General features: G+C 37.6%; 3 protein-coding genes across 6 annotated transcripts; 2 read left to right on the forward strand and 1 right to left on the reverse strand.

The window, feature by feature from the left end:
- The first annotated feature begins 3,903 nt into the window (after window positions 1-3,903).
- LOC107779360 (uncharacterized) lies at window positions 3,904-7,995 on the forward strand. 4 transcript variants are annotated; one of them, XM_016599780.2, is made up of 4 exons: window positions 3,904-4,206; window positions 4,857-4,923; window positions 5,704-5,873; window positions 6,610-7,995. In XM_016599780.2, the coding sequence occupies exon 4, from the start codon at window positions 6,671-6,673 to the stop codon at window positions 7,757-7,759; it is 1,089 nt and encodes a 362-aa protein (XP_016455266.1). In that variant the 5' UTR covers window positions 3,904-4,206; window positions 4,857-4,923; window positions 5,704-5,873; window positions 6,610-6,670; the 3' UTR covers window positions 7,760-7,995. The 4 variants fall into 4 exon arrangements, with proteins under 4 accessions (XP_016455266.1, XP_016455268.1, XP_075077595.1 ...); XM_016599782.2 differs by having other exon boundaries at window positions 3,907-4,206; window positions 4,857-4,934; XM_075221494.1 differs by having other exon boundaries at window positions 3,907-4,206; window positions 4,857-4,934; window positions 5,704-5,799.
- A 4,149-nt stretch (window positions 7,996-12,144) lies between these two features.
- Window positions 12,145-12,750, forward strand: LOC142163807 (uncharacterized). The gene is made up of 2 exons (XM_075220952.1): window positions 12,145-12,431; window positions 12,525-12,750. The coding sequence occupies exons 1-2, from the start codon at window positions 12,145-12,147 to the stop codon at window positions 12,748-12,750; spliced, it is 513 nt and encodes a 170-aa protein (XP_075077053.1).
- Window positions 12,751-34,509: 21,759 nt separating this feature from the next.
- LOC142163809 (uncharacterized) lies at window positions 34,510-37,033 on the reverse strand. The gene is made up of 5 exons (XM_075220953.1): window positions 36,722-37,033; window positions 36,581-36,677; window positions 36,229-36,503; window positions 35,742-36,071; window positions 34,510-35,145 (listed from the first exon to the last, which is right to left on the reverse strand). The coding sequence occupies exons 1-5, from the start codon at window positions 37,031-37,033 to the stop codon at window positions 34,510-34,512; spliced, it is 1,650 nt and encodes a 549-aa protein (XP_075077054.1).
- Between the last annotated feature and the right edge of the window lie 35,056 nt (window positions 37,034-72,089).

The following is a 72,089-nucleotide window of genomic DNA, read 5'->3' on the forward strand; positions in this document are numbered from 1 at the left end:
GCATTCCTCAAGACGGGGTTCCACCGACGTTTTCCTGCCAGCTGGTTGAGAAGATGAAATAACTTCTTTTTGTGGTACCGTTTTCAATGTTTTTGCCATTTTTGTGTAAGTTTAAAGAAAATGAAGATAATGGGACTTGACGTTTGAGAAAGGATTAACAGCAAAACCTGAAGATTTGTAAAAGGAAAGAACGTAAGAGATGTAAAAGCTTTGGAGATTAGAAGAAAGTGAAAGTAAAGTTTGAATCAATGAGAAATGGGTATATTTATTGGATTCATGGCGACGGTTCAAAGGCACTAGTGGCCGACCACCAACTGACACTCATTAATGATTTGGGAAACTGTACTGACGGGACGTTTCGGTCACTCCTGTCACTTACGTCACGAGGATGACGTCATGACAGGTCGAGGTAGAAAATCGAAGGCTCAATTCGTTTCTTGCCATTTCACTCCAAAAAACGAGGGGACTATCTGTATACGGTTAAAATCGGGTCCACCCGATTTTACTACTTGACCGAGACCGGGAGGTTGCATCGAAGGATGGCCTTGTAACGGAACAGACTAAATCACGAGGATAAGGTACCGAGTTCATAATCGAGGTACCTGTTGAGATCGATGCTAGTAGCGATCGAAGCCAAATGAGACAGATATCGAGCAAGATCGAAGATAGCACAATAACAGAAAGGCGAGATATCCGTGACTGGTCGAGAATCATGGCGTAAATCTTGGAACGTATCAAATAAGAAACGGTTAATTAGCTAATAAGGGGATTTCCTTCTGTAATTATAACTATACCATAAGTGGAACTCCTCTACTATTTAAAGGGGGTTCTAATCATTTGTAAGCGACATTGTTCACATAAAGCAATATAATTTTTTTTCTCGTTTATACTATTGTTCATCGGCTTGTTATATTTTGATTGTTCTTACATCAACCAGTTCGAGGGTAACCAAATTCGAGGGCTGAGTTCCATTCTAATACTGGTTTGCTTTACTTTATAGTTCATTTCTGTTATTAATCTTTATATTTATCAATTGGTATTAAGTGAAATCACGTGTCCTTAGAACCACATTATAAGTTTAATTGTTATCCAATTTTAAGGGTAAACAACTATATGATCTATCTCTTGTTGCCGAATAAGGAAATACTTGATATTCTTGATAATTAATTTTCAAGTAACTATCTTATATATGTTAAAACCAGTGTTTTAAAAGGCATTTCTGGGACTCACCCGGGGCACTTGCAAAACGCCCTGGGATTTTACCAGTGATACCTTCCTCATATTTTTTCTTCAATTTCTTTGAAAGACCTTAAATGGTTAGAAAATGAACAATAAAATTTCAGGTCAACGAAGATTAACAAGACACATTTTGGATGGCAAATTATGGAACATATTGAGGTGCAAGTAGTGATGCAATATCTTCCTTTATTCCAACTTAATAATTACAGAAAAAAGACCAAAAAAAAGTGGCTCGTAATAATTGGTCAAAATACATTAAATTAATCAACCGACTATTTTGGGGAGAAGACGTGCACAAAACTCTCAACATTATGCTTACTTCCCATTAACCATTTTTAATTAACTAATAATTGATAAAATTATGAAGTGGACTCAATCAAAGGGTTTCATTATTGCTATCTTTTCTTAGGTGACGTGGCTTTATCTTATTGGTTAACATATTTAAAACTCTCTCATTATCCTAGATTTTTAATCCCACTCGAAGCCAGATATTCTGGTATCTGTTGACTAATCTATGTCTCTGAGGGGCAAAATTGTCCTTTCACAAAATATCCAAAATGCACCGCGGGGTAATCCAAAGATCTGAACCATGTGCAGCGGCAAAGCTACTACACGTGCTAACGATGAAAAAGGTTATGATTGTACACGCGCAAGTCCATGGTATCAAAATGCAGTTACCACTGAGACTAAGACACGTGTCGCTTGTACGGTGATTCATAAACTCCCAACTAATTCGGGAGCAACCTGAACGTAAGTACAAATTAATGCAGATCCAACAACCTACTTAGGCGAACTGTAGATTTTTTTGTTCTCATTTGGTTTCTGATACCCGCATTGAGGTTCTAAAAATCGATTAAAGAGTGAAGCATCCCATACTAAGATTTTCTCCATTTCTAGAATATGTATTCGAAATCTCAAATTAAATGTGGAAAGATCCGATATATCTTAACACAATTTGAAATTTCTGAACAATAAATTTGACTAATAGATCGCAACTATAAATGTAAAAGGCAAAAATTTATTCGTGCTCAACAAAAAATTAATGAACACAAGACATGTAACTTTCATACAAACATTTATGATTTAAATATAATTAAATAATATGCATTTTTAATTTAATTCTTACCCGCTAAAGTTATATTACTTGATTTGATATGATCATCCGATACATACAAGTGTTTCATGTAAAACAATGCTCAACCAGACCTCCAGAAACCTAATACTCCTACTATTATCGGTGCTTATTGAAAATAATAAAGTAAAAAGATACATTTTTTATCATCATGCTGCAGCTCTTAAATAAAAACTCTAATTTTTCCATTGAAGATTTTCCAAAACTACATACTATTGTTTAAAGATTTAGACTTAACAATCTGTTCCAATTCAATTTTGATGTTCAATTTTGAAAAATATAAAAATTGTGATAAAATATATGTGATTCTTTGTGTTTCAATTATTTGTTTCTACTCAAGCATAGTGTTTAGTTTCTTAGAGAAAATGTTGTAGATTGAACATCTCACCATTGTTCATAGTAATTTTCTTAAGAGCATAAATATATACGTAAATCACAGTTAGAGCAGGATTTTTATTAAGCAGATTCAAAAAATTTAAAACGTAAGCATACAAAAAAACTAAGGGATTCAACATCTAATATATATATATATATTTTATTATTTATGTACACAATATAATTTTCGGACGAAGAGGTTAGAACCCCTTCTGCCCACCTAGCTTCGCCCCCGTTACAGGTATAGCAAATAAGTTTGTTCTGAGAATTTTCTTGTATAAAATAGGTATAGCTAAACCAACAAGAATCCTAACAACCCTAGTACAAGCAACGCCACTTTTTCAAGTGTAATTAAGTGTCATTTCTATATTTAGCTATATCTTAAACTTTAAATGCATCTTACACTTTATAGTTCTAGTCGTGATTACGTTGGACCTGTAGCAGCAAAATGACTCATTTTGATTTGTCTAGATAATTTATGCATTGACGGTACAAAATATTTACATAATAAGTCAATTAAAAGATAATTATAAATAATAATAATAATAATAATAATTCCTAACTTAAAATAAATGGTAAGTGACCCATTATAACATGTTAAATTATAACGACAAGATAAAAAATTTATTCTACTCTCAGTGCATAAAGCTTGAAGGCAACTCGGTGCACGAAATATTCCAGATTTACGAAGGATCCCGGGAAGGGCCGCATCTCAAGGGATGTGATAATGCAACCTACCCTGATACAAGTATCAATAACTGATTTTACGACTCAAACCCGTGATACATATCTTAAAGCATTTATATTTTGTACATTGATGGCGCATAAATATTTCACACCATCAAATTAAATTTGCTGCAATAATAGATAACTATTTATACATAACAAAAAAATCGATCTGATAACTTGAAAAATAGTAAATAATCTGTTATAATTAAACTAAATTGATGGTGTAAAAATTTGTACCAATATATATAAGTTAAATTCTATCTTTAAATGCATCTTACAGTTTTTATAGTTCTAATCATTATAGTTAGTACTACGTAGTATTTAGGAATTATAGTAGCAAAATGAATCATTCTGATTGGTCAAAGACTATAGGCATTTCATGGTAATGCATGTAGACAATCCCAACTCTTTGCTACCATTTTCAAAGCCTCCAACCTCTCTCCTACACAAGTCTTTCTTTCTCCAAACCTCTCTCTGTCATAACTCATGACATTTGAGCCCTAAGCTCTTTTTCTCTTTTTTTCCCTTTCTTGTCCTACACATATTCTTACAAATATCTTTACATAGTAATATACACACATCTCATATTTCTTTGTCCAAATTATATTGTACCCATTGACATATTTAAAGATTACTATTAGGATATTCATATTTAACATATTAATACCCTTTTGAGCTTTAGTTTCGAACCTGAAATCTTGTTATTTCAGTCTCTGCAGCTTCCACTAAAGGTGGTTTTCTTTTAAATAATATCATTTATTGTTCATATTTAGCTTCTTTCTTGTGTTTTTGTCCATTTTTTTTGCTAGTTTTAGGGCTTTGAATTTTGAAATCTGGATTTGTATTTTCTATTTTCAAATAAATTTGTAATCTTTTTGTTTAGGGGTTTTGTTGGTTCAATTTATTAGTATATTTTCAATGGATTTTAGTGATATAAATGAAGTTGGGTTTCAGGTGAAACATAACAAATTTTTAACTTTTGGTTGCATTGGGTAAAATCTGTGTGTTACCCTTTTGCTATTATGGAAATATTAAGTCAGAGCTGAAAGGAATTTAATGATGTGATAATTTGTAAACATAGAATTATCTTGCACTTATTAAAGACACCTGGTATATTCTGCTGTTTATGGAATTCTGTAGAATGGCTGTATATTCGTGAAATATTTTCACTTATTAAAGACAACTGGTATATTCTGCTATGTATTGATTTAGAATGTTCTGTTTTTGGGCCTCTTGTCTTAAATCTTACCTTTTGTTATGTTATAACAGACAGTTTTTCATGAAAATTTAAGGATCTTGTATTTTCTTATTTTTAGATTTCTGTTATTACTTATTGTTTCTTGCGCTTACGTTTTCTGTTTGGTTTCCTGGTTGCTTGCAGTTACTCCTTCCTCTCTATCTTTCCCGGGCCGAGTGTCTTCCTGAAACAAATTCTCTACCTTCTTCAGGTACGGTCAAGGTCTGCTTATATTCTATCCTCCCAGACCCCACTAGTGGGTTATTACATTGGGTTTGTTGTTGTTGTTGATGTCTCACTTGTTTCTTACAATCAATGGCATACCTAAGTGTGTCGAAGGCGGTTCAATTGAATCTCCTTAGCGGGAGTTTGGATGTAGGAATTGTAAAATTTCAAAGAAAAGTGAAATTTTTTTTTAAGGGAAAATGCTATTTGAAAATTAGAATTGTGTTTGGACATGAATATAATTTTGGGTTATTTTTGAAGTTTTGTGAGTGATTTGAGTTAAAATTTTGAAAAATAACTTTTTGGAATTTTTAAAATTTTTGAAAAATTCCAAAATTCAATCTTTTATGGTCAAACACTGATTTCGAAAAAAGTAAAAAAGTTCTTATGCCAAACGGACTCTTAGTTAAAATAAGTTTTTTTTTAATTGTTGAATTCCCTTGATTGTTATTGGAACATTTCAATGTGATGAAGTTGTATCCCAACATGGTAAGCCAAACTCTTCGGAATATTAGTTAGAGTCTTTCACCTGTACTTTATCTCTTACTCCACATCCCTTGCTGAATTAATGACTCTATATAAAGTTGAGAAGATTATATAAAGTGAAAGCAAATTCCTGTGGTTTTATAATAGTTAAGTATATCCATTCACTGTGCAAGTTTGCATTTTTTTCGAATCCTCTTGTTAGAATTCCTGAGTCCGCTACTGTTTATAAAAATATAAAAACCTTTATTCAGAAAATTTGCTTGCTTTGTCGTCACTGCAGGGAAGCATTTGGATGGAATGATTTGCTGGAATTGCATGTCCAAAGTTGGACAAATTTCAGCATAGAATGTGGCAGAGAAGCTTTAAGATGGATCTTGTTAGTTTGCTTCTTGCTAAATCTTGTCCTGATTTTCACTTTCGCTCCTCCAAATTCAATTTTTTGTTGTTGTGGTAAGATGCAAAATCTCCATTTAATTGTTAATTGTTTTGGAAAAAGAAAATCACAAAATATTGGTTGCATATAAGGTAGGGGTAAGGTCTGCGTACACTCTATCCTTCCTAAACCCCACTAGTGGGATTACAGTGTGTTGTTATATAGAAAATTTCATATTTTTCTCAATGGGTAATATGTCAAAAATATTTAAGTCCTGTTAATATAAAAAATTGGAGTTCCGAAATCGTGTTTAATTCAAGTTCCTTATGAAATTAGTATTTGCATGATTATCTTCTAGTTGAGATACTGTTTTTTTCCCCCTGGCTAGTTAATGCTTAACGTTAAAAAGCAATTAAAAATATGCTAGTCACAGGTAGATTTGATATAAATCATTGATTAGGATTTGATATATGTTAGTTACTTAATTCATGTCTAATTAGGTTTTATAGTCAAAATAATATAATCCTATGTTAGAAGATTAACTCAACGTTGGATTAGGAAACCTAAATTATTTAGGATTTGATATATGTTACAGTTATCCAATTCATATCTACTTAGGTTTTGTAGTCAAAATAATATAAGAATAGGTATTTCAGTAGTCAAACTAGTTTTGCACTATTATAAATAGGAGTGCTTTAACAGTGCAAGACCTCTCTTTAGATACTGAATTGCTCTTTGTACTTGAGACGGAGTTATACAAAATAATACAGAGACCCTTTGTGTTCTTTCCTAACTCATCTGAAAAATATGCAGACAATAGAAGTTTTGAACAATGAGGAGATAATTGTTAGGCTAACTTCTGCCCTGCTATCGCATGGCCCCAAGACAATCCCGCCTCAGCTCCAGACGATCTTGTAAAAAAATCCTTTTTATCGCGCTCTTGATACTTCTACCGATTTTGTTCTTTGGCGTTTACCTCCACGGCCACAAAATCTCCTATTTTTTCCGTCCGCTGTGGGACAAACCTCCACCTCCGTTTGAGCATTTGCCACATTATTATGCTGAAAACGTTTCGATGGATAATCTTTGTCGCCTACATGGATGGACCCTACGTTCTGAACCACGTCGTGTATTTGATGGGATCATATTCAGCAACGAGCTAGACTTGCTCGAAGTAAGGTGGCGCGAGCTCTATCCTTATGTTACAAAATTTGTGATCTTGGAAGCCAATACTACTTTTACTGGAATCCCAAAGCCATTGTACTTCTCTGATCATCGCGAACGATTTGCCTTTGCTGAGGAAAAGATAGTACATGGTGTGTTTCCTGGCCGCGTTGCTTCTCCTGGTTTACAGGAAGATCCTTTTAAACTAGAAGCACAACAGCGTATCGCAATGAACAGGTTACTTAAAGTTGCTGGTATTGCTGATGGTGACCTTCTCATTATGTCGGACACGGATGAAATCCCGAGCCAACACACTATTAAATTGCTCCAGTGGTGTGACGGGGTTCCCCCCGTCCTGCATCTGGAGCTTAGACATTACATGTATTCCTTTGAGTTCCCTGTTGATTATAGTAGTTGGCGCGCCACTAGTCACATTTACAACAGGTGGACTCAGTACCGACATTCGCGCCAAACAGATGTTATACTTTCTGATGCAGGGTGGCATTGTAGCTTTTGCTTTCGGCATCTGCAAGATTTTGTGTTAAAAATGACTGGCTATAGTCACGCGGACAGAGTGCGACGTAAAAACTTCTTAAAACATTCTAGGATTCAAAAGCTTATTTGTGAGGGAGCTGATCTATATGATATGTTACCTGAGGAGTATTCTTTTCAGGAATTGATCAAGAAAATGGGATCAATACCTCGCTCAGCATCTGCGGTTCACCTTCCTACCTATGTCATTGAAAATGCAGATAAGTTTCGATTCCTTCTCCCGGGAGGTTGTCAGCGATCACCATGATTCCCTTCATTTGTCAATTTTTTTTTTTGGCTTAGAATTTGCAATTGTAAAAGAGATAGTTGTAATGGATGTTAGATGTCAGTTATTGGTGTTTTTTCCCATCAAATCTGCAGCAGATGGTTTAGCTGTTGTTAGCTGAGTTTTGTCCAATGAGAAAATAGGTTCTTTTACCTTTGCTAAGGGTGTATACACATTTTAAATCAATAATTGTCAAATGAAAGCATTGTTCTTGTTAACTGCTCTAGTTGTGTTAGTTGATAGACTTTTGCTTTTGCTACTTCTTATTGTCCTTGCTCTTTCGTCATCTTTCCTTGAGTCGGGGGTCTATCAAAAACAGTTTCTCTGCCTTCACAAGGTAAAGGTAAGGTCTGCGTACACACTATTCTCCTCAGATCCCATTTGTGGAATTACACTAAGTTTGTTGTTATTGTTATTGATTAGACTTTTGCTTTTAGTACTGCAACTTGGAACTGCACACTCACACCTTTTTAGGACAATAAATTACTGTCAAGGTGCAAAGTGTGTCTCAGATCTAGAAAAAGGGTTGGAACAAATGGAGAAAAAGGAAAATAGGAAACTCCACAAATGACTAAAAGAAGGAAAAGGCAAGAAAAAAGAGTGTAGGTAAGATTCTCCAGAAAGAGGAGAGAATCATTCCTTTCCCTTTATGAATTTCTCCTTGCCCCTCTTTGAAGGTCTCTTTTGGCATGATTTAAGTGAACAAAAATTGAGGTTTTCCTTAAATTGGTGATCTTTTTTAGTTTCCTTTTGCATCTTTCGTTGAGCGAGTGTTTACAAGATATGTTTAAGTTCTGCGTACACAATACTTTCGAAATCCCACTTGTAAAATTTTACTGGGTGATTATTGTTGTTGATGATCCTTTTTTAATATGTCAATTATGGACTAGCGGAAGGTAATTGGTGACGAAATTATAACCAGTAAATGGTGATTAGTTGAGCTCCTTTTGACGAAAAATTTATATAAATAGGTTAAGTATTACTTTTTATACAACGACTCAATTTCAAACAATTGAGGTCGGCTTCATGAATCCGTACTGACAATAATTTTTATTTATATATTCTATTAAATTTTGAACATTCTTAAAAAAATATTGGCTTCACCACGTGTGGTATCATAAGTCACTTGTCAAGTGCAAGTTGTAAAGTTGGTCTTCCTTCAACCAAAAATTGGAGTATTTGATTTTCTTGATTAAAAGAAAAGAAATAGAACAGAAAAGAAGAAGAAATTAATCTTCTTCATTTGAAATTTCCTCTTCTATTTATAGTATACCTACTACCTAATGGACACATAAGTCAACCCTTGTTGATTAAGCAAATAATATAGTTAGTGGATTTAGCAGCCACTCACAACTAAGCACATCATTTTACTATATTTAGTGGTACCTGTCATTTCATCAACAGGGAAAAAGATTCACTTTAAACATGTAAATACGTTAGATTAGAATGAGACAAGTTACATATAAGGTTGTTGAGAAGCACTAACTTTTGTATAATATAATAAAGCACGAAAATCTTTAGCAAAAAGTTCTTATTTTTTTGACACTTTAAAAATAAAGTTTACATTAAATAAAATTGTCATTTTACTTATCTTCATACAATATTTAGGACTTTTACATTAACAAAAATTCTATTTATTATATCTCTTCTTATTTAAACTATGAAAAAAAAGAAGTTTAAAAATCAATGGAGAGTTTACCTTATATAAGTGATTCACTGTAATTATGATGCAAAAAAAAAACGATAGAAGAGGCCGAAAATAGATTAACGTTTCAAATATCCTTTCTACCAGGAGTATTTGATTTTGTTTGGCCAAAATCACTTATAAATTGAACTTTCCATGTTTCTATTTGTTTAAATTTTTATTTTGTTAATACAAATCATAATAACACTGCATAGAATTGTTCTTACTAAGTTTTTGAGCATTGAAGAATTATTCTTACCAATTAAAAGTATCTCGTCGATTTTTATATTCATTAAATTGGATTTTACGCTAAACAAAATAATTATTCAGTTACTTTCCTAACAAATAAGACTTTTTAATCACATAAAATTTTATTTACTAAATCTATATTTATTAGAATAATAGTGTTCTAATATCAAGAATTTTAAAATCAATTAAGATTTTACCTTATAAACTAATAGTAAAAATTAAAACTAAGGGCTCTTAGAATCTTTTTAACATTATTAGTTCATTATCACAAATTTAAATAATTAAGAGTTTACCTTACATAACTATAATACCTTCCATGTTAGTATTTCTAATGTTTAGTATTTAAAAATTAGAAAAAAACACAAATTAAAAGTAAAAATACTCTTGAAATTAAATAACGCAGATGGAATTGTGAATGTGCTATTTTCTTTATATCATAAATCAATTACTATTTGAAGTCTAAATAAGTGCAATATAGAAAGATAAATAGTTAAACGCCACGATATTAATTAATGATGAATTTAAAGATAAATAGTCAAACATCAGGATATTAATCACTGATGAATTTTTAATGGTAATTTCTGATTTCTATACTATATTATGGTTGAACTACTTTTCTACTCAAATAATATTATTTATTTATTATTTCTATAATATTTAAAAATGATACACAATAATTACAATAAAAATTAGCAAAACTTATAAGAGATAGAGGTGATTAGCAATAGTCAATAACACTAATGATTCTTCAAATACAAAGATCCAAAGTGAAATGTCAGATACATTTTTACCTTTTAATAATAGAATTTTTATTGCATAATTGAAACCCGGAATGAACTAATACTAATAATTTGCAGAAAATATATTATTTCCTTTAGAATTAAGAAACAAATGATTACGTTTTAAAATTAACTATACCAAAAGATCCAATTCAATTCTTTTTTAAACTAATCATCGCACAATAAATTATTTCTTAAGTACACAAAACTCTTGGAATATAAAAATAAAGTAAAATTATGTATAGAATAGTAACTTTAAACTGGCTAAGAGAAAATTTAAAGCAATAAGGATAGAACAGTTGAAGACAAAATATATTCTAACGAATGACAAACCATTATATTTTATATGAATTAAATTACTCCTTTTGAAAAATATTAACTCAATATTAGTCATTTTAGGATTTATATTGTCACTTGTCATTTTTTTTCCTGAATCGTAGGTCAACCACGTTATTTCAAATTTTCTAGAAGACTAATAAAGTCATTTTTTTCAATTTATATTACTTCATAAATTTTTAAAAAATCATGATAAAAGCATTTTTATGTTACTTATTTATTTTCAGTAGGTCGCATAAATAAAAATAATTTTCATAAAATATTCCTACAAAAAACCCCATACAACCATAGTAGGATAATAACTAATACTAATTGAGGAGTTCTATTTTACAGTTTTTTCTTTTATTGAGTTAGTGATATATAATCAATATTCATCATCCTCACAATTTACGTCTTTTATTTTATGACTCAAAGAAAGACTTTAATATAATAAGTATGTGATTATTTTCAAAATAAATGTTACTCATTGAGATCGGGTACACGCGCAACGCGCGTACCCTAAGACAAGTATTGTACTGATGTTGTATTAACCACCAAACTAAAGGACAGAGGACAATAAAACAAAAAGGAAATAAGAAGAAGGCCAAAAACATAAGCAGGCACCTAAAATAAGCATGACTTTTCAGTTTAGCACTTCAACATAGGCTTATTCCAATTAGACACTTAAAAATATATTCATAATGTATCTATTGAACACCTTACTTACTATCAGTAGAAAAAATAAAGCGAGTGTAGTCTACTTGCGGATGATGTGGCAAATCGACGAATAGATTGGAAACATGTGTTATTTGGACCCAAAATAATTATTAACTAAATGTCTTGAGACAAAAAAATACCTCCCTCCCTCTCCATTTTCTTCTTCGCTCAGCTACACCCAGTTGCATCCCAATTTTGTTGAGGAGAAAGGAGTTACTTGATTATGAGAGTAGTTTAGCCTATTTATGTACGGTTGATTAGTTAGGAAGTTAGTGAGATTAGTGAAGTACTTAGTTGGTTAGTTTGTTACAATAGTGGTTAGTCACACATGTGTGTATATATATGTGTGTGTTAGTGTAAGAGATGCACAGTAAGTGGTGAATACAATTTTCACTGTTTCATTCATTCTCTTTCTCAGATAACTCCTTCTTCTTCTTTTCTTTCTCTTCTCCCTCGTAGCTAGGGTTTCTATTGGTGATTAATAACCAAATTTCAGCATGGTATCAGAGCTTTGAGCTGGAATTGAAGCTCGAAAATCGATCCTCGCCTTATTCTCGGTCTAATTTCTGGTTCAAAACTACTACCTCAATTCTTCTGGTTTTAAAACTCGAAATTGTTCAACAATGGCGGTTGATGATTTGTCTAATAAAAACACAACTGTTATTGCTGAAAATGCTTCGCGTGCATCATCAGATGATGAATTTGAGGAAGAAGTGACAGTAGCAGTCACTCATCTTCTGTACTTAGCTCCCAGCGATACAAGTGAAATCTCTTTGATCTCGTTTCAGTTAACTGGCACTGACCACTACTCCCTATGGCATCGATCTATGCTAGTTGCCCTACTTGGCCGTAATAAGCTTGGGATTGTTGATGGCAGGTGGCCTAAGGAGCAGTTTCGTGAGAAGTACTGGTATTAAGGAGAGAGGTGCAATGCAATTGTGTTGTCATGGTTGATGAATTCAGTGGCTCCGACCTTAATTAGTGGCATTGTGTACGCTATTAGTGCACATGTAGTGCATATGGATCTTCAAGAACGCTTTGATAAGGTAAATGATACACGTTGCTACAATTTGCACAAGAAAATTGCTACCTTAAACCAAGGTACTGCATCTATCTCTGTTTATTACTCGAAGCTCAAAGATCTCTGGGATGAGACTGAATCTGTAGTACCTACTCCTGGCTGTGACTGTGTTAAGACAAAAGAATTTATTGTGCATCTACAAAAATAGAAGTTGTACCAATTTCTAATGGGCTTAAATGACTCTTACTCTCAAGCTCGTAGTCAAATTCTTATGATAAAACCCCTGCCTACAGTGAATCAAGCTTATGCTATGCTCATGAGTGATCAGAGTCAAAGATCTGTAGCAGCTACTGCTGGAGTGTTAGGATCTGCTCCTAATGCAAACACAAATGCTTATGATTCCACTGCTTTGTACAGTCCTAAGCCTAATTTCAATCCAAAGTTTAGAAAGAATTACAATGTTCAGTGTGAGTTCTGTAAAATAAAAGGCCACAGTAAGGAAAACTGCTACAAAATAATAGGATATCCACAAGACTATAAGTTTAAAAAAAAATGGGGAGCTGGAGCATACAATGCTATGATAGAACCTAGTCATGATGTGCCTTTGCACACAAATCTTGTCTCTCAGAACATGTCAATGACACCTATGCAAATACAATCCATGTCCATGTATCATGGCCATCAGTATGTGAGTCAAGCTACTGAAGGATTAAAGGGTCAAGGAAACTCTAGCACTCAGACTAAAGTAGGTTCTTCTTCCTCACAGCCTTTGGGATCAACAAGTACTGCTTCACAAGAAGGTGGTTTTCATTTCACCAAGGAACAATATGATCAAATAATGCAGATTTTGAATAATAGCCCAACTCCTCCTACTCAAGCAAATACAGCAGGTATTGATACTACTCTTTTAGTATCCACTAACTCACAAGAATGGATCATTGATACAGGTGCCACCAATTATATGGTGTCAGATGTTAATTTACTGACCAAAACCTCCTTAATCACACCTTCTAGTCCTAAAAGAGTTCTACTACCTAGTGGAGATGTCACTCAAGTTACTCAGATTGGAGATAGTCATATTTCAGATAGAAACACTATTAAAGAAGTGCTTTATGTACCTCAGTTCAAATTCAACTTATTGTCAGTCTCCAAGGTGACAAGAGATCTAAGATGCTTTGCTTCCTTTTATCCTGATTTATGTGTATTTCAGGATCTCTTCAGTGGCAAGGTGAGGGAGATTGGTAGGGAAAGAGATAACTTATATTTCCTGCAGAAACATGGTGCCAAGAAGCTTACTGCAGTCGCTTTAGTTGCAGCTGGAATAAAGTCAAGAAATACTGATATTACTTTGTGGCATAAAAGACTAGCTCATATCTCTAGTATGGTACTCAGAAAACTGTTTCTTGCTAAACTAGCTAGTATTACTGACACTATAAATAAATGCATTGTATGTCCATGTGCTAAGCAAACCAGGTTGCCATTCCCTACTAGTTGTATTAAGAGCACTGATGCATTTGATCTAATTCATGTAGATGTTTGGGGTCCTTACAAATATACAACTTTTGATGGAAATAGATATTTCTTGACTGTTGATGATGATTTCACCATAATGACTTTATTATTTCTTCTAAAATTAAAATATGATGTATGTGTTGTACTTGCACAGTTTATTGTGTTTGTTCAAACTCAATTTAACAAAACCTTGAAGGCTATCAGATCTGACAGTTTGAATTTGTCAATTCTGTATACAATACCTTATTCCAGAAATATGGCATTGTCCATCAGAAGACATGTGCTTACACTCCTCAGTAAAATGGAGTTACTGAGAGGAAACACATGCATATCCTGGAGGTAACTAGAGCCTTAAGGTTTCAGGCCAATATTCCTATTAAGTACTGGGGTCATTGTGTTCTTGCAGCAATATATATTATCAATAGAATTCCATCTTTTGTACTCAATGGCCTGTCTCTTTTTGAATTGTTGTATGGTAGAGCACAAACCTTGGAGCATCTGAGAGTTCTTGGTTGTCTGTGTTATGCCAAACAGGTTCAAGAAACAGACAAACTTTTTCCTAGAGCTAAGCCTACCGTCCTTATGGGGTTTTCTGATACTCAAAAGGGATATATCATGTTAGATTTGGACACTCATTGCTTTCTCATTAACAGAGATGTTTCCTTCAGGGAAGATGCTTTCCCTTTCAAGGATTCTCCAGCATTTGTACCACCTGTGTTCTTGCCCCCCGAATCATACACTTTTGATGCAGAACTCACCTCACCTCATTCTTCTACCAATTCTAACCATGCAGCTAGCAGATCAGGACTGGACTCATCTCTACAACACCACTCAATATCAGAAGTGGTGCCAGCTTCCTTGTCTTCTCATGATCAGAGCTTCACTAGTCTGAGAAGATCATTAAGGACCAAACAAGCTCCTATTTGGATGAAAGACTTTGTGTCTTTGCCAGGACACAAGTCTGTGCCTTACTCAATTACCAACTATGTGTCATATGATAGACTATCTAGCTGCCTTCTCCTAAATATCAGGCCTATCTAGCTGTCTTCTCTACTATAGTGGAACCTACCTCCTTTGAGGAAGCTTTTAAAGATCCTACGTGGGTGGATGCTATTCAAGCTGAGATTGTTGCCTTAGAATCTAACCATACTTGGTATGTGTTCTCCTTGCCTGATGGCAAAGTTCCTATTGGGTGCAAGTGGATATACAAAGTAAAGTACAAGGCCTCAGTAGAGGTAGAGAGGTTCAAGGCCAGGCTTGTGGTCAAGGGGTATAGTCAACAAGAGGATGTTGATTATCAGGAAACATTTAGTCCAGTGGTTAAAATGGTTACAGTCAGAACAGTTCTGGTTGTTGCTGCATCTGAGCATTGGCACATTCATAAGATGGATGTGTACAATGCTTTTCTCCAAGGTGACTTGCATGATGAGATATATATGACTCTTCCACAAGGCTTTCAGAGTCAGGGGATAGTAGACCAACATGCAGACTCTTGAAATCCTTGTATGGTCTTAAACAAGCACCAAGATAGTGGAATGCTAAGCTATCTAAAGCACCGGTGCACTTAGGCTTCATGCAGAGTCAACATGATCACCCTTTGTTTATAAGAGGGACAGGCAAACACACTGTCATCATCTTGGTCTATGTGGATGCCATGCTTCTCACTGGACCTGACTTGGCACTAATAGATGAAGTGAAAGCTAAGCTACAACTGACTTTTAAGATGAAGGACTTAGGAGAGTTGAAATACTTTCTTGGCATTGAATTTGCTAGATCACAACAAGGCATCCTGATGCATCAAAGGAAATACACACTAGAGCTCATCTCTGAACTTGGACTAGGAGCTGCAAAGCTTGCAGTTACACCTATTGAAGCCAATGTCAAGCTTACTACTAAGGAATATGATGAACAAACTGGCATCCTCGATGGCACATCAGATGAAACCTTAACAGACCCCAGCAAGTACTAGAGGCTACTAGGAAAGCTGCTCTACTTGACAGTCACAAGACTAGACATAACATTCAGTGTTCAGACACTAAGTCAATTTATGCAGAAACCAAAGAGGTCTCATATTGAAGCTGCACAAAGAGTGGTTAGGTATGTGAGGCAGCCTGGACAAGGCATACTACTGTCTAGCAAAAAGAAGAACACTATCACATCATACTGTGATGCTGACTGGGTAGCATGCCCTCTCACTAGGAAATCAGTAACTGGATTCTTTATCAAGTATGGTAAGTCATTAGCATCCTGGAAGTCAAAGAAGCAAAGTACTATCTCTAGGAGCTCTGCAGAATCAGAGTACAAGAGCATTGCATCAACTGTGGGAGAGTTGGTTTGGATACTTGGCCTATTCAAGGATATTAGGATAGTTGTTGAACTCCATGTGAACATACTCACAGACAGTAAAGCAGCAATTCAAATAGCTCCAAACCCAGTATTCCATGAATGCACCAAACACATTGAGATCGACTGTCATTTTATAAGAGAGAAGATACAAAATGGGCTGGTGAAGACTGAATATATAGCAACTAAGAAAAATCTAGCAGACATTCTAACCAAGGGCTTAACCAGAGTTCAACATGATTATTTGTTGTCCAAGCTAGGGGTACTTGATGTCTTCAAACCACCTAGCTTGAGGGGGAGTATTGAGGAGAAATGAGTGACTTGATTATGAGAGTAGTTTAGCCTATTTATGTATTCTTGATTAGTTAGGAAGTTAGTGAGGTTAATGAAGTACTTAGTTGGTTAGTTTGTTACAATAGTGGTTAGTCACACATGTGTGTATATATATATATATATATATATATATATATATATATATATATATAATATACATGTATATAACGTGTATATATATGTGTAAGTGTAAGAGATGCACAGTAAGCGGTGAATACAATTTTCACTGTTTCATTCATTCTCTTTTTCCGATAACTCCTTTTTCTTCATTTCTTTCTCTTCTCCCTCGTAGCTAGGGTTTCTACTGGTGATTAATCACCAAACTTCAGCAAATTTCCCCTCCTTCACCATTGTTGTTATACAACCAACCCCCTTCCATAGAGCATCAGCACCACCACCATTCCACATGCTCACCAAAACAAAAATCTTAAATTTGTTATAACCTTAGATCTTCATCTCTCGTATTGATTCAATAGACAATTTTTCAAATTTCACTATAAAAAGCCCTTACAATTAGAGAAGAACCACTAGTAGTCAGCGAGCAGCCAAAAAAAAAAAAGTCGACCAACAGCGACCACCGAAAAACGTTGAGCTTGGCCAAAAAATTTATTCTTTGGCGATCCTGTACTACCACCTCCGACACTTTGTCTCATTTCCTTCAACTCTTATTTCCTCATTTCTGAATTACCTTAAAAATTTCATGCTCCTTCAAAAATTAAATCAGATAACTACTGAGTTTGATCGAAAAATCTAGCCAACGGTTCCAGTTTCATCAATGACAATGAGAGCTTTGACAACGCCAATGACCAAGAAGATTTAAGAGTAAGCTGAAAGATTTTTTTTAAAGTGAGTCTTTGTAATTGTTCTCGTGAGTTTCGGTAAAAAAGCGGAATTGGAGATATTAAGGAATGACTGTTTATGGTAGATTTTTGGTGAAGAAAAACTAAAAAATAATTTTTTTATAAAGAATAAAAATTTACTTGGGTATTGTTCACACAATATGACATGTCAGCATTTTGTGTTTAATAGACACACATTTATTGATATTTGAGTGTCTAATTGGAGCAAGCCTAAATTTAAGTGCTAAACTGAAAAGTCATGCCAACTTCAGGTGGCCCCTTATGTATTTGGCCTAAGAAGAAGGTTACATTTATATGACTCGATATACATAGCCAAGCTCGACTAGAGGCCACAAAAAGAAAAGAAAAAAAATGTTTGAATCACGAAATAAGGAGGTGCTAAATTATGCATAACATAACTGCATAACATTTTGTCACATTCATATGACGTCTTAATTTCAACATCGCATTCTAGGGTCCTTTAAGAAAGTTTGTTTATTGACTTGTAGTATGTTTCGCCAAGTTTTTAAAATTAGTTTATTTTAAAAATTATTTTTTTAAAAAAAAAGTATTTTTCTCAAAAGGTTTTTGGTGAGAAATAGTTTATGTTTGAATAATTAATTGAAAAGCACTTCTGGGCATCAATTATTATTTGACCAACCTTTTAAAAAGTGTCTTACGTGTATCTTTCTCAAAAGTGCTTTCAGAGAAGTGCTTCTGAAACTATTTTTTTCTGTTTCTCCAAAACTGCTTCTGTTTCTACTCAAAAACACTTTTTTTTTCTTCAAAGAGATTGGCCAAATATTTTAACTTTGGAAGAAAAAAAGTACTTTTTGAAAGAAAAAAAATGTGCTTTTGGCCGTGGAGAAACTTGGCCAAACAGGCTATATTAGCCAAAGAGCATTATATCGAACATTTTAATTTGATCTCAATCTTAACAAAGAAATGAGAGATTTTTTTTTTATAGCAAATATCCAAAGATGGATGAAATTAACTGCTAACGAAATTGATGTTGAAGTTAAAGAAGACTAAAAAATATGAACAATGTCGGAAAATTTTAATTATGTTTTTTTTTTTTTTTTTTATAGCAGTATCGTGGTCATGAGCTATATATAATTTACCACAAATAAATTACTTTTAAAAATAATTTAGTGATTAAGGGTATCGTTGCTTTAACTTGGTAATGATACTAATTTTCTTTCCTTTTATGGTCAAGAGAATCCTATATTATTATCATCTTGTAGTCTACAAGAAATTAAAAAATGGAATTTGGTTTGTTACATAACGATTATTCGATTAATACTTTCTTTATGGTGGAAAGGCAAAAGAAATAATGAAAAGAAGACTTTACTGGCTCAAATTTGATAGTGAATAAAATGTTGCCACCTTTTCAGCGACATATTGAAACAACTTTATTAATTGGAGGAAAATAAAAAGAAAAAGAACTTCATTGAAAAGCATATCAATAAGTCTTGGTAGACCATCGACCTAGGGACACATCAACTTTTCTAGGCAGTAACAAGTAGTGACAAAATGGTTAAAAGAAAATAGTTAATCATTCGTATTATTCATTAAAAAATAGGTTGTATGATGAACTTTTTAAAAACGGGTCAAATATAGATAAAAATCATATTATCCATTTAGAAAATGGATAACCAATGGGTTTAATTCTTATATTTGTAAAGCCTCAAATTGGGGGTTCCTCAAGTTTGGGAAACTGAGAATTCTCCCAAAAGTGATCATATTCAAAAAGTCATTACCCATATTATCCGTCGATTAACCCGTTTTTTAGCCGTATTAAATATGGATCAGGTCGGATAATTTATTCATTTTTTTCATTACCCGTTTTCGACCCGAATCATATCCGACCCGACCCGACCGTTTGCCACTCCTACTCGTGACCAATATAATCCGAACATTAGTTTACCACTTACTTGGATTAGGAAAATATTCTCAGGTAAAATGCGGTACTTATTATTATATAGGGTTTGGTTAGCATATATTTCATTTTCAATATAAGTAGTACAAGTACAATTTTGTAATTCAATTTCGCTATTATTTTATATTGGATTCAATAGTGTATAATACATATGTTACAGTTTCTATATTAATAATCCCCGCATATTTTCCAACATGTCTCGTAATAAGGCTCGCCAAATTTCCACAAGAAAATCATTAACTACAATATTTTTTAATCCCAAGGAACTTAAAATTTTTAGAATACGGGGATCAAAAAAATTCTTAAGTTGATTTTGTTATATCGACGGATTAATTCGTTGAACATGACATTTACATATTTAAGAAATTACAGTAAAATACTAAAAATATTAAGTACTACTCACTATTTAAAGAATTTAGTCAAAGAGAAAAAAAATTCCTTTCCAAATACGAGAGACGTGAAGTAAATGTTCCTTTCTTGGATGCCCAAAATGAACTCATTGCAATATAACAACATCAAAAGGGCAATAGATAATGACATCAATAAAATATTTCTATTTCCGTTTTTGTTTTTCCTTTAAAAAGAGATTGTGATAAGTATAGAACACAGAGACCAAACACAGTCTTAAGATTGATTTTTGACTTTCTTAATTTTAGCACATGTTCTCAAGTGAGGGTTCACTTTTGTTAATTAAAACGTACGGATTTATATTTGAGTAAGTTGAAGATAGAGTATAATTGAAAGTTGATAGTGCCAAAAAAGAATATTATGACTTTGTTAGTGGTACCGGAAAAAAATAAAATAAAAAGCCCTACTCAAAGCTTTCTAATTCCTTATTTTTGGTAACTTATAATTTAATGATTTTGCATAAACAATAACCATAAATCCAGTGTAAATAATTTAATGACTCACCAAAAAAATGAAAATAATTTAATGATTCAGTTTCAGTTGAATTTGAACTTCTTTTGGTGTGGTTGTGTACAATGAATATTTTGAGGGTTTGCACCTCCCTTAAAAAAAGTTATTTTATAGTCTTAATCGTAAGATAATTTATCCAAAGTATCCTTTATCTCTCCGTAAACATTCCACTTAATTAACATTCTACTAACTTGGACAAAAATGGTGAATTTAAAACATATACTGATAAAAGTTTTTTTATTTTTAAAATATTAAATATTTTGAAACAAATTTGATTTGTCAAAATGACTACATTTAAGACCGAATTAAGTACTCATTATATTTTTTAGACCTGTTATTTTCCAACACTGAAAACTGCATTATTATCACTTTCGGAAAAAGAAAAAGAAAATAGAAAGTAAACAAGAACATTTTGGTCATGCCAAACACCATAGAAAATTACCTAGCGGATTAGTTATTCCTTCCGTTCACTTTTACTTGTCCAGTATATTAAAAATATATTTTCATTTTTACTTGTCCACTATACTAAATCAAGAGAAGACAATATTTTTTTTTCTTCTTTTACCCTTATCATTTATTTCTCATTCCCAAAATTATTTCTCAATACTTTTGAAAATGTCGTCATTATCATGAGTAAAATTGTAAAATATATATTTCATTTATTATTTCTTAAAGAGCGTTAAAAGTCCAAAGTGAATAACTAAAAATGAACGAACGGAGTATGGAACTTTAAACCTATGAGACAACTTATAAGTGGAGGCGGATGAAGCATATGAGTTCTGAACTTACCACCAAACTCATAATTCATTTTAATTATTGAATTTGTAATTACATATTTATATATATTTAATAAATTTTTTAATACAAATACATAATTTAAGCAAAATTAATTGGGCTGGTCTGAACCTATCTAGTTCTCTAGATCCAGGACAAAGACAAAGAGAATGCCGAAAGCGACATATCTAATTAATTAATATTCTTGGTATGAAAAGAAAAATTGTGACAAGTATTTGGTGAACATATATAATGATTAAGTCAAAACCGGAACTTTTCCTTATTGTCGTAAATATGATATAATTTTCATTTAAATTTAATATAATTAAACCATGAATAATAAATAAAAGATGGCTCAAACAAGTAGTGCATGATGGTACTTAATTATTAAATGTTGCACATCTTTCTTGATTCGCAATAATAGTCAAACCAAATTGCAATTTATTAAAAATTTATGTAGACGCTATGAACATATAGTCTCCTTATTTTTTAGAAATTTTACCTCCTATAGCAAAAGTTGATACCTTATTTATTATAAATAAATACCCTTTTAAAAAATTATCCCCTATAGCTACCTTTTAATTTTTATAGCAAAATATCTATTTATGGTCACTTCCTACCTTTAAGCCATTAAATACGCTGTGTATTATTTTTCTCTCTCCCTCTCTCTTCCCTCTCTCCTCCTTTCTCTTTCCTCTTTCTTCTTTTTTCCCCCCGATTTTTTCCTCCCCTGCTTTTAGAAACCCTAGCATGGGCTGTGTTCCGCCAACGACAGATACGGCCAGCGACCACTTCCCCCCTTCCTTGTTGTGTCACCCCTAACCCCCTCCTCCGGCCGACGATTTCTTTCACACATTTGTGTTACACATTCTAAATTTTTCTTAGATTTTGCATTGATTGTTCATGTTTGCCTTGTGAAATCTGAAGAAGTTCTGTCTCTAGTTTCCGTTTGATCCTTTAAATTGGTGCTTCTTCAACAACTGTCTTCATTTAACCGGCGGCGACGCCCCACATGGCGGCGGCCTGGATATCGGTGGATTGGGGATGGAGTTTGGGGCTGAGGAACTTAAAGAGTCTATTACCTTTTTTCATTGTATTTCAATGTATCTCGATGTATTCCATGTATTTCATTGTATTCACTGTCTTTTTTTTATTGTATTTCAATGTATCTCGCTGTATTCCATGTATTTCATTGTATTTACTCTCTAGCTGTATTCCATAAATGTATTCATATATTTTTTTTAATTAATATAATTTATGTATTCATATGTATATATGTATTCATATGTTTTTGCACTATAGATGACCTGCTATACTTCATGTATTCAATGTATTTTTATGTATTTAATTGTATTCAATATAATTATATAATTTTAATATATAAATCTATTTGTAAAGATACCACTAAAAATATTTTAGTAAAGATACCACTAAAAAAAGAAAGGATGGATTGAATCTCTGAAGATTGCTCAATTTTTTGGGGTGTTTTTCTGTTGATGAGAATCTTTTCTATAACTGAAAATACAAATTTTGTGTGTTATAATTGAGTTTGTTGAGTTATATTAGGAGTCTATCGCGTTAATTGATTCACTTACCGTTTTTAAACAGCTGAAGACTTTTTTTCCCTCAAATTCCATTACTGTATTCACGAATACAACTCGCGAATACAGTCGAATACATTCTCTGCTTAACTGGACTCCCCTATTTTCCGCCGAGTTTTGCTACTGTATTCATGAATACAGTAGCAAAAATACACTGAATACAGTTTATAACAACTGAAAACATAGCTATAGGAAGTAATTTAGTAAATGATAATTATAACAAGCTAATAATCACTAAAACATAGTGATTTCTGAAAATTTCTCTTATTTTTTCCATTTGTACTCCTTTTCTCTTCTGAACTTGAAATTGATAGCACATCTTTATCCTACATTACTTAAATTTATAATTTCAATCTCCAAAATACTATTTCTACTATCTTTCCCTTCCTATTATTAAAAGGTGAATGCGGAATTCAAAAAAAATAAATATTTTTTTTTGAAATTTATTTCTTAAACATATATATAATATTTGTATGGTTATAAATTTTTTAAAAATAATAATTTTAAATATACCATAATGCTTGTATAGTTATAAGAATTCGTCATTAAAATTAATTGAAGAATTTATACTAATTTTTTTAAAAAAATATAACGAGATTAATTCTTTTTAAAACAACTAAAAATAGATCAAATACACTGAAATAGAGATTAGAAAATACTCCATCCGTTTAAAAAAAATGTTTTAGTTTGACTTGGCACAAATTTTAATAAAAAGAGAAGACTTTTGATATAAGTCATCTTAAATAAGTCATAGCATTTGTGTGGTCGTAAAACTTTTGAAATTTATGGTCTGGAACGTATTATATCACTTATCTGCTATAAATGCTTCTTACTAAAAAGAATATTAAAAGGAATTAATATTCCATCCGTTTCAATTTATGTGAACCTATTTCTTTTTTAACCCGTACAAAAAAGAATGACTCATTTCCATATTTGGAAACAATTTACCTTTATGCAATGATTTATAGCCACACAAAATAAATGTGTCTCATTTTACACTATAAGTTCAAAAGTCTTCTCTCTTTTCTTAAACTCTGTGTCCAATTAAATGAATTTACATAAATTAAAACGGATAAAATATTTTTTAGACGGACTAATAAAAAAATAGTATCAATCATTTTGAAAAAGAGGGAGTAAGACCCAAACGGCCAAACCCAAGTCCTAATCCTGCTAATTTACCGACTTCAATCAATTGATTAGACACTAAAGAAGTAGAGAAGATGGCGAAGCCACACACAGTTTATGATGGACGCTTTCACACGTTACCATCCCTTCTTTGGAATTGGGAAAAGAGTACATCACTCCCTGTCCGCGACAAACCGAATTGACATGTTAATTCTCCTCACTCTCGATAAATCGGAGCGATACGATAAAATTTACTTTTCGTTGTATTCGTGAGATTATGATATTTTCATTTTTCAATATTTACGTTATGGAGATGACCCTACACTTTATCCATATGAAGTCAGACAAGAAAGAAAGTAAATGCGATAGTTTTTCCTTTTTTGTTTTTTTACGTATCAATACTTTTACAACAACAACAACATACCCAGTATTATCTCATATCGTGGAGTCTGAGAAAGGTAGTGTGTACGCAAACTAAATTTGTATAAATGGACATCAAACAAATAACAAAACTTTGATTATACAATTGTTATCATTAATTTCAATTTAGCACATTCTAGAAATTGAAGTGTATAAGTTGAAACCTCTTCATTTAGTTGTAGTCAAGCCAACATTGCAAGGGTATAATATTTTTTCCGTTGAAGAATATTAGTTTTGAATATTAATTATGTGAAAGTTTTTTCTCTCGAATTCAACAAAAGGAATATTGGTTTCTAATTAATAGTTTTATAGCGATTTTCAAGTGTAACAAAAAGTATATTGAAAATAAATTGGTATGACGTGAAATATATATATTTTTAAATGTAAACAAATTATTTCGAAATGAGATTATATTTTAAAATATGATGTAATTTTAAAAATAAAAAGATTAGAAATTTTTGAATTTTAGTGTACACTTTCTAAAATTATTATAATAGAAGTCATATCATGGATAAAATCAAAAAACTGAAATCTTATGAAATATTTACATAAATATCCGGTCAGATTTATGATTTATTTTTTATAGCTAATATACATAGATGATCTACAGACAACACACGATTATACACATATTACATATGGATTGCATATAAATTACACAATCTTCAACTTTTTAAATTAAGTGGTTGGGTAAGCACTTATTTAGGTTGATTAGATAAAGCCCTAAGAAAAATATGAAAGAATTTCAACCAAAGACTAAAAATATAAATAAAGCTCTTATGACAATTTCTATTAAAACTCATCCTTTTATAGCGAATAAATTAATTTTTTTTGTAACAAAAGAAAGAAAGACATAAAAAATAAGATAAAATTAAATAAATATAGAAAAAATTTATAAAAATCCAAAATATATCAATGAAGTAGTGACGAGGCTAAGGCGGGTCACTTACAATAACCTATACGCAGTATAATAATAATAATAATAATAATAATAATAATAATAATAATAATAATAATAATAATAATAATAATAATAATAAAAGGAAAAGCGCAGGAAAGTAAGGCAGTTGACTTATGAAAATAAACTCAATCCTCGAAATCAGTAAAACAGAAATATTAGTGCTCAGAATCTTGTATGAAAACACTGAAAACTAACACAATGCAACAATGAATACAAAACACACAATTCGTCGCGGTATGCAACCCGATCCCACCGTACAAATATAATCCTCCATTATTTTACCGTATCAATATCAAGAATAACATGTAAAATTCGTTGCGGCGCGCAATCCGATTCCACCATATAATCAGAATCAATATCATAATCCTCGCTCATTTCACCAAATCAAAATCACATATAAAATCCGTTGCAGCGTGCAACCCGATCCCACCGTATCAATATCAATCCTTCCTTATTCCACCCGTTGTGGCGTGTAACCCGATCCATAAACAAAATCAATTCAACAACTCAATTCACAAGAATCTATACGATTAAAGAATATGAAAGCAAAGCCATGAAGGAACCTCGTACCAAATCAAGGGATGCTACAATTAATACAAAGCAACAAGACAAGCCAAATATATGATAATTAAAGTGTACAAGTAAGACAAGTAAGGCAAGTAGCAATTAATCATGGAATTATGGAAGAAATGAGCATTTCAATACAAGAGTAAATAGATGACAAGTAATAAGTTACGACATATAAAGCAATTAAGACATGTAACGGTTAAGACATGGAATGAGATAATTAATGAAATACGGGAAAGCCTGAAAATAACTATTGTGACTGCGTATATACACTCGTCACCTCGCATATACGCTGCTACACATGTAATTCACATAACACATAGCCCAAGGGTTCCTAATTTCCTCAAATCGAGGTTAGACCCAACACTTACCTCGCTCCGCAAGCAAATCAAAGCTCAAACAGGGCCTTTCCTCTAAAATTCGCCTCCAAACCAATTAAATCTAATCAAAATCGACTCAATATCAACAAATAATGCGAGAAAAATCAATTACAATACATAAATCTAAGATCTTTACACTATTTTCAAAAAATCAACAAAAGTTAACCCCAAGCCCGCTTGGTCAAAATCTGAGATTCAGACTAAAACTCAATTATCCATTCACCCCCGAGCCCGATTATGCAACTAGTTTCGAAATCTGACCTCAATTTGAGGTCTAAATCTCAATTTTATAAAAACTTCCAATTTTTTCCAAATCCCTAATTTTCTACCATGAAAGAGCATAGATTAAGGTTAGAAATCAATGAGTGTTAATGGAAATGGAAGAAAACGAGTTAAAGTATACTAACCTATGAAATGGTGATAAAATTTCTCTTCAAAATCGCCTCTAAGCCGAGCTCTAATGAGAAGATGGTGAAAAATAGGTGAAATCCCGATTTTTGAAAGTTTAAATGATTGGGAGTCGGTGTTCATTGCGTTCGTGAGACACTTAACGCGATCGCGAAGCAGCAGCGGCCAAAAGCCTTCACGTTCACGAGGGGCTGCACGCGTTCGCGATGGTCAGTCCCCCCTGGCCATCGCGTTCGCGTAGAACAAACCCTAGCTCCCCCTTCCCAGGCCTATTACTCTTCACGTTCGCATAGTGCTGGTCACGTTCGTGAAGGGTGATCCCACCATGGCTTTGCATTCGCGTACGCAGCCTCGCGTTCGCATAGAGGAAAAACTTTCCTAGTCCAGATTACTCTTCGCGATCGCGATGAAGAATGCATCATACATTAGCACACTTCAAAAACTAGCATTCTTTTAAGTTCAAAATCATCCGTAACCTATCCAAAACTCACCCGAGCCCAACCAAACATGCACACAAGTATAATAAAATTATACGAACTCGCTTGTGCGAGAAAAATACCACAATAACACCTAAATCCATGAATCGGACATCAAAAGGAATGATATTTTCAAAGAAACTCAAGAACATGCAATTTTACAACCGGACATCCGAATCACGTCAAATCAACTCCATTTTGCACTAAATTTTGGAGATAAGTCATAAATACTGAAATGAACCTATACCAAATTCTGAAACTAAAATCTGAACCCGGTAGCAACAAATTCAATATACGGTCAAACTTAGGAATTCCTTAAACCTTTAAATTGTCAGTTTTCAGCGAATTATGTTAAATCGAGTTAGGGATTTCCGAATTCGGTTACGGGCATACTCCCAAGTTTTAAATCATAATACGGACCCACCGGGACTATCAAAATAGTGATGCGTATCCGTTTACACAAAACGTAGACCGTAGTCAACTCAAAATGAGTTTTAAGGCAATATTACATATTTTTATCAATTTTTGACATAATTATTTTTTTGGAAAAGGCACGGATTACGGACACAAATCGAGAAAGGCTAAATGGAGCTAATCGAGGTCTTGGAATATAGAAATAAAGAGTTAAACTATAAATGACCTATCCGGTCATCAAAATTCTTATGCCCATTAGTTGTATAACAAAAAAATCATTTTGCAATAAAATTACTCTATGTAGTGATCGTAACTTTATCAATTCTATAAACTATTTCAGCTAGCTCTCGACACAGTTTCAAATGTACAATATAAATATCTTTCTATATAATTATCTGCGTGACCTTTTGATTATTTTAAAAAAAAATCTTTTTGTATTTAAACTCTCCAATAAACCAATTGATTCATGTAAGTGCAACAAAAGGATTATGAGTTCTAATTACTTATAAACGACGATAATATCGTAGAAAAATTTATATTCCTCTATCCTAAAATACTTACTTTCTTGATGTCATCCAAGTCACCATGGAGGAACGCATGTTAACATCTAATTGAAAAAAAGACCAGCCTTTCTTGACAACAAAATCCACAAGACACCTGATGGTGCACATTGTTGCGACCAAACACACTCACGCAAGTATACGCGGTCGTCGAGTAATAAAGTGACTAAAAGTCGGATGTCGAACCCACGAGGACTTATGATTAACTATTAACTAAATTAGACTATCCCAATTATCTAAACAAGAATTAAATCTAAAAATATTTTATTCTAAACTAATTAAATAAGAAAAATATAAATAATAAACTTTGAACAGAGAAAGAGCAGATTTTTAATGATATCAATGTAATGAAAACGATCTAGGGTTATGGGCTATCTAACAATCCTATTGTATTCTTCAATTGAATTGACCGACTAATTTATCTAGCTTATTGGTTGACAGGGTTAATGCTCATAAGAATCTGTCGAGTTCTTACTTGCCTATTCAAGCTAACCTAACGCCTATATGTCTATGGAGTTAGAATCAACAAGAACGCATTTATAATTCCTGTAAATCAACCAAGCAAGGCAATTAGGTATATGTCTATCCTAACCACGAATCCGTTCCCCGATGCCCGAGTTCAAAAACTTGCCCTACTCAATCCTATATGCAATATAGAATTTCCACTTTCGAGTTCAATTCTAGATTCGTAGATAATATTCAATTGGTGATCAAGCAATTAAATAATTAAGTGCAAGATTGAATAAATAAACTAATATGATAAATCAAGAAGTCAAAATCAATATCCGAATAACAATAGTCATGAAAGAACCACAACCCTAGAACGTGAAGTTTAGCTCCACATAGACATGGTAGCCAAACAACAAATCATATACGGAAACATAAAAATTACTAAGTTTGGTGGGAGAAAGATGGAACTTGATGAATTCCGGCCTCCACAGGCTTTTTCGTGGCTTTTTTCCCCCTTCCCAATATGTTCGATGACCTAAAAGAGGCGTTTTTGGCTTATATATTGCGTACCAAAGTCGTGGGCCAAAGTTCTCCTATTTCTAATCCAAATCAGCTTCAGGGATTGATGCTAGGGTGGATGCGTCGCATCCACCTCGTCCTCCACTTCTCAGCTTCGGATGCTACGGTGGATGCTTCGCATCCACCTCGTCCTCCACTTCTCAGCTTCGGATGCTACGGTGGATGCTTCGCATCCACCTCGTCCTCCACTTCTCAGCTTCGGATGCTACGGTGGACGCTATGGGCCGACTTCACTGCTAAGGGTGCACGAAATCTGATCTTTTTCTAGATTGGATGCGACGCATCCAACCTCTCTTCCTCTACCTAGAGCACCTTTTATTCATATTTTTGCACTCCAAACACCCTAATTCACCACACACAACTCAATTAGTCATAAAACCAATAATTAAACCATGTTGGACATTTTAAAGATCAAATAACATCAAGAAGCGGTTAAAACATGGGTAAAGTAACATCAACACATATCGAAATATGCCAAACATCACTACCCCACACTTAAACCTTTGTTCGTCCTCGAACAAACCATCATATAGTAGACGAAACAAAATTAAGCTCTTATCATTCAAAGCACACTGCACCTATGACCATGGTTATTTGCAACAATTAGGCTCTAGACTATGCATCACATACACTTCCCTTTACTTATGCCCTTCTTTAAACATATTCGAACAAAGACAACATGCTCACAACAACCCTAACCTCAAAAACCGACTCAATGTCACTATGTACTCATGGCTTGAACACCCAACATCATAGAGAAGTCTAATAACGTTACCTATCCCTCGTGAAACCATGTGCCCTCACAACAAGAACAAGAGAGCGAGTTCAATCCACACATTCGAATCTCATGATCAAATATATTTTAATGACTCACATATATCAAAGAAAATCGCTCACTCTCACAAAGAAGTCACATGCATGAAATTAGTACCATAGGCTTGCCCTTAATGTAAATCTCTACTAATGTAAGCTCGCTCGATCTAAAATCAATTAGGACTTTTTCATGGTTGTAATGTGGGCTAAGGGACGGGTAGGATATATTTAAGGAATAGTGACTCACCCTCCTAAGCACTTTAATACATCACAAAATTACTTTAAGCGCAAATTCTTCAACACCACTTCAATTTCACAAACAATATCACCCCCAAAACAGTCCCTTTTTCTTTAAGCACTACTTTAATTCATACCCACTAGCAAGAACAAGATAACAATTTATTCATTTATATTTTTCTTTCTTTTTTTTTTTCCAGATTTTTCTCTTCTTTTTTTCTTCTTTTAATTTCCGCTAGTGGTGTATTATTTTACAAAATAAGTGCACCCTTCTTTCTTTCATTGGTTCCACTCAAAAGTCACCCCACACTTAGTCCCTTCTTACTTCTTTTAGCGCTCATCTAACAATTAAAGTGCTTTAAGAGGTAAAAGGATCAAAACAATGTCAATTAAGAATAAAAAGGGTATAGGCTTGTAATGTGGGTACCAAATAAAAGGTCTACAGGCTCAAAAGGGTTAACTAGGGATAGATTTTATTTGTGATAAGCAATAAGCTCAAAAAGATCAAAGAAAGCCTAAAATTATTTTTCAAACCGAGCATCACCTAAAATTTTGCTTCAACTCACATACCGGGCAAGTTCTAGACACAAGTACAATACATGGACTACACAAAAACCTCACCACACATGGCACATGACTCATTAAGGACGGTTACATTCCGACTCTCAAGTAATGCAAGTATTCACGGAGCCACGAGATATTAAGCATTAAGCGCAAAGTGAACACAAGTCAAGAAAATGAGAAATAAGCGCCACAAAACATGCTATCCATTTTAACAAGGCATCATCAATAATTTCAAATCATACAGAAGATACTACACATGCGAAAGTATAAATATGTTACTATCAAACAAGTCAAGGGCGCCTAGGTTCATCATTCTTGTTCCTTTTATTCCCTAAATTCCTAATCTACTCGGAAAGAAAAAAACTACCCGGTTCAAACTACATCCCATGGAAAAGAACCGAGGCACAAAGAAAAACCACAGGGGATTATTACTACCTAAAGAAAGCTAAAAGATATATTTTGGATTTTTGTTTAGACTTTAATCCCTCAAGAAAACTGTCTAGGAGATCAATCGTCGGGAAAAGTCCAATTTTTCTAATTTTTCATTTTTTTTTCCTTCACAAAAGCTACTACACTTAAGAATGAGTACTACAACTAAGCTAAAATAGCACAGAAACTTATTCAAACGATCTCCTCACCCCACACTTAAAATTTTGCAATGTCCTCAATGCACATTATAAATAATAAGAGGGTAAACGAGACTCCCTGGTAGGCCAAAGGCCGAAGCAATAGCGGCTCACGAGGTACTCAGACTTCCCCCAGGCATCGTCCTTTGTGTGGGCACCCCACACTTAGTCCTCACCATCTAGCTCGCTTTTGCACTCTTCTAATGGCTTTGCTTCCTATGCTCATAATCCTACAAAACAAAAATAAATACTACAAAATAATAAAAATAAAATAAAATAAAAAGTAAACAAAAATAAAAGAAAGCAGTAACGCTGGGTTGCCTCCCAACAAGCGCCTGATTTAACGTAGCGGCACGACGTGAACCACTTTTTGCCTCCACCTCGAACTTATGAATTGAGCCCCTAACATGGCATCCAGTTTGCGGCTATGCTCCAGTGGTGGGGCTACAAAGATAACCAGGCCAAGTAATAAATTTTTCACTCTACACTTCTCGGCCTTTAGATGAGGAATGTATTTTTTGCTTTTTGGCATGACAAATTCAAAAATATAGGCATCATGTTCCTCTTCCATTGACTCCTCCAAAGGCTTAGATGACTCGATTTCCATGTCATCATCCAAATACAATGTCGAAAAATATTTAGAATGAGGACCAACACGCCCCAACTTTAGAATTGTATTACTATTTATATCCTCATATGTGCACACATTAGAGTCTTCAAATATAACATTATCTGCTACCTCGCATGGCTCTAGTGTACTTTTCTCAACATGGGCATCATCAACAGAAATATGCTCGAATGATTGGCTCTCCACTTTTAGCTCCTCAATTTGGCGTATAAGTTCCTTTTCAGCTTCTGACAACTCATTACTATTTTGTTGGGCGATAGACGCAACAACCTTTGCATTTAATTTATCTTGCAAGTCGTGAATAGTAGTGACAAATTTATAGATCCCTTGTCCCAGTTTAGATCTTCCCTCTATAAAGTGTCTCATCCCATCAGTAAGTTCCTCATGTTGAGCTTCATATATTTCTAACTTTTCAGCCTGTTCTGCCAGCCAAGTTTGGCTCAAAATCTCCTCTTTTTCAAAAATTTTCTCTTGCTGGTACTCGCTCTCTTCATTCAATTCTTCCATATTGGCCTTCATTCTTGTGATTGCTGCCCTCATTCTTTTCATATCTTTTTTGAGTTCATCCTGTTGCTCTGCTACTTGCCTCAGAATATCCCTAATATATGCATCAGGCTCTATATCCTGCACTTCATTGCCCCTATCAAACTCAAAAATATCATTAGAAAGATCATAATAAGGGCTCAGAGAAGGATGAACAAAATTAGGACAACCATCCCAATGGCCATCTTGACCACCACACATATTACAAATATTCCACTCAAAGGATTGAGATTGTGCACACAACTCGCTCCTGGGAACATTCTGACAATTTTTCCACCAGTGGGGTCCTCCACAATATGGACAAGGATCATCAAAATAAGAATAACCATCATTCGAACAATTTTTATTCCAAGATGCCATGCTAAAATAAATAAAAAATACTAACTAAAATAAAATAATAAAAAAACATGAATAGATAAAAAAAATGTCTAATCTAGAAAAATAGCAAATTTCTAAGTCCCCGGCAACGGCGCCAAAAACTTGTTGCGACCAAACACACTCACGCAAGTATACGCGGTCGTCGAGTAATAAAGTGACTAAAAGTCGGATGTCGAACCCACGAGGACTTATGATTAACTATTAACTAAATTAAACTATCCCAATTATCTAAACAAGAATTAAATCTAACAATATTTTATTCTAAACTAATTAAATAAGAAAAATATAAATAATAAACTTTGAACAGAGAAAGAGCAGATTTTTAATGATATCAATGTAATGAAAACGATCTAGGGTTATGGGCTATCTAACAATCCTATTGTATTCTTCAATTGAATTGACCGACTAATTTATCTAGCTTATTGGTTGACAGGGTTAATGCTCATAAGAATCTGTCGAGTTCTTACTTGCCTATTCAAGCTAACCTAACGCCTATATGTCTATGGAGTTAGAATCAACAAGAACGCATTTATAATTCCTGTAAATCAACCAAGCAAGGCAATTAGGTATATGTCTATCCTAACCACGAATCCGTTCCCCGATGCCCGAGTTCAAGAACTTGCCCTACTCAATCCTATATGCAATATAGAATTCCCACTTTCGAGTTCAATTCTAGATTCGTAGATAATATTCAATTGGTGATCAAACAATTAAATAATTAAGTGCAAGATTGAATAAATAAACTAATATGATAAATCAAGAAGTCAAAATCAATATCCGAATAACAATAGTCATGAAAGAACCACAACCCTAGAACGTGAAGTTTAGCTCCACATAGACATGGTAGCCAAACAACAAATCATATACGGAAACATAAAAATTACTAAGTTTGGTGGGAGAAAGATGGAACTTGATGAATTCCGGCCTCCACAGCTTTTTCGTGGTTTTTTCCCCCTTCCCAATATGTTCGATGACCTAAAAGAGGCGTTTTTGGCTTATATATTGCGTACCAAAGTCGTGGGCCAAAGTTCTCCTATTTCTAATCCAAATCAGCTTCAGGGATTGATGCTAGGGTGGATGCGTCGCATCCACCTCGTCCTCCACTTCTCAGCTTCGGATGCTACGGTGGATGCTTCGCATCCACCTCGTCCTCCACTTCTCAGCTTCGGATGCTACGGTGGACGCTATGGGCCGACTTCACTGCTAAGGGTGCACGAAATCTGATCTTTTTCTAGATTGGATGCGACGCATCCAATCTCTCTTCCTCTACCTAGAGCACCTTTTATTCATATTTTTGCACTCCAAACACCCTAATTCACTACACACAACTCAATTAGTCATAAAACCAATAATTAAACCATGTTGGGCATTTTAAAGATCAAATAACATCAAGAAGCGGTTAAAACATGGGTAAAGTAACATCAACACATATCGAAATATGCCAAACATCACACATCTTGACAACAGGGAAAAAAGTTTCATGAAAATTAATTCCCTCAATTTGTGTATCACCCCGTACCACTAATCTAGCCTTATACCTTTCCATAATATCATCATCTTTATGTTTAATTTTATATACTCATTTACAACCAATTGACTTCTTTCCTTTAGGCAATTCAATTATTGCCCAAGTCTTATTAGTCTCTAAAGCTTCAAATTCCTTCCTCATAACCCCTTGTCTAGCAGGGCTGGTAGCTGCCTGAGTATAAAAATAAGGCTCAGTTGCTGACGTGTGGGCAGCAGAAAGTGATGTGGAAGTGGAGCTGGAAAGGGAAGGAAGAAGTTGTGTAATAAAATCATTAAGATGGGAAAGTAGTGTATGAGTCATGCTACTTCTTCTAAATTCAGGAGGTGGGACATAATAGGAATCAGAAGGTACAGGAATAGAGGGGATGACTGGTGGATCAGAAGATGCAACAGATGAAGAAGGGACAGAACAAGGAAAGGAAGAAGTCTTAGATTGAAAAGGATAATAGTCATCAGCAGGAATAGAAGGGACCAGAGAGCTAGGGGATGGAGAAGACAAAAGGAATGGAAAAATTGACTCATGGAATGCTATATCTCTAGAGACAAAAATACCTCTGGTGGACAGATTGTACAATTTGTATCCTTTCTTACCAAATGGATAACCAACAAGCACACAAGGAGCTGCTCTAGGATCTAGTTTATCTATGTTAGACTTAGGGATAGTAGCATAGCATAGGCATCCAAAAGGCTTCAAATGAGTATAAGAGGGTAATTTACCATATAGGACTTCAAAAGGGGTCTTATTATGTAATCTAGTTGAGGGGAATCTATTTATTAAGTAAGTGACAGTTAGGATGCAATCTCCCCAGAACTTTGTTGGCAGTTTTGATTGAAATAATAATGCTCTAGCTGTTTCTAGTAGGTGTTTGTGTTTTCTCTTAACAATACCATGTTGGTGAGGTGTGTGTGGATAAGAAATTTGGTGGATATATCATTATTAGAGAAATATTGTAAGGCAGAATTGGAGAAATCTATTTTTAGGGTATTGTTACTTCTGAATATTTTAATAGGAAGATTGAATTATATTTTAATCATAGATATGAAGGCTTTCAACAAAGAGAAAGCATTACTTTTGGATCGCATTAAATGGGTCCAAGTTGCCCTACTATAATCATCTACAATGGTAAGAAAATATCTATCCCCAAAATATGTGTGTGTGTGTGTGTGTGTGTGATAAGGTCCCTATGTATCAACATGAATCAATTCAAACAAAGAATTAGAGATATAAGTACTATGAGAAAAAAGCAATCTATTCTGCCTTGCTAGTGGAAAAACAGGACATACAAAAGATTGTTTAGAAGACAAATTAAAAGATATAGAAGGAATGAGCTTCATTTTAGCAAATGGAATATGTCCTAGCATATGGTGCCACACTACATCATGCTTATTTATATTATGCATATCATTGGAAGAAACTAAAGGAATAGAGTTCAAAGCACTCTTATTTTGTACAACTTTATTAAGGGAAACATCAGAAACATTCATAGGCAGTACATTTTTATTGAAAACAGAAATAGAAAAATTAGAACCAGGAGTAGACTGATGCTCATGAAGAAGCTTGTAAAGTCCTTGGTCCAATTTACTAAGTTCCAGAAGCTTCCTCATGGAAAGGTCCTGTATGAGAATGCATAAAGAAGAAGTAAACATGATTAGGCATTTAAGTTGTTGAATTAATTTATGTACAGAAATCAGATTATAGTGAAAAGATGGAATATATAGTACTTGATAGAGAGTCAAAGAAAGAGATAGTAACAGATCTAATGGAAGTAACCTTTGCCTTATATCCATTAGGTAAAGTTACTAAGTAAGGAGTAGTTAGTGGTATGAGGTTAAAAAAGATATCTTTATTAGAGGTCATGTGATCAGTAGCCCCACTATCTATAATCCATACACTTCTACTAGTCCCAGACAGCAAACAAGCATGAGAATCATTATCAAAATAAACAGGCAGAGATAAGACACAACCAGCAAAATTGGCAAAAGCCATCAGGTTGGATTGAGAGCCAGAATCAGAACTAATTTGAGTCTGTGCAGCAATGACATGAGCTGTGAATATTGTAGTTTGGTCAAATTAGGAATGGATGAAGCTTGATAATCATAAGATGGACCAGGAGTACCATTACAGATCTGAGGAGAAGCAGATTTCTGACCAGGATATGGACATCCAATTTCAGTAGACACATTTGTAGCTACCCTCTTTCCTTTATTTAATTTGAAATTCTGGGAAAACCCATGGAGTTTATAACATTTGTTAATTGTCTAACCTGGTTTCTTACAAGACTTACAAAACACATTGCCCCCCTGGATTGATCAAAGCCTATCTTCTGATTGTACTGTTTTAGAGGAAATGACTTATTGTTCATATTGGCAGAAAAGAAAGCAGACTTTGGAATAAGTTGAGGAGTGAAGTGATTTTGTATTTGATTCTCATCTTGAAGGAGTATATTGTATGCATTGTCAAGTGAAGGGGGAGGTTGCATCATCAACAAATTACTCCTAACCCCCAAATAAACTTCATTCAAACCCATGAGAAATTGATGAAGCTTATCCCCATCCTTATCTTTTTGAATACCCATCCTTATCCTTTTGAATACCTATCTTAGCAACACAAATACATGAATTACCATGATTTTTACGCACTATCCCCAACTAATTCCAAAGCTTCTTCAGTTTTTTGAAGTGTGAAGCAATGTTAAGTGATCCTTGCTGAGTTGAGGCCAATTCTTTTTTAATTTCAATAACCTTAGTCCCATTTACATCCCCATACCTACGCTCCAGTTATTTTCAAATACTCTCAGCAGTTTCTAAGTATTGGACACTCTCAGCAATAACTGGTGAGAGTGAACTGGTTAACCATGAGATTACCATATTGTTGCACCTATCCCGCTGTCGTAATTTTGCAGGGTTGTCATTAGCAGATGGTCTAGGACAAGATCCATCAACAAAAGCAATTTTATTTTTAGCAGATAGAGACACTATCATGCTTCTCTTCCACCCCCATAACCAGACCCAGAGAAAGGGGTACTAACTAGACACGTTACAGGAATATCAGAAGAGTGTATGAAAAGAGGACTCGAAGGGTCAGAACTATACGAAGTTGCAGCAGAACAAGAGTTAGGGTTCACAGGTACAGTTGAATTCACCATAGTGAATCAAGTAGAAAAATTTGTATAACAAGATAAAATCCAGAATCAAAATTGAGAAACGATCCTAAACATGCATTTATAAGGGAAAGACAGAAAGAACTAGGGTTACCAATCTCCTTTCTTTATACTCGAAGAAGTGAGCCTTGAAACAATGTAAGTTGATAGAAGCTTGCCGGAATCAGAAAAAAAAAACGTCAATGCCTGAAAGAGAAAGGAATGTCGTCACCGGAATCTCAGGAACACCGTTCACCAAAAAAAACAAACAGCAAGCTCGCAATTTTTTCGATTCAACCAACGGGGGTAACACCGCTCTACATCTTACCCTCGGATCTATCATAACCCTCACTCTGATACCATGATAACATTATGAATGGAACAGAAATGATGAAATTTAGCTAGGGTTACATTTGGGGGTGAGAGCACGGAGAGAGAGAGAGAGAATCGGATCTTTTCTTATTCATCTGAGAGAAAAACTAAGCTGAGAATCTTCTAGAGTTCTATATATATACAAAGGGCAAAAATAGTTAAAAAAACCTCCTATGGAATCTAACCGATTATTATAAATACAGTATAATCTACTTTATTACATAGTGGGCTGACTATGGCCCAACTACTAAAGATTCAGGCCCAAATATCTATAATGTCATGTAACTCCAACAAAAATGTTGTCTATCTTCCTTAATATAACTATTTAAAGACAATTTAGTACCCACAAAAAGGATTATAAGACTCATTTCATTCTTCCCATATAATTATATCTCCAATCTATACATAAAAATCATAATACGGCTGCACATATATACACACCCTAATAGCGCGGGCTAGTTTTTCAATACTTTTCTATCTTTTTCATTGTATAAAAGTTGAGAAAGGTTTCACTTTTCACTGATATTTTAAACTTTCACTATACAAGCTATCAGTAGGGAGATGACCTGAAGGTAGTAACAGTCGCTTATTCACTTTTCAGTCTTGTAGTTGAAAAAATAAACATTATCATGGAAGTTCAAATTTCACAGGTTAAAAATTCCATAATATCCCAAGGTTTTACCTGTGAAATTTCAAATTATATGACATTGACTAATTTTCAATTCCGGGAAATAAAAAGATTACTATTTGTGAATTTTACCAGAAATAAAACATAGAATTCAATGGTGTAGTCATTGGGCTAATACAAGTGGGTTATTGTAGGCATTGCACTACTTGATTATAGGAAAGTCGTACTCTTTTCTCGTAGATAGGGGATACCACTTTCTCGTTGAAAATTAGACGTGTTAAAATGGTTTATTGGTACCTAAAACCTAAACCATTACTATCACTGAATTCGTTCTAATTTTAAAATTTTGTTTGCAAAATGTAATGTTTAAATTTTACTAATTTTTTTTATATACAAAATCTAAGTTGCGTGTTAAGAATACTAGATTCGATTAAATCCGTACTTTATTATCTACATCCATCTCGTATGGTGTGTGCTCGTAGTGCGTCTGGTGGTGACATCGCTCGTGGCAACTACGGGCCTTTGACAATGGAACGGTTGAGCGTCGTGTAAGTAGTACTGCAGGGTGCCATGCGCATGGGGCTAATCTTAGTACATATCGAATCTCGTGCGGTTGTTGTGGGCAACATCGGGTGGCAACATCATTTGTGGCAGCTGCTGGCTTTTGGCAACGGAATGGTGGTGCGTCGTGCAAGTGGTGCCGTAAGGTGCCGTACGCATGGAGCTAAGCTTAGTACATGTCAAAAGTCGTGCGGTTGTTGTGGGTTGCGTGTGGCATCGCTCGTGGCAGCTGCTGGCTTTTGGCAATGGAATGGCGGAGCATTGTGCAAGTAGCGCCGCAAGGTGCCTTGCACATGGGACTAAACTCAGTACATGTCGAATGTCGTGCGGTTGTTGTGGGCAACATCAGGTGGCGTCATCGCTCGTGGCAGCTGCTGGATTTTATAAAACGGAATGGTGGTGCGTCGTGCAAGTGGTGCCACAAGGTGCCGTGTGCATGGAGCTACGCTTAGTACATGTCGAAGGCCGTGTAGTTGTTATGGGTTGTGCCTGGTTGTTGTATCGCTCGTGACAGCTGCTGGCTTTTGGCAACGGAACGGCGAGACGTGATGCAAGTAGCGCCGCAAGGTGCCGTGCGCATGGTGGGTGATTAGGCAAGGTATGGTGTTACTCTAGATTACTGAGGATATGACCATGGATAGGAAGGTGTGGAGGTTGAAAATTAAGGTAGAGGGCTATGACAGGTTGACGAGCGTTGTCCTTGTCTGTAACAATAGCTTTAGTACTCCCTATGTTTCAATTTATGTGAACATATTTGATTAAGCATGGAACTAAAGAAAAGAAAGAAGACTTTTGAACTTGTGGTATAAAATGAGGTACATATATTTTGTGTGACTATAAATTGTTGCATAAAGGTAAATTGTTTTCAAATAAGGAAAATGGTCATTCTTTTTGGCACAGACTAAAAAGAAAATAAGTTCACATAAATTGAAATAAGTGAGTACATGATTTAGTGTTATTTGTGTATCCTTGTATCCCTTGACTTCTGTGATTACTTGTTGTTGCTTTCGTGTCGGCTTGCTGATTGCAGTACCTAGTGTATTTAGTTTTGTATTTTTGCTTCAGTTTCTAATTGGTATGCTTGTTGTTGCCCTTCTTTTACCTATCCTAAGCCGATGGTTTTCCGGAAATAACCTCCCTGCCTCTTGGAAGGAGGGATAAAGTGTGCGTACTCACTATCTTCTCCAGACGCTACTTGTGAAATTACACGGAGTTTGTTGTTGTCATTACGTTCAGTAGGTGAGGAGCTATTATTGATCTTTCTTGGAAATGGGAACTTCACGTTGGAGCAAACAATTTTTTTTAATGAACCTACATATCAATTTTCTAATAATTATGAATTACTTGATTAGCTTAATGTAAGTTATCTAACAATAGAAATTGTGGTAGAGTGGTAATTATCCCTTAATTCATAACTAAAAATTCAATCACAAGGAGCATTTTACCCTGTAATTCAGGACTTCACACTTTTTTGTGCTATAAATGCAGATACCGAACAACATGTAGGACAAAAAAAGTACAATTTTGCGAATTTTTTGTTGGGTCCAAAAACAATGAAGCATACAGGAAGTTCCTACATAAGTGTCATTCATCCGGACCACCAGATTAGATTAGATTTTTTACTTGTTTATGTTTTTAGAAGTATTGTGTTTATTTTTTACCAGACTATTTTCATTTCCAAGGAAGCTTAAACTCTTTTTGCCCCTTCATTATGTTATGCTGTTTTTTTTCTTTCTCTATTTCCATGTTCCACTATATATGAATTGACTTATGCAGATGAATCAACTACCGTTGTACTTGGTAGAGATCATAGGAAACTTCACGGTAGAATATATAGAGGTACACATGATGAGGACATATCAAGGGGTCACAATTCAACTCGTGAAAATAAGTTCTTACAGAAATGTAGGATAAACATGCGTACAATATATTTTTACAGTTCGATCCTTCCCCGAATCTCGTGTATAACGGAAATTTAGTGTATCGGGTTGCTTTTTTCTCACACATGATGAGGACAATTATACGGTGACAGAGTAGGTGACTAAATGATAAGAGAGTTTAATTCTATGTTATTGCATGTAAGTATGTAACTATGAGTTAATTAATTGTTTCGTTCTAGCTAGAAGCCTAGACTCATTTTTTAAAGTGAATCTTGTGTACCATGTGAAACATTAACATTTGGAAACAATTCGTATCCTATCATTTTCAATATTTGGTTCAAATTATTTCTTATGTTTGTAGATTTTTCGTGAAACCATGTAATCGGTCGACAAACAATTACTACTAATCGTTCGTCTGTAGCATGTTTGAGTAACATTATGAATCCTTACTGATCACGATTCTGTATGAAAATTCATCTCGCCACATAGGCCGGTCTATGTGTAACCTTGAGGGGTTACTGGACCCCATAAATTTTCGTAGAAATTATATATATGTACATGTATTTACCCTTAAAAATGGATAACAATTGAATTTATACGCGGTTTTAAGGATATGTGGAATAATTCAATACAAGTGATTAATAGCGTTAGATGAGCAAATTAAAGATGGAATAAATGATCAAACTAGTAGTAAGACCGAGTTCGGGCTCGGTTATGATCCAAACAATTGGCCTGCCTTCGATTCGAAGCCAAACACTTATGAAAAGATATGAACAAAACAAAGAACTTAGAATAATCTTTAGAAGCAGAGGAAACAAAAGTATATTGCTTTGATATGCGTGTTACAGTGTCCCTAATGAATAATCAGGTTTCCCTTTATATAGTAGGGGAGTTTTACCCTAAGTACAATTCTAAGAAAGGTAAAAATCTTCCTTTTCGCTAATCACTGATCTACCGCTGATACGGGTCGGGATTCTCGCTGTGATATCCGGTTAGATACGGATATCACGATCCTTTGTTAATCGTGTGTGGTCATTTGGTAATGTTCTCTAAGGTCTTGGAACTCGAACCGGACCCGGGGGCATGGTCTCGATGGCTCTGAGGGTAGGTGTTTTGCTCGGGCCCTGATGCGGGAGGCTCCTGGCTTCAATTTTGATTCCTTGCAGTCATGTCTTTGCTTCGTTTGCCTCACCGGAAAATCGGGGTATTCATTAGCCTTGATTTTACCCGTATACAGATAGTTCCCTCGTTTTTCAAAGAGTAGGTTTGCTGAAACGATGGAAAATGATAGATGCTCTCCGATTCCTTGCTCCGTACGTTGCGACAAAGGAGCCGAAACGTCCCATCAGTCGCGTCGTTCTGACTTCGGACACGTGTCAATCATCAGGTGGTTGCCCCTGAATACGAATCGTCACTTACTTTCCTATAAAAGCTTCCACCCTTTGTTCTTTTTTTACTTTTCGACCAAGCTTTTACCTTCGAGCTTCCCAACTATCATCCCCTTCTTTCAAACCTTCATACCTTCATCTTTTGATCTTCAAATCTTCATAATAGTTCTTAGACTCTTGCCCATATCTTCTTAAATTCTTCATATCCTGCTGTTCAGCCTTCAAACTTCTAAACCTCTATACTTCTTCTTCAAATCTTCAAATTTTATCAGCCAACAATGGCTAAAACTTCCAAGTCAGTTCCCCAATAAGTTACCTCTTCATCTTCCCAACTGGTCGCTGGTACTGAGGCGGTCGATCCTGAAATAGTTGTCCTCGAGGTGGCTGCTCTCGACGTGGCTGCTACCGAGTCAGCAGCCGCCGAACCGGCTCCCGAGCCCCCTTTGAAAATGTTTATTCCCGGGGGTTGTTCTATTGCAGATGACTTCAACGTTGAGAAACCCTCGTCCAAGCAGGACCGGGGTGAAGGATCATAAAGGTACATATGCTCCGTGACCGAAGACGTCCTTCCCGTGGTACGAGAGGACTGTAATTGGGGAGCTAAGGATGTGGTAGTCCCCGGGCCCGAGGATGCTATTACTACCCACATGGAGGGGTACTTAAGTATTTATACTTACCCCTTCACACTGGGCCCGGTGGACCCGGTTACTTTGGACTTTTGCAAAAGGTACGAGGTGTGCTTCGGGCAAATCCATCTGTCCCTGTGGAGGATCGTGATCCTCCTTCGGTACTTCGTGAACAAGACCAAATCTCGTCGGTTCACCATTGATCATCTACACCATTTGTACAGTCCCCGAAGTTTTCGAGGGGGACTAATCAAGCTTACTCGTCGGGCCAGCAAGGCCTCCTTTTCGAGTATTGATGAAAACCGACACCGGGGCTGGAAGGGATGCTTCGTTCAGGTGAAGACCGAATGTTTGATGAGTTCATGTCATTCCCTTAGAAGTGGATTACATCTCGTAAGTACAGTTTATCCTTAGGCCTTTGGAAGGGGACGAGGACGTATCCTTGCCTGTCGATCCCTCCATTTCGGGACAACCCAAGGCTGCCGCGGGGGAAAAGAAGAAAAGGAAGAGAAAACCTTCGAGCTTAACCCGAGTCCTGAGGTGAAACCAAAGAAGAGAGTGGCTCGCAAGCCCAGGAAGAGCTCAAGCTCCTGGGTGCCACACTCCAATTCTCTTCTCCGGCTCAGGGACGATCCGGAAGAAGACCTCATTTTCATCGCCCATGAAACGACCCTTACCGGGAGCAGGAGGCATCCGAGGGGGAGACTCATGAGGCCAACCTCCCTCGGACTCGAGAGGTCAATATGGAGACCCGGGGTAGGATACCCCAGGACGCCGGCTCCACTCCGAAGGAAGCGCCCGGTATAATAAACATTGCGGGGATGCCCTCCTACACCGAGTCCATGCTCGAGGAGGCCCAAGAAGGAAAGGGAAAGTCCAATGAAGGGATCCATGGCGCGGACGATCCCCTTCATTCCTTTTTTGATGGTGTGGACCCGTCCACTTTAGAAAATTTTTTCGAGCTAGGTGACCTGGAAGTCCCGAGGAAGGATACATCATCGGAAGTTGGTGGCCCAAGTTCGAGCCCAGAATTGATTAACCAGTTCCCCGCTCCGAGTGTGGAACCCGATCGCAAGAGATCAATTATCTTCACTATTTTAGAGGATGCCCGGGTTTTATCTGCTCCTCTGGGAGTAGCCAGTTACCTCTGATGCCTGGTGACTAAGGAGGACCGGGCAAAAATGAACGAGGTAGATGTGCCATGTCTTTTCAACGAGGTGCAACAGGCGCTGAACCCCGTAAGGCATCAATACACCTTTTTGAATTTTATTTTAGGTTTGGGTATTTCTCACGACTTTCTTTGTTTTGCAGCCTCGATACTTCATCATGAAAGCTCCCTCCAGTACCGTGTCGAGGTCAACCAGCTCGAGCTTGAGCTTAAGGAGCAGGCTCAGAAAATGGATGCGTACAAGCTCCTCAGGGAGAAACAAGACGAGTTCATTAAGGACCTTCAGGCCGACTAGATAGTGCTAAAAAAGCATCGGTTCTGAGGTGGGAGCATGTTGACTTAGTTGAAAAGGTAAAGTTCTCTAAAGTTAGAAACGAGGAACTAGTCGTAGTGGCTAACGACAATACCTCGCAGGTCCAGCAGAAGATCGACCAGATCGACCAACTCTGAAAGGAGATGGACGAGATCCAAGTCATGGCCGATGGGTGGAAGAGAAAGATGAATCTGCTGCCCCGGAGAAAGAAACTGCCCAGGCGAAGCTGTCTTCGGTAGAAGTTCCACTTCGGGTGGCGAAGGAGAAAGCTGATTAACGGGCTCAACTAAATGAGGATCTTCGAGCACAACTGGGCTCAGCCATCGCAGAACGGGAGGCCCTTCGTAAAGAGATTAAAGCAATGAGGTCCAAGTTGGAGACAACCTTGGCCAATGCTGAAGAGATGGTGGCCCAATACAAGGTCGATGTCGAAGCAGCCGAGGCCCTCCTGAAGACCAATGCCGAATATATGAGGCGGTTGTTGTGAAGGGAGACCCTCGAAGAGATCCATGCCCGAGGCTTCAACTTGTCTGTCGGATCTAGGAGGCAAAAATACTTGAGGCCGATGCAAAGAAACTAGCCGAACCCGAAGGTGAAGAGGGCTCTGAGGGTTCTGAAGATCCAATGGCTCCAGCGGCTCTGGCGACGAATCGGGCTCCGATGACGATCAAGCGTGAATGCCTTAGAATTTGTTTTCTTTGTTTTTGTGTTGTGTAGATATTTTTTGTTTATTTCGAGGCCGTTTTTGTTGGGCCTATGTAAATATATTCCGAAATATATAAAATTTTCCCTTTTGGCAATTTCAAATTTTTAAAGAATATTTTCACAATTTCTATTCTTGCAAATATTTCTAATGCCTTAGCATAGAATCAAATGTAGTAATAAGTTGTTTGTTTTTCGGAGGTCCAAACAGAACCTGACGTCGATGCAATTTTTCGTTTGCTCGAAGCAACTCGAAGTGACCGGAAGTTTTCCAAAATTGCTTAAGTGTTCTTAGACGATGCTTTTGCCGAGGGTAACCTTTTGGCAGGTTTTGAATATTTATTGAAGGCCTTACGTTTTGATTACGGGCTTCGAACATCTCCGAGTCATTTTTTAGGGTGGCCGTAGCCTTTTTGGTTTAGGCACTACCTAATAGGTTTTGTGTCTCCAGGTTTTGATAACCCGAGTTGCCCGAACTTATTTCGGAAGATAGTCCCCCAGTGGGGGTAGCCCTTGGGCTCGAATAGGGGTAGCCCTTGGGCTTGATAGTCCCGGGGCAGGAATATCCCTTAGGCTCGATGCTTTAAGAGACAAAAATACGTAATAGCAAGGTGGGAACTTTCTTTCATTTATGTGTGTAAAGTACAAGATTGAAAGCGTGTGAAAGATTGTATTATGGCTAAGGCGGCCTACTAAAAGCTTGGATTATGGCTAAGGTGGCCTACACGGGCACAATTCACTTGACCGTTTAGCCCTTACAATAAATCCTAATCACCGAGCCTAGGTTGTGCAAGCACAAAGTTTCCTTCTTTCCTTGCTAAGAAGCTTGACCCGAAGGTGATGGCCCCCAGTATTTGAGGTCAATCTTGAGAGGGCTCATATACTATTGATGAAACCATTAACTCCGATTTAAAACCGCTCTTTAATTCTAAGTTAGCACGATTTACTGTTGCGTCATTAAAAACCTTGCCGAAAAATCTATTTGGGCAAAACCAGTTCAAGGGAAAAAGAGTGCAATGCATGCTTTCAGACCTAATAGTCACATTCTCTTTTGGTTGTTGCCTGCAAGGGTTAGTCCAGTTCGCAGTATTATAAAAAGGTGAGTGAGATCGTACCTTAACAGTAGTACCGCTTTAAGTGCGTCACATTCCAGTTGTTCAGTAGTTGTGCACCGTTTCCTGCTTCGAGTTTGTTCAAGCCTTTACCGATAATCTCGATGACTCGATACAGTCCTTCCCAATTTGGCCACAGTTTCCCCTCGTTCGGGTTCCGAGAGTGCAGTGTTACTTTTCTTAACACCATCCCCGATATTGAAGTGTCAGAGGTTAGCTCTTAAGTTGTAATACCTTTCTATCCGCTGCTTCTAGGCAGCCAACCGGACTAGGGCAGCCTCGCGCCTTTCATCCAATAGTTCGACGCTCATGCTCATGGCCTCACCGTTTGATTCTTCGATCGCATATCAAAACATGAGGCTTGGTTCTTCCACTTTGACCGGTATTAGTGCTTCGGCACCGTAGACAAATGAAAACGGAGTGGCCCCAGTATCAGATTTGGAGGTTGTATGGTATGCCTTCAAGACTTCAGGAAATATTTCCTTCCATTTCCCTGTGGCATCGGTCAGTCTCTTCTTTATGTTTTGAAGTATGGTCTTGTTTGTTGATTCTGCTTGTCCGTTCCCACTAGGGTGATTAGGTGTTGACAAGATTTTTTGATCTTGTGATCTTCGAAAAAATTATTTACCTTGCTGCCGATGAATTGCTTCCCATTATCACATATGATCTCGGCAGGTATCCCGAACCGGCATATTACGTGGTCCCAAATAAAGTCAATGACTTCTTTTTGTCGGAATTTCTCGAACGCTTGAGCTTCGACCCATTTAGATAAATAATCAGTCATAAACAGTATGAATTGAGCCTGACCAGGTGCCCACGGTAGGGGACCGACAATGTCCATTCCCTATTTCATGAACGGCCATGGGGATAAGACCGAATGGAGTAGCTCTCCGAGTTGATGGATCATCGGTGCGTTCCTTTGGCAGCCGTCGCATCTTCGTACAAAGTCCTTTTCATCTTTCTCCATGTCGATCCAGTAATAACTGGCCCTAATTATCTTACAAACCAAAGATTTTACCCCCAAATGGTTTCCGCAGGTGCTTTTGTGGACTTCTCTCAAAATATATTCGGTATCTCCCGATCCCAAGCATACGGCGAGCTGGCCATCGAACATTCTTCTGAACATAGTCCCTTCGGATAGGCTGAACCTAGCCGCCTTCATGCGTAGAGATCTCGATTCTTTAGGATCCGGAGGCAACTTCCCAGTCTTCAAATAGTTTATGTATTTGTTTCTCCAATTCCAAGTTAAACTTGTTGAGTTTATTTCGGCATGGTCTTCCTCCACTACCCATTTCATGAGCTGTACGACCATTCCTGAACTAAATTCATCGTCATCAACCAATGACCCCAAGTTAGCCAGAGCATCGACCTAGCTATTCTAATCTCGAGGTACGTGTTGTAGGGTCCACTCCTTGAATTGATGTGGTGTTACCTGCAATTTGTCTAAATACCTTTGCATTTGTTCCTTCTTTACTTCGAACGTCCCATTGACTTGATTTACTACAAGTAGGGAGTCACACTTGGCTTGGACCACCTTGGCCCTGAGGCCTTTAGCCAATTCGAGACCTGCAATCATGTCCTCATACTCGGCCCCATTGTTAGTCAATTTCATAGTTCTAATAGACTCTAACTACATTACCCGTAGGCGGCTTCAACACGATTCCGAGTCCGGACCCTTTTGTGTTCGAGGCACCATCCATAAAGAGGGTCCAAACCCTCGAGGAAGTACCCAAGGTTAACAACAATTCCTTTTTGACTTCAGGTATTAAGGTCAGCATGAAGTCGACCATGAAGTCTGCCAAAATTTATGATTTGATGGTAGTTCCAGGTCGATATTTGATATCGTACCCGCTAATTTCTACGGCCCATTTTGGCAAATCAGCCTGAGAGCTCAAGTTTATGCATAATGTTTCTTAGTGGGTAAGAAGTTATGACACATATGGGGTGGCATTGAAAATATAGCTTTATCTTTATGGAGGCGCTTAGCAAAGCGAGCGCCAATTTTTCTAGGTAAGGATACCTTGTTTCGACTTCGCCTAGAGTTCTACTAACATAATAGATAGGAAATTTCCGACCTTCCTCTTCCCAGACTAAGACTCCACTTACAGCTACCTCAGATACCGCTAAGTACAGGTACATCTGCTCATCCGCCTTTGGAGTATGGAGCAAGGGTGGACTCAAAAGGTACCGTTTGAGTTCTTCCAAAGATTGTTGGCATTCCAGGGTCCAAGAAAAGTTATTCTTCTTCTTCTTCAATAATGAGAAGAAATAGTGGCTCTTACCGGAAGATCTTGATATGAACTGGCCCAGGGCAGCTATGCGCCCGGTTAGCCTCTGAATGACCTTGACACTGTCTACCGTGGTGATGTCTTCTTTAGCTTTTATTTTATCGGAATTGATCTCAATCCCTCGGTTGGATACCATGAATACAAGGAACTTCCCGGATCCGACCCCGAATGCGTATTTTTCTGGGTTCAGCTTCATATTGTATTTCTTTAGTACGTCAAAGGTTTCCTGCAAGTGTTTCAAATGGTCCTCTGCTCGTAGGGACTTAACTAACATGTCATCAATTTAAGTTTTCATTATTTTCCTATTTGTTATTCGAACATCTGGTTTACTAGGCTTTGATAAGTGGCACCTGACCTATCGTGCACAATGCATACCTCAAAACAAGGTATGACACTGTCGATTGCAATTATAGTAACCCAACGAAGAGTCGGGATCGAATCCACAGGGAGCTAGATGGGAGTTAGGAGTATATATTCTAATGCGTGAATTTGAACTATCTTAATTTGTACTTCCACAAAATGGTTTTGTTGCTATTTCTATTTTAAAACTAAGGATTGCAAAGTTAAGAAATAAGACTAGGATAATTGTTTTTGTTGTTTTTCAAGTTTGTAAAAAGTATAGGGTTATGACCTTCACCTAGGTGTTCGCCTAATGGGATAAAAACTTTAATGCTTGTTTTGGTGATCGGGGTATATTATAGCTACCAGCTCTCAATTACTCACTCAATATCTCTCGGTCAGAGAGTGGTTTTATCCAATTTGGCTTTCTCAAATCCAAATGGGTATCACACAAAACGGTTGATAAAAGCTCAAGTCGGGTTATTACTATCTCTAGGCTGAACCTTTTTTTGATTGGGTTAATCAATTTCTCAATTGACCCAATTTCTTATTAGCCAAGATTTCCTAGACTGGGTCTCTTTTTCTCAAGTAGAGACTGAGTCAATTAGGCATTAACTAATATTTGCAATCAATAATTTCATAAATTAAAGCATGAGCAAGACTAAATAACAAACACCCAATAATAAACAACCACTAAATTAGATACACATAAGGTTTACATACTAGGGTTGGGGTCACAACCCTAGTAAAAATCTAGCTACTCATGCTTGAAATTGAAGAAGTAGAAGAAGAAATACTAATTAAACTCATATTGTAAAGTTAAAAGGATAAAATCTATAGTAAAATACTCCAAAAATATAGAAAACTTCCAAAAGAGGCAAAGAAAAATGGCTACAGGACTTGCTGATGTCAAAAGTTGACCTAATTTTATGAAATTCATCTATTTATACAAGGCTGGAAATTTGGAAAAAAATGCCCTTCGGGAGGTTCTGCGACCGCACAATTCCATGTGCGGTCCGCAAAATTCTTCTTCTTGCAGGAGCTGGGGTTCAACGGCTACATAATTCTGAACTGCGGCCACGAGGCAATATATCTGTGGTTCGCAGATTTAGCATTGTGGCCGCAACCTGGTCTTCTGCGGTCTACATCTTTACTTCTACGGCCGCAAGATACTTCTTCTGCGGCCGCACAATTCTTGTGCTGTCCGCAATTCTGAAGGATGAGATTTGCATATTCTCTGAAGTTGATCTCAAGATCTTCTTTTGCGGCCGCATAATTCCTGTGCGGTCTGCAGTTTGCTAGAAAGTTTGCTGGAATTTCCTTCATTGTCTACGATCGCAGATGGAATTTTAAGGACCGCAATTTCTTTTGAGACCGCAGAATTCCTTCTGCTGACTGCATTTTTGTATGCTTCTGTACCCTTTTATTGCCTTGAGCTTGGACTACTCCTTTTTGAGTCAGATATAGTCCAACTTCCAACATTCCTGCAATTTTGCACTTTTCATTAGTTTTGGGAACACAATTCAATGCTTTTAGACTAAAACAAAAGCAAAAAGGCGCTAAAAAGTTATCAAAATCCCCACTTTTCAACTCCCCCAAACTTAAGTCTTTGCATGTCCTCAAGCAAACAAAATAGTTCCCACCTTCACAAGTTGAGGGTCATTTCAACCATTCACACATCAGTTGGGACCAACAATTACCCACACTACTTATGTATTATCAACAAGGCGACAAGTTGAATGTTTATGCACATATAGTTCTAATGTGAGACTTGAGCATCATAGTTGACTTTATTCATCAAGGAAGCTCGCTCTCTCATGTAGGTCATTGTGGATTCTACACTCCATTTTCATAGCTCACTTAAAATTTTTAGCACTCAATCCAAAAGCTTATGAAAGGTTCACTCATCTCTCTCAAGAGAATGTTGCAAGTACGGCTTAAAGTACCGTAGGATTGCCCCTCATCTAGATCACCACTAATGTAAGCTTTCTTGGCTCGAAATTAGGTAGGACTTCTTTCGGGATGTAATGAAGGCTTTTGGGTTAGGGTTGGATACACTATGGTTGAGTGGTTACACCTTTCCTTAAGCACTCCATCTTTTTATTCTCGGCTCACCCCTTGCCAATTCTTTGAGGCACTTTCTTTTCCTTGGGGAATTAGAGAGACTTGACATCACTCTTTCTTGATAATGATATTCATTTTCTCCCTTTTTGATTTTTCCATGTTTTGGATCATTACCTTTCTTTGAATCCCTTCAGCTCTTCTACTTATTTACTTTCTTTTACATTTTTCTTTTTATTATTTCCTTTTCTTGCCTTTCCTTCTCATCATTTTTTTCTATTTTTGTGCATTGATACCTCTTTCAAGTTCCTCGTCTCTCCCCCAAACATATGTTTTTAGCCAATTTTTTCACAAGAGTGTTAAGGAAAGCTCGGGTGCCAAGAAAGGGTCATGACAAAACGGGTAAAGGTTTGTAATATGGTTAACAAATAAGACAGGATCGAGGCACAAATGGGTTGACTAGGGATAACAACATTGGTAGGTAATAGAAAATTCAGGCGGGTCAAGGAAAGCCTACAATCACTTCTCAAGCCAAGCAAAACTTAAGATTTCGCATTGAAACACATTCGGGGCAAGTTCTAGACCATTTGCACGGGTACTTGGACTAGCAACAAAATATCTCACCCCTCACGCAACTAGATTGTTAAAGAGGATAGAGTCGAGGGCCCACAACGACCACATTCAAGATTGAAAATCACTATGGTTTGATTAAACCGCTCGATGATTGCCTAAGTCAACACAAGAGTCACAAAGTCACTAACTAGAGCTATTTCATTCAAAAACTTTGTTTCTAACCATAAGCACGTAGTTAAGTGTGTTGGTGCCAAGTGAAGCATGTTTGACTCTTCGATCATGACTTAATTAGGTCTTTTTATTCATTACTACTACTATTATTATCTACACACCAAAAACGGACTATGTCCCTTAAAAAGGTTGTCACGCCATCCATCGTTGGGAAGAGTCACCCGATTCACACAAAAATTACCTTTGGAAAGAACTGTGGCATTAAGAAAACCAACGGCTTATTATCTACTAAAATATAAAAAGAAGCTACTAATTCAAAAAGAATCTACTCAGTTAAACACCAACTAATAAGAAAACAAACGTAAAGAAGATACAAAGTAAAAACTATTGAAAGCATAACGAATATACATAATGAGAGAAGATATATACATAATGAGAGAAGAAAAGAGAGAATATATACAGAATAAGGGAAATGGAGAAAATATTGTCAAGTTATTACGAACCACTTATCTCAGAATCATTGAATCAAATCAAATAAACTCTACCCCTCCCCCCCACCCCCCCGAATAAAATAAGCATTGTCCCTAATACTTAACAAAAAGTAGTAAAGGAAGGGTAAGAGTGAAGAAAAAAAACTCCTTATGGCTCTGTGTCCATCTCTATGTCCACAGCAGCGTCACCACCCTCAGTCTCCTCCAAATGGATCTCATTATCCTCAACCCTGGGAGTGACTGGGTTGGTGAACATCTGATGCACTGTCTCAGTGGTGTCAGCAACAAAGTCTGGCTCCTCAGACTGGCCAACTTATGTTGTAGGTGCTGTAGGATTTGGGTCTGGATGGTGTGGATCAATCAGCACATCAAATGGAATATCTCCGGCTGCCGCAAACTTGTAACCTATCTCCGAAGCTTGTCTACTAACTTCTTGGAGGCCTGAGACTTTCTCATTTTCTTAACTTCTTTTCCCAATTCTTCGATCACTGACCCATGTTGTACCAATGTGGCCATGATAGTGTTCTGCTTTTCCAGGAGCTTCTTTAGAGTGTCTTCCACTGATGGGGGCATTTGAGGTGTCGGCATAGAGGACTGTGTTGCAACAGTACTGGATAAATTAGACATCTTTGCAGTAGTTATCTGCATCCAGTTGTTGAGGCTCGCCAATGTCTAGGAGACTCGCAGCAGAGAGAGTGGAGTAGTAGGCATTGGCACCGGCTTCAAAGCCGAGGTGGAACCTGTGATAGGGACTGCTGTAGGCACTAGGGATGGTAGTGGAGGCAGAGCTGCGGCACTAGCTGAAGGCTCGGCTGAAGTGGATGGAATGTCAACTGCCTCTATAGCTACTACTAATGGCTCATCAGACTGGCCTGTGGTGGTAGACGGCTGACCCTTTTTCTTAGGGTTGTGTGCATCCATCAATGAGTACCATGAGAAGGGCTTCTTTGCCCGAACCTTCGTATCAAAGTCCATTGGCTCTACCCTCGCATCCGTAAGATACTCTGTAATGGTGTTGGGATACGAGTAGGATGTGTCAGCTTGCCGAGCGACCATAGAGATATTGGCCGACATCACGGCTCCCACATTGATGGGGTACCCGGCCATGATGGAAGATACTAGAATTGCCCGTGGGATAGGAAGATATGTCTCATTCTGGCTCGGGCCTAGTCAGCTTTATACAAAGGTCCGACACCCCTTTGCCTCAAAGCTCAGTGTACTCCTGTGAATAGAAACCCCTGCTGTGATCCATGGTGGTGCCGGCCTAGGAGCTGCTAAAATCTCAGCTAGCCAAGGATGAGCTGCATCACCAAGTGCACGTTTCTCAAGGTACTTTGTGGGCTCGACATCATCAATCCCCAAGTAAGTGTTTAATGTGTGCTGGTCAAATCGCACCTTAAGGTTCCTCACTTTAGTCACCTTTGTCCCTTTCTTGGTATGCGCCACATAGGCGTAGAACTCCCGGACAAGGTATCCGTTCACATCCAACACGCTCTGGGTAAACCACATCCACCCTTTGCGTTCCCGAAATTGCCACAATATTGCAGGGTTATACTTTTCTAAATCTTTCAACTGAAATTGTCGCTCAAGAGTGAGCAACCTCACTGGCTACCATTGACAGAAACTGGTGAAGGCAACCAAACTGACAAACCGGTCCTCCCACACCTCTTTCTTCTTCGACCTCTCGAGGCTAGTAACACTAGCATCTCCCCCTCCACCATCATAGGGATGTCTTGAACTAATGTCTCTTGTGCTTGGGGGACATGTGTAGTGGAAGGCTCAGAAGCCTGACCGGCACTCTCCGAATCCTCGGAGGTGCTATGTGATAATGACGGCTCATCCCTGAGCTGACATCTCCCTAGAGGCCTTGATTGGATGGCCATCTGCTCATGTATAGAAATTGAGTTGCCCTCTGATACTTCCCTAGACCGGACATTAGAACTAGTCTCTGAGAGGTCTGCACCTCTCCCTCTGCCGGTTGCTGTCTTCTTTCAGATTTCAAGCTGTTGGGCACTAGGTAAAGGTCTCTTCCCTCGTCCCCGAGAGGGGTCACCCCTTCCTTTTGAAGTGTCACCTCTACTTCTAGATCGAACCATGTTATGTGCCAAGCAAAGGCGATTGTTAGTTGCAATTCAAATTTAGAAACAGAATGAATATAAGGACACACTAGAAGATAAAGTGAAAAATATAGTAGAAACATGCTTGCAGGGTAGGGAGTTGCGGTCTGCAAAATTTTCATTGCGACCACAAAAGGAGCATTGCGGACCGCATAATTTTCTAGTACGGCCGCAGAAATGGATTGCGGTCTGCACATTTCTCATAGCGGTTGCAATTCAGACATCACCAATATGCCAACTCTCTGATTACAGAGAATTGGCTATTTTGCGGCCGCAACCAGTTTTCAACGGTCCGCAAAAATTGTCTTGCGACCGCACTTGAGAGTCACTAATTTTGACAACTCTCTATTCACAGGATATAAGTTGTTCTGCGGCCGCAATAGGATTTCTACAGTCCGCATATTTTTCATTGCGGCCGCAGAACCATACCTTACTAAGGTGCCCTAGTCTTTAACTTTTGCGGACCGCACAATTTCTTGTGCGATCGCAGATTCTAACAATTACGAACAGACGGTCAATTTTACCTAGAGCTTGAAATTGTTTTGCATAATCTTTACATGGAAACAACATCTAAGCTTGAAAATCTATTTACTCATTCCCCTTAGAGCATTTTTTAGTCTACCCACTACATATTTACCCCACATGGTTGTTTAAATAGATTAAACAGATAAATAGTCTAAATTTTCACAAAGAAATCTAAAAATTAAAAGAAATTAATCAAGATGATGAAGCATACCAGATGTTAATGAGTGTCAGAGATGAGTGATCAACTGTGGTTAGGTGTGTAGGCGGACAATTTAATAAGAAAATTCAATTTGGTGCAATTTGTGAGCTCAGAGAGTGAAAAAGGAGAACAATGCCTTAGCCCCTCTATTTATACTCTACGGTTTCTGCCAAGGGAAAGAGACGTGAGTGCAGCCGCAAAATTACAATTGCGGTCCACACTCTGTTACCCAAGGGCCCAGTTGCCCCGTTGTTGTACGGACCGCATAATTTGTCGTGCGGTCGCAGAATCTGTTACGGACAACAGATTTTGTTTTGCGGCCGCCGATTGGCCATTTTTCCGACGGACCAACTTCATAGAGTTGTCATTTTCCACCTTCAACTTGTGCGGACAACAATGTAATTTTGCAGCCGCAGAGTACCTTTTGCTGCAACAACCATAATTGTGCGGTCCGCACAATACAATTACGGTTCGTAATTCTTCCCACACTTAACCAAAATTTTGGGCACAATTCCTGTAAAGTACACGCATCCCTGCAACACACTTCAAATCCAGTTAGCACAAAAATAACACCTAACTAAAAAAGAAGAAAAGAAAAGAAAAGAAAAAGAAAAAGAAACATGGGTTGCCTCACAAGAAGCGCCTGATTTAACATCGCGGCACGACGCAGATTACCATCATTTGAAATGAATCACCACCACGACGTGGCCATCACCAACTTTTCCCAAATAATGCTTCACCCGGTGACTATTGACTCTGAATACTTCATTGCTTTTGTTTTTCAAGTCCAATGCACCAAAAGGCGTCACACCAACAATTTCAAAAGGACCACTCCATTTAGACATTAGCTTTCCGGGAAACATCCTCAACAATGAGTTGAATAACAAAAGAAGATCGCCCACCTTGAACTCTTTGTTCCAAATATATTTGTCATGAAGGTACTTCATCCTTTCTTTGCACAAGGACGAACTTGCATAAGCATGGTACCGGAACTCATCCAATTTATTCAAATGTGCAACCCTCAAGTTAGCGGTTGCATCCCAATATATATTCAACTTCCTTAGAGCCCACATGTCTTTGTGCTCAAGTTTCACCGGAAGATAGCAAGCCTTGCCGAACATCAACAGGTATGGAGATATTCCGATAGGAGTTTTAAAAGTAGTCTGATAATCCCATAATGCATCATCAAGCTTCTTTGACCAATCCGTTCGGTTAGCATTCACTATTTTGGACAAGATACTCTTTATCTCCCGGTTAGAGACTTCCACTTGACCGCTAGCTTGTGGATGATAGGGAGTCGTAACTTTATGGTTAACACCATACTTGCTAAGTAAAGTGTCAAAAGCCTTGTTGCAAAAATGCGACCCCCATCGCTTATGATAGCCCGCAGAATACCAAACCTTGTGAAAATATTTTTCTTCAAGAATGCCATCACACTTCTCGCTTCATTGTTGGGTAGAGAAATGTCCTCAACCCATTTAGACACATAATCAACCGTTATCAAGATGTAGGTGTTTCCACAAGAACTCACAAAAGGTCCCATGAAGTCAATACCCCACACATCAAAAATATCAATTTCCAAAATGGTAGTGAGAGTCATCTCATTCTTCTTCGAGATACCACCGACCCTTTGACATTCATCACATCTTTTCACTACATCACTTGCATCTTTGTACAAAGTGGGCCAATAGAAACCACAATTTAGCACTTTAGCCGTCATTCTTGCTCCACCATGGTGACCACCATATGGCGAAGAATGATAAGCCCCAAGAATATCATTTTGCTCTTTTTTCGGTACACATCTTCTAATTACCCCATCCTTGCAAATCCGGAAGAGGTATGGCTTATCCCAATAATAATCTTGACAATCCCATTTGAGCTTCTTTCTTTGGTTTGAAGAGAACTCATCCGGGATAATTTCACACACAAGGAAATTTGCTAAATCCGTGAACCATGGCACCTCCTTCACTGAGATAGCCAAGAGTTGCTCATCGGGGAAGGAGTTATTGATTTCAAGGCCATCATGCAGCCTCCTCTCCTCCTCCAAACGAGACAAGTGGGCCGCCACTTGATTTTGACTCCCTTTTGGATCTTGGATGTCAATATCAAACCCTTGCAACAATAGCACCCATCTCATCAACCGAGCTTTTGAATCTTTTTTGCTCATAAGATAGCGAAGTACCGCATGATCCGTATGAACAATAACTTTTACACCCATCAAGTACGGGCAAAACATCTCAATTGCAAACACAATGGCAAGGAGCTCTTTCTTCGTAATAGTGTAGTTGACTTGGGCACCATTCATGGTCTTACTAGCATAGTAGACCGGATGAAAAATCTTATTGATGCATTGCCCCAAAATAGCTCCAATCGCTACGTCACTAGCATCACATATGAGCTCAAAAGGGATACTCCAATTAGGAGCGGTGATAATGGGAGTGGTTGTCAACTTAAACTTTAATAATTCAAAGACTCTTATACAATCATAATTGAAGTGAAACTTAGTATCTTTCTCTAAGAGCTTGCACAACGGGGTTCACCACTTTAGAGAAATCCTTGATGAAGTGCCAGTAAAATCTCGTGTGGCCTAAGAAACTCTGCACGCCTTTCACCGAAGTCGGAGGTGGAAGTTTAGAAATCACTTCAATCTTAGTTTTGTCGACTTCTATTCCATTCTTTGAGATCTTGTGGCCAAGGACAATGCCTTCCTTGACCATGAAATGACACTTCTCTCAATTTAGCACCAAGTTTGTTTCTTCACATCTTGCCAATATTTTATCTAAATTTGCCAAACAATCACCAAAGGAATCCCCAACCACCGAGAAGTCATCCATGAAAACCTCAAGGTAGTCCTCCACCATGTACGTGAAGATATCCATCATACACCTTTGAAAAGTCGCTGGTGCATTACATAAACCGAATGGAATCCGCTTGAATGCGAAAGTACCATAGGGACATGTAAAAGTTGTTTCTCTTGATATTCCAGAGCAATAAGGATTTGGTTGTAGCTCGAATATCCATCTAGAAAGCAATAGAAAGCACAACCAGCCAACCTATTAAGCATTTGGTCAAGGAAGGGAAGTGGGAAATGATCTTTCCTTGTGACTTTGTTGAGCTTGCGATAGTCCATACACACTCTCCATCCAGTCACCGTTCTTGTGGGAATCAACTCATTCTTGTCATTGGTGACCACAATCATTCCCCCTTTCTTTGGAACACATTGCACCGGAGAAGTCCACGAACTATCGTAAATGGGATAGACAACCCTGACATCTAACCACTTGATAATCTCCCTTTTGACCACTTCCCGCATAGCCTTATTGAGTCTCTTTTGATGTTCAATAGATGATTTGGCGTCTTATCCAAGTTGATCTTGTGCATGCAAAATGCGGGACTTATTCCCCGAATATCCTCCAATGTCCATCCAATAGTCTTCTTCCTCTTATGTAGCACCGCTAATGTAGAGTCAACATGCACGTTAGTCAAACAAGAGAAAAGAATAACCGGTAAAGTAGAACAAGGGCCAAGAAATTCATACCGAAGATGTGGAGGCAATGGCTTCAACTCCAAGGTCAGAGGCACTTAAATTGAAGACTTTGTAGGAGAAGTTTTCCTATTTTCAAGATCCAAAGAGAGTTTATGGGGTGCATAGTTGTACGGACCTATTCCTTGCAAAGAATTCACATATTTCATGAAGCCATCTATCTCGTCACTATCAAAGTTGAGTAAGACGGCCTCCAATATATCACCCACATTGATCGTGGCACTTGTATCATCAACAATCACATCGGTCACCAAGTCCACAAAAGAACACACTTTAGTGCTATTTGGTTGCCGCATAGATTTGCACACGTGGAACACCACATTTTCATCACCCACCCGGAAAGTGAGTTCTCCGGCTTCCACATCAACAAGAGCCTTCCCCGCAGCAAGGAAAGGTCTTCCAAGAATAATCAGCACCTCATAGTCCACTTCACAATCAAGAATGACAAAATCCACCGGAAGAATGAATTTATTAACACGAATCAATACATCTTCAATCACTCCCAACGGTCTCTTCATGGTACGATCGGCCATTTGTAATATCATAGATGTGGGTCTTGGTTGCCCAATTCCCAAAGTCTTAAAAATTGAATAGGGCATCAAATTAATACTTGCCCCAAGATTACAAAGAACTTTAGCAAACTCGGCACTTCCAATGGTACAAGGGATTGTGAAAGCACCAGGATCTTCCAATTTACGAGCCATTGAATGCACAATTGCACTCACTTGATGAGTGACTTTGATAGTTTCAAAATTCATCAACCACTTCTTTGTCACCAAATACTTCATAAACTTTTCATAACCAAGCATTTGTTCCAAAGTTTTAACTAATGGCACATTGATAGAGACTCTTCATCATGTCAATGAACCTTTTGAATTAATTCTCGCCATTGTTTTTGGCAAGCCTTTGAGGATATGGAGGAGGAAGCTTAAGTAATGGTGCCTTAGCCTTTTGCACTACTGGTTCCGGTATGTCAATAACGTGATCCCTAGACGAGTTTACTTCCTCTAGAGTCTCTTCCACATTATCATCAATATCAATCCGAACTTCATCATTTGATTGCATCACATTACTCGGGGTCTCTTCTTCTTGTACCACTTGCTCATCATCCACAAGCTACCTTTGACTTGAGGTGGGTGTATTCCCACCTTTTTCACTTTTTATAGTAACGGCCATGGCATGCCCCGTGTTGTTCCCACCATATGGGTTCACCACCGTGTCACTTGGTAGTGCCCCTTTAGGATGAGAATTTAGAGCTTGAGAGATTTGCCCCATTTGCACTTCTAAGTTGCAGATCGATATGTTGTGTGTGGCGAGTTGAGCATCGGAATCGGCATTCTTCTCCATTATTTATTTGAACATGTTTTCAATACGCCCCATTTCATTGTTGGAAGAACAAAGAGCATGAGTAGGATAAGGAGGGTTGCTCGGTTATTGATACATCGGGAGCGTTTGAAAACCCGACCCCCGATTACCTTGATTGTTACCTCCCCAATTGTCTTGGTTATTTTTGTTATGCCAATTCCCTTGATTATTGCCACCACTCCAAGTTCCTTGATTATTGTTGTTATTCTAATTGCTTTGATTGTTTCAACTACTCCAATTACCTTGGTTGTGAGAATTCCAATTTCCTTGATTGTTTTGAGGAAGCCATTGTTGTTGGCTCGGGCCTTGGAAGTTGTTTCTTTGTCCTTGAAAGTTTTTCACATATTGGACTTCTTCTTCGTTGTCATTATAAGAGTCATATTGTTCAAACCCATTATCTTCTTACACAAAATTGTCTACTCTTTGTTGCACTTATGGACCTTTTATTCTCCGTTGTTCACTATCATGCCTACTCCCTCCATTGCATTGACTTGCCTCAGGTTTTGCACTTGCTGAAGTTGAGCCTTTGCCAATTGGTTCATGGTGGTAGTCAATTCGGCTATGGCTTGCCCATAGTTATGCAACTCTTTGTGAAGGTGAATCACATTGGGATCACCTTATAGAACATTATCCCGGGATTGACATGCCAATAAAGTATCTGCCATTTCATCCAAAATACATGCTTCTGCATAAGGCGTAGTCATGAAGTTCCCACTGGCAAGTTAATTCACTACACATTGGTTGGTTGTGTTGATCCCCCGATAGAAAGTTCGTTGAATCATGTTCTCCGTCATATAGTTGTCGGGACACTCTTTAACCATTGTTCTATATCGTTCCCATATCTCGTGTAGTGGTTCATTGGGCTCTTGCTTGAATGCTAGAATTTCATCCCGAATTATAGCTATGTGCCCGGGAGAAAAGTACATAGAAATAAATTTCTCCAACAATTCATCCCAAGTATGAATGAAATGGTTTGGCAAACGTTCCAACCAATCTAATGCTCTCCCCTGTAGAGAGAAGGGAAAAAGCCTTAGCCTCAAAGCATCCTCGGAGACATTTGTTTGTTTACTCCCCAGGCATATATCCACGAACCCCTTCAAATGCTTGTGTGCATTTTGACCCGGAGCACCGGTCAAGAACCCTCGTTGATCAAGCAGGGTGAGCATCACGTTGGTTATTTGAAAGTTGCTCGCCCTAATACGGGGAGGGACTATTGCACTTGCATATCCTTCATTCGGCAACACCCGGTGTGGAGCCGCTTGTGGTGGAGGTGGGGGTGGAGAGGGCACATTGTTTCCCCCAAAGCAATGTTTCCGAGCTCATTGTTTGCCATGGTTTCACCTATAATTTCCCAACACATTAGTAACACGAAAGGAAAAGAAGATATTCCAAAAACACACCCAAATATAAAGCTAACACCATTTTTAACTCCCCGGCAACGACGCCAAAATCTGACCTATCGCGCACAATGCACACCTCAAAACAAGGTATGACACTGTCGATTGCAATTATAGTAACCCAACGAAGAGTCGGGATCGAATCCACAGGGAGCTAGATGGGAGTTAGGAGTATATATTCTAATGCGTGAATTTGAACTATCTTAATTTGTACTTCCACAAAATGGTTTTGTTGCTATTTCTATTTTAAAACTAAGGATTGCAAAGTTAAGAAATAAGACTAGGATAATTGTTTTTGTTGTTTTTCAAGTTTGTAAAAAGTATAGGGTTATGACCTTCACCTAGGTGTTCGCCTAATGGGATAAAAACTTTAATGCTTGTTTTGGTGATCGGGGTGTATTATAGCTATCAACTCTCAATTACCCACTCAATACCTCCCGGTCAGAGAGTGATTTTGCCCAATTTGACTTTCTCAAGTCCACATAGGTATCACACAAAACGGTTGATAAAAATTCAAGTCGGGTTATTACTATCTCTAGGTTGAACACTTTTTTGATTGGGTTAATCAATCTCTTGATTGACCCAATTTCTTGTTAGCCAAGATTTCCTAGACTAAGTCTCTCTTTCTCAAGTAGAGACTAAGTCAATTAGGCATGAACTAATATTTGCAACCATTAATTCCATAAATTAAAGCATGAACAAGGCTGAATAGCAAATATTCAATCATAAACAAGCACTAAATTAGATACCCATAAGGTTTACACACTAGGGTGGGGTCACAACCCTAGTAAAAATCTAGTTACTCATGCTTAAAATTAAAGAAATAGAAGAAGAAATATTAATGAAACCCATATTGTAAAGTTAAAATTATAAAATCTATAGTAAAATACTCCAAAATATAGAAAACTTCCAAAAGAGGCAAAAACAAATAGCTACAGGACTTGTTGTGATAACCCAAAATGTCATCTTTAAATTTAATGATTAATTATGTGATTTAAGCACTATTTACCACTACTCTACATGTGTGTGCAGTCCGTAAAAAAAATTCCAAAAAGTTTTCAGGTGAAAATGGATTAAAATGTGAATTAGATGTTTAAAACACAACTGAGTTGACTTTGGTCAACATTTTGAGAAAACAGACTCGGATCAGTGTTTTGACAGTTCCGGTAGGTCCGTATCGTGAATTGGGACTTGGGCGTATGCCCGGAATCAAATTCCGAGGTCCCTAGCACGAGATATGTAATTTTGATAAAAAATTTTAAATTTAAGTTCAAATAGTGACCGGATGTCGAATTATGTGCAAATGACCTCAGAATAGAATTTTGATGATTCCAACAGCTCCTTATGGTGATTTTAGACTTAGGAGCGTGATCGGAATTTTATTTGGAAGTCCGTAGTAGAATTAGGCTTGAAATGCCGAGAGTTAAATTTTTGGAAAGTTTGACCGAGGGGTTGACTTTTGATATCAGGTTGAAATCCGATTCTGAAAATTTTCATAGCTCCATTATGTCATTTATGACTTGCGTGCAAAATTTGAGGTCAATCGGACTTGATTTGATAGGTTCAGATGTTGTTTGTAGAAATTGAAAGTTTCAAAGATCATTAGGCTTGAATCTATGTGTGATTCATGATTTTAGCATTGTTTGATGTGATGGACGATGCATTGAGTCGTAAGGCGGAGTGTTTGGACAGCTTAGCATATTTACCGGTAGCAGAGAGACCTTTGGCCTTGGATGTTCAGGCCTTGGCCAACCAGTTTGTTAGATTGGATATTTCCGAGCCGAGTCGAGTTTTGGCTTGCGTGGTTTCTCGGTCTTCTCTTTATGATCGTATTAGGGAACGCCAGTATGATGACCCCCATCTGCTTGTCCTTAAGGATACCGTTCATCACGGTGATGCCAAGGAAGTCATTATTGGAGATGACGATGTATTACGGATGCAGGGCAGGCTATGTGTGCCTAATGTGGATGGCTTGCGTGAGTTGATTCACCAGGAGGCTCACAGTTCGCGATACTCCATTCATCCGGGTGCTGCAAAGATGTATCAGGACTTGAGACAACACTATTGGTGGAGGCGGATGAAGAAAGACATAGTGGGGTATGTATCTCGGTGTCTAAATTGTCAACAGGTAAAATATGAGCATCAGCGACCGGGTGGATTACTTCAGAAGTTAGAGATTCTAGAATGGAAATGGGAGCGGATCACTATGGATTTCGTTGTTGGGCTCCCACGGACTCAGCGGAAGTTTGATGCAGTTTGGGTGATTGTGGATAGGCTGACCAAATCAGCTCATTTCGTTCCTGTGATTACTACTTACTCTTTAGAGTAGCTGGCTCAGGTATATATTCGCGAGATTGTCAGACTTCACGGTGTACCAGTATCTATCATCTCTGACCGGGGTACACAGTTTACCTCACGGTTTTGGAGGGCAGTACAACGTGAGTTGGGTACTCGGGTAGAGTTGAGTACAACATTTCACCCTCAGACGGACGGGCAATCCGAATGCACTATTCAGATACTGGAGGATATGCTTCGTGCGTGTGTGATAGATTTTGGGGTTGCTTGGGATCAGTTCTTACCACTTGCGGAGTTTGCTTACAACAACAGTTACCAGTCAATCATTTGGATGGCTCCGTACGAGGCCTTGTATGGTAGGCGGTGCCGGTCTCCAGTGGGTTGGTTCGAACCGGGTGAGGCTAGACTATTGGGTACAGACTTGGTTCAGGATGCCTTGGAAAAGGTTAAGTTGATTCAGGATCGACTTCGTACAGCCCAATATAGACAGAAGAGTTATGCAGATCGGAAGGTTCGCGATGTTGCATTCATGGTTGGTGAGCGGGTATTACTCTGGGTTTCGCCAATGAAGGGTGTGATGAGGTTCGGGAAGAAGGGCAAGTTGAGCCCTAGGTATATTGGGCCTTTTGAGATTCTTGAAAGGGTTGGAGAGGTGGCATACAGACTTGCGCTACCACCTAGTCTTTCTGCGGTTCATCCGGTATTCCATGTTTCTATGCTTCGGAAATATCACGGCGATCTGTCTCATGTGTTAGACTTCAGTTCGGTTCAATTGGACAAGTATCTATCTTATGTTGAGGAACTAGTGGCTCTTTTAGATAGGCAGGTTCGAAAGCTGAGGTCAAAGAACATTGCTTCCGTGAAGGTTCAGTGGAGGGGTCATCCGGTCGAGGAGGCGACTTAGCAGGTCGAGCATGTTATACGCAGCTGTTATCCACACTTATTCACCAGCTCAGGTACTTTTTCTAACTCCGTTCGAGGACGAACGTTTATTTTAGAGGTGGAGAATGTGATGACCCAAAATGTCATCTTTAAATTTAATTATTAATTATGTGATCTAAGCACTATTTACCATTACTCGACTTGCGTGTGTAGTCCGTAAAAAAAAATTCGGAAAGTTTTCAGGTGAAAAATGGATTAAAATGTGAATTAGATGTTTAAAACACAACTGAGTTGACTTTGGTCAACATTTTGAGCAAACAAACTTGGATCAGTGTTTTGACAGTTCCGGTAGGTCCGTATCGTGAATTGGGACTTGGGCGTATGCCCGAAATCAAATTCCGAGGTCCCTAGCACGAGATATGGAATTTTGATGAAAAATTTAAAGTTTAAGTTCAAATAGTGACTGCATGTCGAATTATGTGCAAATGACCCTGGAATAGAATTTTGATGATTCCAACAGCTCCGTATGGTGATTTTAGACTTAGGAGCGTGATCGGAATTTTATGTGGAAGTCCGTAGTAGAATTAGGCTTGAAATGTCGAAAGTTGAATTTTTGGAAAGTTTGACCGAGGGGTTGACTTTTGATATCGGGGTCAAAATCCGATTCTGAAAATTTTCATAGTCCGTTATGTCATTTAGGACTTGCGTGCAAAATTTGAGGTCAATCGGACTTGATTTGATAGGTTCCGGTGTTGTTTGTAGAAATTGAAAGTTTCAAAGATCATTAGGCTTTAATCTATGTGTGATTCATGATTTCAGCGTTGTTTAATGTGATTTGAAGTTTCAAATAAGTTTGTATGATATTTTAGGACTTGTTGGTGTATTGGGTTGAGGTCCCGAGGGCCTCGGGTGAGTTTCGGATGGTTAACGGATCAAAAATGGGACTTAAACAGCTGCTGCAAAAGTTGCTGTAAATTCTCTTCTGCTGTGCAATCGAGCCCCCAGAAATCGAGTCGAGGATCGAAGGCAGGCTCGAGATCCATGATCGAAGGCAAGCTCGAAGGCCAGTGATCGGAGGCCGCTGATCGAAGGCCATGTTCGATAGCCAGGATTGATGGCTGTGATCGAGCCCCAGGGTCGAGGGCCATGATCGAAGGCCGTGACCGAGGTCAATGATCGAGGACCATGATCGGACCCCCTGATCAGACTCCCCTTAATCGGACCCCTCATGATCGGACTCCTATGATCGAGGTCCAGGATCGGACCCCATGATCGAGGTCACCCTGGACAGATCTGTAAGTTATAAAATCAGGGGGGCTTCGTCCCATTCGCCATTTTTAACAACTTGGAGCTTGAGCAGAGGCGATTTTTGATACATCTTCAAGGAAAAATATTGGGGTAAGTATTCTTAACTCAATCTTGGTTAGATTACCCGAATCCATCACTGTTTTAAACATTTAATTGGTGATTTAAGTTGGAAAAATTTGAAAACCCTCTTGGATAGATTTGTGGATTTGAGGGTCGAATCATTATTGGAATTTAGTCATTTTGGTATGGTTAGACTCGTGGTTGAATGGGCGTTCATATTTCGTAACTTTCGCCGGATTCCGAGACATGGGCCCCACGGGCCATTTTTGAGTTAATTTCGGATTTTTATTGAAAAATGTAGTATTTTCATATAGAATTAATTCTATAATTTTTGTTGACTGTATCGAATTAATTATGACTAGATATGAGTCGATCGGAGTTGGAAAATCGAGGAAAAAGCATAATACTTGGTTAAATTGGAGCAAGTCGAGGTAAGTGACTTGTCTAACCTTGTGTGGGGGAAATTTTCCCTAGAATTGATATTAATGTGATTATTGAAATGTGTTGAAAGTCGTGTACACGAGGTGACGAGTGTGTATACGGGCTAAACGTGAAAGATTATATTTTAAAATTGTGTAAATCATTGTTACGCATTTATTAATTTATTTTATCTTGTTATATTCTTCATCATTGATCTGAGATATATATTTTAAATTTGTTTGACTTTTTCCTGCTAATTGTTTTACCTGTTTAATTGAAACTTGGTTTCGTTTATACTGTGCATTATTTGAAGGTTGATTTTCTTTAAATTAAATATTATTAATATGAAGTATTTGACATTTTTAAATTTGATATTGAAGCAATGTATTAAAGATTTGAAATATTATTTTCCTGAATTATTTATTCTTGAATATTTTCGTAAGATTTTTACTACTCATTGTGATGGAGGCGTGAGCTCTTTATTGTGGAAAACTACTATTGTTGGATTATTCTGGAATGAGCCGTGAGCTCTTTATTATTGAAAAATATTGTTGTTGATTTATTTGTGGAAAATTTAAATATTGGGCACTTGAGGTGCAAATTGTGATATATTGTGATATTGATACGCATGCGATTGTATAAGGTTTGGGTATTGAAACGCATGCGGTGAGATAAGGGTGGCTTGATACGCGTGGCTAGTAGGGAAAACTACTAGAAGTCATGCGGTGTGATAAGGGTGGCTAAAACGCGGGATGCTATTTCGGGAAAAAAATATGTTTTCTTTAAATAAATTGTGAAGGCTCCCGCGGTGATATAAGGAAATGAGATATTGTGAAATTATTTATAATTTGGGACTACGAGGCGGTACCTCGGTAGTGCCCTTGTTGATATTGATTTATGGCCATAGTTACTTTCGATTAATTGTTGTGATTTTCATAAAGTTGAAGGAAATTCTGTTTTGATTCCACGAGATATTTTTTGCAATTATTTGGTGTCATTAAATGTGACATACTATTTGATTCATTTCCAATGTTATTTTATTTTACTACATTGATAAATATTTTACCATGCCATTATTATATTCCAGTAGGGCCTCACCTAACCTCGTCACTACTCTACCGAGGTTAGGCTTGGCACTTACTGGGTACCGCTGTGGCGTACTCATACTACGCTTCTGCACATCTTTTTGTACAGATCCAGGTATATTTTACCAGCCTAGACGTCAGTGAGTTACCTGCGCACGGAGACTTCGAGGTATATCTGCCAGCGTCCGCAGATTCCGGAGTCCCCTTCTATCATTTCATGTTGCTTCCTTATATTTTATTTAGACCTTGACATATAGAGATATTGGGAATAAATTCTTAGAAGCTTGTGATTTATTTCTATCGGGTTTTGGGAGTTGAAATTGTTTGAATTGTAGTTTATTTATTATTATTCCGCATTGATAGACTTACCTAGTCTTAGAGATTAGGTGCCATCACGACACCCTACGGAGAAAATTTGGGGTCGTGACACTTGTTGATGTCAAAAGTTGACCTAATTTTATGAAACACGTCTATTTATACAAGGCTGGAAATTTCGGATAAAAATACCCTTTGGAAGGTTCTGCGGACGCACAATTCCGTGTGCGGTCCACACAATTCTTCATCTTGCAGGAGCTGGGGTTCTGCGGCCACATAATTCTGAACAGCGGCCGCGAGGAAATATTTCTGCGGCCCGCGGATTTAGTAATGCGGCCACAACCTGGTCTTCTATGGTTCGCATCTTTACTTCTGCGGCCACAAGGTACTTCTTCTACGACCGTACAATTCTTGTGCGGTCCGCAATTCTGAAGGATGAGATTTGCACATTCTCTGAAGTTGATCTCAAGCTCTTCTTTTGTGGCCACACAATTCATGTGCGGTCCGTAGTTTGCTAGAAAGTCTGCTGGGATTTCCTTTATTGTCTGTGACCGCAGATGGAACTTTGGACCGCAATTTCTTTTGCGACCGCAGAATTCCTTCTGCGGATCGCACTTTATATGCTTTTGTACCCTTTTGTTGCCTTGAGCTTGGAGTACTCCTTTTTTAGTCGGATTTCATCTCGGAAATTCAACTTCTAATATTCCTGTAATTTTATACTTTTCATTAGTATGGGGACACAATTCAATGCTTTTAGACTAAAACAAAAGCAAAAAGGCGCTAATAAGCAGTCAAAATCGTCACTTATCAGGACCGGCATTTTTTAGTCCAAACGATATTAAGTTATAATAATAGGTGCCGAATTTAGTGATAAAGAAAGTTTTTTCTTGATCGCCCGGTATATCCGGATTTGGTTGTACCCGGAATAGGCATCGAGAAAGCTGAGTATCTCGTGCCCGACCATCGCATTGATCATGCGATCGATTTTAAGAAAAGGAAAGGAATCCTTGGGGCACGCCTTGTTCAAGTCTTTGTAACCTACGCACATTCTAAATCTATTTCCCTTTTTAGGCACTACTACTATGTTAGCAAACCAATCTAGGTACTTAACTTCCCGAATGAAACCTATTTTAAGGAGTTTGGATACGTCGTCTTTGATGAATGCATGCTTGACTTCGGACTGAGGCCTCCTCTTCTGTTTAATCGGGTGGAACTTTGGATCCAAGCTTAGCTTATGAGTGGTTATTTCTGGCAGGATCCCTGTCATATCAAGATGGGACCAAGCGAAACAATCTACGATAGCTATAAGGAATTTAATGAGTTTTTTCCTAAGCTCGGGAGTTAACCCCGTGCAAGGTATACCTTCCGATCGGGCAAGTGTTCGATCAATATGACTTACTCCAGCTCCTCGACCGTTGATTTGGTGGCGTCAGAATCATCAGGGGTGATGAACGACCTAGGAACTCCGTAATCATCATCCCCACCTGCTTCTTGCTGCTCTGGTTCGGTCGGGGCCGGCATCGGTGATTGCTATTTAGTTTCTTCCTTCCTATCTGGCTTCGTGTTCTTTGATGTCGAGAGTGCGGACATGTGGATCACCTCATCGACCACGGACATTTTTTTTGCGGCCGACTGCTCTCCGTAAACTGTCTTGATCCCTCCCGGTGTGGGGAACTTTAGTGCCTGGTGTAGTGTCGAGGGTATTGCCCTCATGTTGTGAATCTATGGCCTTCCGAATAGAGTGTTATATCTTATATCCCCTTCAATCACATAGAACTTCGTTTCCTGAATGGTCCCGATGGTGTTCACCGGCAGGGTTATCTCCCATTTAGTAGTTTCGCATGCCATGTTGAATCCGTTTAAAACCCGGACTGGAGGCACTATTTGGTCTTATAGACCCAACTACTCTAGAACTCTTGATCTGATGATATACCCGGATCAATTAACATATGCTTATCTCGGGATTTATTTATGAGTACAGCTATTACCAGTGCATCATTATGTGGTTGCACTATGCCTTCAGAGTCCTCATCGTTAAAAGAGATAGTCCTCAGCGGTATATAATCTCGGGTTCGTTTTTCCCTTGTGATGGACACCTTAGTGCTCTTTAGCATTGGCCCCTAGGGACGACGACTCCACCAATGATCATGTTAATGACGTGTTGAGGTTCCTCTTGTTTGGTCTGTTTGTTGGAGTTCCTATTCCTTAAGTGATTTTTGTCTCGATCACTCAGAAATTCGCGGAAGTGCCCGTTATTGAATAACCGAGCCACTTCTTCTCTTGGTTATCGGCAGTCCTGTGGCCATGAGTGCCATGATACTTACACATCAGGTTAGGTTCTCTTTGGATAGGGTCAGACTGCAATGGCCCAAGTTACTGTCGGGTATTCTATCAAATTCAGTTTCAGCTACTGTGAAGACAAGGAGCTTTGGGGGTTGAGTCCTTGTGTGAATGTCTGAATGGCCCAATAGTTCACAACTGGAGGCAGGTCCATTCGTTCAATTTGAAACCTAGACACGAATTCCCAGAGCATTTCGTTATCTCTTTGTTTTACTTTGAAAAGGTTCGATTTTCTGGTCTCGACCATGATGGCCCCGGCGTGCGCTTTTACAAAGGCATATGCAAGCATAGCAAACGAATCAAAAGAATTAGGGGGTAAGTTGTAATATTATATCATTGCTCCTTTTGACAAGGTTTCTCTGAACTTTTTCAGCAAAACCTACTTGATTTCGTCATCTTCTTAGTCATTTCCCTCGATGGCACGCGTGTAGGAGGTCACGTGTCCATTTGGATCCGTGGTTCCATTATACTTCGGAATTTCGGGCATACAGAACTTCTTTGGGATTGGCTTAGGTAGCCAGCTCGGGGGAAAGGCTTTTGGACAAATTTCTTGGAATCTAGGCCTTTCAATATCGGGGGTGCTCCTGAGATTTGATCAACTCTGGAGTTATAGGTCTCCACTTTTTTGTCGTTAGTTTCAATCTTCTTTTCCCCCGATTCCACCCGCTTTATCATTTACTCAAGCATCTTTATTATTTCGGGGTTGGTCCCGAGCTCAACTTCACCCAGCCTTTCCGTGAATTGTTCATTTCTTCTGGTATTTTTTCGGGATGGTTCGGGCTCAACTCTGTTGGGGGCGCGGCTTAGGTTCTGCAGTTGAGCTATCGCCGCATGTTGAGCTTGTAACATTTCAAATATCACCCGTAGATTGATTTCGTCGCCTTCACCGTCGTGCGTACCTCGGAGTTTTGATCGGCCTCCTCCGCGAACGCTATTCTTGGGGTCGGTCGGCAAGTTTGCATTGATGGCCACATGTGAGTTGGCATCGATTGGGTCTGCAACTGGGACTCCGTTGGGGTCAACAAGGGGCACCTCGTTTCTAGGTACTATATTGTTGTTTTCGCCATGGTGGCCAAACTCAACATCAATATTGAAGTGAGCAGATTGAGAGTTTGACATTCTTAAGTTGACCAGAAATTAAAATCTCAAAGAACAAGCGTAAAATAGAGTGTGTTATGGAAATCTATATCAAATTATCACTATTATCCTTAGCTCCACGGTGGGCGCCAAACTGTTTACCCTTAAAAATGGATAGCAATTAAATTTATACACAGTTTTAAGGATATGTAAACAAATTCAATACAAGTGATTAATATGGTTAGATGAGCAAATTAAAGATGGAATAAGTAATCATACCAATAGTAAGACCAAGTTTGGGCTCAGTTATGATCCAAATAATTGGCCTGCCTTCGATTCGAAGCCAAACACTTATGAAAAGCTATGAACAAAACTAAGAACTTAGAATAATCTTTAGAAGCAGAGGAAACAAATGTATATTGCTTTGATATGCCTGTTACAGTGTCCCTAATGAATAATCAACTTCCCATTTATATAGTAGGAGAGTTATACCCTAAGTACATTTCTAAGAAAGGTAAAAATCTTCCTTTTCGCTAATCACTGATCTACCGATGATACGGGCTGGGATTCACGCCGTGATATTCAGTTGGACACGGATATCACGACTCTTTGTTAATCGTGCGTGGTCATTTGGTAATGTTCTCTGAGGTCTTGGAACTCGAACCGAACCCGGACCCAGGGTGTGGTCTCGATGGCTCTGATGGCATGTGTTTTGCTCTGCCCCTGATGTGAGAGGCTCATGGCTTCGATTTCGATTCCTTGCAGTCGTGTCCTTGCTTCGTTTGCCTCACCGGGAAACTGGGGTACTCGTTAGCCTCGGTTTTACCCGTATACAATATGTGTATACCTTGAATATAATTAATTGACATCACTCGGAACCCTAAATACTA

This window comes from Nicotiana tabacum, chromosome 9 (genome assembly GCF_000715075.1).
Source record: "Nicotiana tabacum cultivar K326 chromosome 9, ASM71507v2, whole genome shotgun sequence".
Taxonomy (NCBI): Eukaryota; Viridiplantae; Streptophyta; class Magnoliopsida; order Solanales; family Solanaceae; genus Nicotiana; species Nicotiana tabacum.

Excerpts from the sequence above, each read along its gene's own strand:
- LOC142163809 (XM_075220953.1), bottom strand. The coding sequence starts at position 37,033 with ATGGGTATTCAAAAAGATAAGGATGGGGATAAGCTTCATCAATTTCTC. Across the intron at positions 36,678-36,721 it reads TAAGTCTTGTAAGAAACCAG|AATTTCAAATTAAATAAAGG; the intron begins GTTAGACAATTA and ends GGGTTTTCCCAG. Across the intron at positions 35,146-35,741 it reads TGTCTTCTAAACAATCTTTT|CCTTTTGGATGCCTATGCTA; the intron begins GTATGTCCTGTT and ends ACTCATTTGAAG.
- LOC107779360 (XM_016599780.2), top strand. The coding sequence starts at position 6,671 with ATGGCCCCAAGACAATCCCGCCTCAGCTCCAGACGATCTTGTAAAAAA.
- LOC142163807 (XM_075220952.1), top strand. The coding sequence starts at position 12,145 with ATGGCGGTTGATGATTTGTCTAATAAAAACACAACTGTTATTGCTGAA. Across the intron at positions 12,432-12,524 it reads CAGTTTCGTGAGAAGTACTG|TGCACATGTAGTGCATATGG; the intron begins GTATTAAGGAGA and ends GTACGCTATTAG.